This window comes from Vicugna pacos, chromosome 7 (genome assembly GCF_048564905.1).
Source record: "Vicugna pacos chromosome 7, VicPac4, whole genome shotgun sequence".
In the NCBI taxonomy this organism is placed as follows: Eukaryota; Metazoa; Chordata; class Mammalia; order Artiodactyla; family Camelidae; genus Vicugna; species Vicugna pacos.
This window is the reverse complement of record NC_132993.1, coordinates 40,591,864-40,652,811: the sequence shown is the minus strand read 5'-3', so window position 1 is coordinate 40,652,811 and position 60,948 is coordinate 40,591,864. Positions and strand designations below refer to the sequence as shown.

General features: G+C 53.0%; 1 protein-coding gene across 2 annotated transcripts; it reads right to left on the bottom strand.

Moving 5' to 3' along the window:
- Positions 1 to 515: 515 nt before the first annotated feature.
- Positions 516 to 46,656, bottom strand: CRHR2 (corticotropin releasing hormone receptor 2). Of its 2 annotated transcripts, XM_072965421.1 has the most exons (14): positions 46,570 to 46,656; positions 43,755 to 43,757; positions 37,759 to 37,852; positions 30,848 to 30,973; positions 17,113 to 17,198; positions 15,755 to 15,864; positions 15,227 to 15,344; positions 13,191 to 13,344; positions 12,615 to 12,675; positions 11,077 to 11,149; positions 4,353 to 4,438; positions 4,039 to 4,174; positions 3,566 to 3,607; positions 516 to 2,102 (listed from the first exon to the last, which is right to left on the bottom strand). In XM_072965421.1, the coding sequence occupies exons 1-14, from the start codon at positions 46,654 to 46,656 to the stop codon at positions 1,962 to 1,964; spliced, it is 1,317 nt and encodes a 438-aa protein (XP_072821522.1). In that variant the 3' UTR covers positions 516 to 1,961. The 2 variants fall into 2 exon arrangements, with proteins under 2 accessions (XP_072821522.1, XP_006201918.1); XM_006201856.4 differs by lacking the exons at positions 37,759 to 37,852; positions 43,755 to 43,757; positions 46,570 to 46,656 and adding an exon at positions 31,142 to 31,419.
- Between the last annotated feature and the right edge of the window lie 14,292 nt (positions 46,657 to 60,948).

Here is a 60,948-nt window from a genome sequence, read left to right as displayed (position 1 = left end):
ATATTACCTGTTATATCAAAAATGGTTGTAATGACTCAATCCATAAGATTAAAAAAAACCTTTAGAATCTTTGGTGACAGGAAATTAAATATTTCAATTTCTAAGTATATTTTATGGCAGAGAAGTATGATAAAATGAGCAAAGACTTTCAACCATAAAAATTGCTGCATTAGTAAAAAAAAAAATTCGATAGGGGGAATGGAATGAAAATACAAGTTCAAAGAGAAAAAGAAAAACTTAAAATTTCCACCCGTTAAGGAAGGGTAGGTTGTGTGGTTTTCTTCATTAGAGGAGGGTGAGCATGAAATCACTGCTGTGTTTGGATTCCATATGATATATTTTAAAGTGCTGTGGCAGTTTTATTTTAAAATGTAAATATTTACCTAATGCCAGAAATCACATCTTTCACAAGTTTTAAAACTTACATAAAAATATTAGATATCGGGGGGAGGGTATAGTTGAAGTGCTAGAGCGCATGCTTAGCATACACAAGGTCACGGATTCAATCCCCAGTACTTCCTCTAAAAATAAATAAGTAAACTTAATCACCTCCCCCTACAAAAAGTAATAAAATTTTAAAAATTAAAAAAATTAGATGTCAATTTAAAAATTTTGCAAGATGGGATACATAATTTTAAAAAATTGGGCTGGTGGGCATACCTAGAGCAAAACCTTTCGAACCCAGGCCTGATGGCTGCTGCTGCCCCTCAACTCCCACCCTTTCCTGGAGGGAAGGGCAGATGGGGGCCAAGATGGAGGCAGCCCTGGCTGTCAATCACGGAGGTGGTGGGGCCTTGTTTACACTTCCCTCCAGATTCCAGAGCCCTGGGGGAGCTGCACCTCTCCTCCAAGCAGAGTTAAACTGGCTTCACTTGGGAAGCAGGGGCAGGTATTGGCCTGGGTGAATAAGGAACAGGCCTGCAGGCACAGGTGGAGAGGGAGAGCCGGCCCCAGGCCAGGGTGAGTCTCTGTAAATGGGGACGGGCCCAGCCCGCCATCCTGGGCCCCCAGCACACCTTTGGATGCTTGGGCGACTTGACCCGAGGGGAGGCCGTTTCCACAGAGGCATGATTTATTTCACAGACAGCAGAGATGTTGTTTCTGAAAGGGAGGCCGAAGCCCAGCCTCAGGTGGGGGCTGAGGGATTACTTCGGTTTCTGCTTCTTCTACCCAACTCCTCTCCCAACGTGTCCTCCACGCTTCTCCTCCCTGTTTTGTCCTGCATGATGTATCTGGTTGGCCTAGGAGTGTATGACTGCCCCGGCCATGTCTTCCTCCCCATCAGCCCCTCCCCAAGGCCCTGAATCTGTGGACTAGGCTGAGAAGAGGTCTCTCAGGAAAAGAGGCAGCATCCTTCCTGGGGCTCCAGGGGCAGGAGAATGGGGAGAGGTGGAGGGACGGCCAGGTCTGGCGTGGGGTGTACATGAGGCTTCTGTAGGTGAGAGTCCCTGGGATAAAGCCCACTGAATTAATCCTTTACTAGAGCTGCTGTGCGTCCCCCAGCTGCAGGTGGCGCCGCTGAGCACAGAGGCAGAAGGCAGTGAGGGGGACCAACTCTCACACTGTTTCTGGTGGGAAGACATGCGACATGAGTCGGGCAGAGGAGCCCCAGGCCCACCACTAGCTGTGTGGCTTGATCAGGCCCTTCCTGGCTCTGGGCCTCAGTTTCCTCATCTGTGATCGTAGCTACAGTGAGGACGGTGCGAGAGAGGCTGGTGTGGGCAAATGCCTGTAGATATGTGACCCGCTCTTCTCTTCTCCTGTGACTTCTTCGCTCGCGTTCCTGAGAGTCCCTCGTGCTGCTGCACAGCCTCTCTCCTGCCAGCCTGGAGAGCTGGTCTCTCCCCTATCTGCCCCCACCAGGGCCTGCGTGGCAGGGAGAACCCAGAGAAAGGCGCTGGAGGAGGACTGGAAGGCTGTCCCCACGGTGGAGTGATGGGTGAGGTGGGGGCACTGAGGGGTCATACAGTGGCCGTCTGCTTGATGCTGTGGAAACTGATCCGTGTGGGTGATGTGGGGATGGACATGGCACGGGCCACGGGGACTCGGAGGGAGTGATGGTCCTGCCAGCGATGCCACCTCTTCCTCACAGCGGAGCGCACCTGCAGGGGGAGGCAGAGGCTCAGCTGGGCCCACGGGGGCCACTCCTGGGTCCGGTCCTCTCCCCTGCTCCCTGCCCCGTCAACTGAGACTGGGGTGGCCTCCCTGAATGCCACCCACACACCCACTGGCTGGTTCCAAAAGCTGGGTCCTTATCCTGATGCTGTTGGCCCTTGAAGCTCATGCCTCCTCTCTGCAGCCTCTCTTGGGGGCCCCTCCTTCCTCATCTCTCTCCTGGAGACACTCCACACTCCACTCACTCCACCTGATGCTTCTTTTGGACACACTGCCTTCCCTGCCCCCACTTGCTCTGACACCTCTAAGGCAGGACTAGGGGATCTGGCTTCACAGATCTGCCCCTTGCACTCTCCCAGGCCCTGCTCAAGTGTGTGCTCCACTCGCACACCTGGCTAGCATCCTTCTCTCTTCTGAAAGACCTTCCTCTTGCCTCCTCCACATCCCTGACCTTACCTACCTCCTGTTAGACTCCACCTTCTTACCATGGCACACAGCTAAGATTAGAAAGCTGCTCATTTCAAAACCTGATCGTTGCTGGTGCCATTTTATTTCCATTTGTTTTGAAACAGAAGAATCTGTCTGCAAATGGATCGTGTCATCCAGGTGCTCGCCTGGCACGTGGCTGAACTGCATAAGCGCTCCATAGGCATTCATTGTTTGCTTGCTCTAGCGGCTCCTTCTCTCCCTGCCCCCCAGCTCATACCGATCTCCACTTTTGGACTTTCCCATCTGGGGTCTGCTCTAGCGGACAGAGACCCAGGCGTGCAAACTCCGCCATCGCCCTGTGTACAGGCAGAGGAAGGGCCTCTGGATGGCACTGGGACTCCTCTGTGGAGTCTGGAAGCTCTCAGGCCCTGGTGGAGAGATGTCTGCTCTTTGCCCCAGCACCCACTGTGTGTCCTCACCCACCGCAGGCCTGAGTGAGCATCTCCCCAAGTCTGCTGTGCTAGGATTCTGCACTAAGGCTGGGGAGCTAACTGGGCCTCCCTGCAGCCTGGCATGCGGTCTCCTCTGTGGCGGTGAGGGGAGGTGGGGGATGTGCTGTTGACTTTCTGCTCCCTGGGTCCATAAAGGCTTGGATGAATGGGTTACACCTGATTTGCTCCTGGAACGCATTCTCCTGTCGCCACCTGTGTTGTGGCTTCCCTCTTCTATGAGACCCTGTGGCCTGGGCTCCCTGCTCACCAGTGCATTGTGAAGAGCCAGCACATTGTTTCTGGCCTGTATAGTTGACCTTCTAAACTGGTTGGAGTCCCTCAGGCAGGACTCCTGTCTCCCCAAAGCTGGGTGGTTTCTCCTGCCTTCCCCTCCCTTTTCCAGGGCAGAGCTGAGCAGAGCCAAGGACTCCCAAAAGGTTGGGGCTCCACTCAAACTGCCCTGGAGTGGGGTCTGGGGACCTCAGAGCCCAGGCCTCCCCTGGACCCATACCTCTCCCCTGGTCTCATACCTCTCCATTGAAGAAGCAATAGAAGACAGACACAAAGAAGCCCTGGGAAGGAAGGAGGGAGAGGTCAGTGACCTGCTTTGGGAGCTGCTCTGCCTGGAGGGGTGGAATGGGGACAGGATGTCTGGGGAAACACTCTGACTTGACCCTGGAGGCTCAGAGGCGGGTGGGCACCCCCATCATGGAGCACGTGTACTGGAGTCCACTGGGAATGACAGGCTGCCATGAATCCTGCATGGGCTGGGCCAGCAGTAGCTGCAGATGGGGGTGACCCTAACCCAGTTGTGGGTGGGCCCAGCTGGGCCTTGGGGTGGGAGTGACGGGGCCAGGGCCCGGGTTCAGGGAGTGCATGTGCTTGCATTTTGGTGTGTATGAAGTGGACCACGCATGCACCAGTCCTGGGTGATGGGCTCTGTGAGGGCACAGGTGCCAGGTCAGGAAAGCTCGCTGTGGCTCCATCCAGCCATGCGCCCCACCTGGAATGACTGCAGGAAGGAGTTGAAATAGATGAACACAATCTGTGACAGCTCATCCTCCCCAGGGTTGACGAAGAACAGCATGTAGGTGATGCCCAGAAGGGGCAGGAGAACCAGGGTGGCCTTCACCGCCTTCCTGTGGGGAGAGGGTGACCAGACCCATCTGAGCCCATACTCCAGTCAGGGCCTCACTCATGGGTGTTTCTTCTGGGTGCCTGAGTGAGGACTCAGAGGGCCCTGCCCAGAGGCAGGGGAATGGCCCAGATGGCCCCCTCATTACCCCCCTGCAGGGGGTCAAGGCACCCATCACTTACCTGTACTGAATCGTCTCTGATGTGGTGGATGCTCGTAATTTTGTCATCAGGATCCTGACGATGTTGAACAGAAATACAAAATTGATCTGGAGGGAGAGAGGCAGAGAAGGAAGCAGGATTGCCCATGAGGTGGGGATGAGCTGAGAGGCAGCCACCTCCTCCGTGACCCACTGAAAACCCACGTCTCATGTACATGGCCATCCCACCCCAGGCACTCCAGCACCTGCCTGGGGTCCCAAGGCCTCTGTTCCTCCCTCACTGGGACAGGCAAGTGCTCCATTTGCTCAGTTTCCTGCCACCCAGGGCTCCATAGCCTGCTTCTCCACCCCCAGACCCAAGGGAGGAAAAGCAGCCTTGGAAGCAGGTATGACTCCTGAGTCCCCAGACCCCTTGCCCTCCCCGGGGGACGCCACTGGAGCTGGGCCCAGGGCTCTGCCCAGCCCTCCCCTCTGCTCAGGGACCCTCTTATTGATTGAGGGTCTCCCTGAGGCCCTTCTGAGAGCACAGCCCTTCTCTGTAGAGAGGACCCGGCCAGATGGAGTGATTAATAACTTGACTGCTGGGAGGAGTGATTCATCTCTCACTACATATCCCCTGTGCCCAGGAAAACTCTAGAACCTTCACAGGCACCCTGAGGCAATGGAGGTGAACCAGCTGCTGGGCTGACTCCAGGGCTCCTGGAAGGGCCTCATTTATCTTCGTTCTGAGCCTTCTCTCAGCACAGGAGCTGGCTGCACCCAGCCTCTCCCCGGGACCTGCCCGTGTGGCCTCCCGAGGCAGCCCCAGGCTGTGTGTGGTCTCTGTGGGCAAGTGCCCACGTCGGCCTGTCTGTGTGCCTGTGTGAGGGCTTGCCTCCGACTGAGCAGATAGAAAAGCGAGTGTGTGTAGGCCTGACACCCTAAGAATCTCTCCCAAGAAAGTGCCCATGGGTCAAAAGGACATACATATTAGTCTAGGGTGTTTGCTGGCTCATGTGTGTGCACACGTGTGAGGTGTGCGTGGGTATGCTCACACACACACACACACACACACACTTACTTCCCAAGTCCCAGTCCTGAGAGTCCGTTATTTCTTAAGCCCGCCTAAGTTCTGTATCCCAGGCTGGGAGTCTGGGGACACAGGCAGGCATCACAGGACAGCCCTGTGGGCTCTGGATCACCACGAAGCTTGAGGATGTGCTGGGGGCCTGGGGGGCTCCCTCCTCAGCCTCAGCCTGCTGCTCTCACGCCCACAGTGGCACAGCCTGGTGAACCCAGGGTGAGGGGGGATGGGAAGCTTTCAGCCAGGGCTGCCCATGGCCTGCTGCACCTTGTTTCCTCTTAAGGCTCGTCTAATTTCTAGCTCCTGGGTTTCTAGTATATTCCTTTGGCTCATGAGGTCACCTTAACACATAGGTCAATCCTAATTTTCTCATACAAGTGATACAAAATACTTGACCTTTTCTGATTCTTCCTGATTTCTCTGAGAGTAGAGGCTGTTGGAGTCAAAATATACTTTCATTTCTTCCACATTTCCAGGCATTAAATCTTATTTACCCATCATCCCATCAACCTAATAACCAATTCACTCAATTATCTACCCACTCTTATCATCTATCCATCCACCCATTCATCCATCCATCCAAATATTACTCAACCAACCATTCATTAATTTATCTACCTACCCACCTACCCATTTAATGTGTAACATCCACCCACCCATCCATCTAGCCATCTAAATATCTACTCAGCATTCCATTCATCAATTTATCTACCCGCTGACCTGCTCACCCATTTATTTAACAGGTGACATGCATACATCCCCTACCCAGCCAGCCAGCCAGCCAGCCAATAAGCAGTTGCTGAGTCCCTCTGGGCTACAGGCCCTGTTCCATGTGCTGAGGCAGGAGCAGGGACAGGGGCCAGTGTAGAAGGTCTGGAAGACAAGGTCTTGTCCCCATCCCCTCTCCTCAGCTTAGGCAGGCAGTCAGTGATGCTGCCCCCACCCCATCTCAATCTGGTCTGTGCATCCCCCAAGTCACTCTTTGCTTTTGAGCTTGGTTCCCAGCTTCCCCCTTTCCAACATCTTCTCCACTTCACTTCCCCGCAGGTACCTTCCTCCTTCCCCTAGGGAGCTACTGACTACCTCAGCCCACGCTAAGCGCTCCAGCTTTCCATTCTCAGACCCCACTCTTTCCCCCCTTGCCAAGTCCCAGCTCTTCAGTGAGCAATGGCCACTGTACCCTAATCTTGTCCAGCCTGGCTTCTGGTTCCATTCATTCATTCATTCATTCAGTGAATCTCCTCGCCACGTGTCAGGCCTCTGAGCCCAGCTGCAGCGATGGAAGCCCACGTGGCCCACCCAGCCCCTGGGCAGAAGGCTTGTAGTCTGGTGGGAGGGGGTGTTTTATCTGTCCCAAGGGGCCAGAAAGGCCTAGAGAAATGGCACTTGAGCTGAGAACTGAAGGAAGGTGAGGGATTGTGTCTGAAACAGAAACAGAGAAAAGGCCAGCAGAGAAAGTCCTGGGGTAGGGGAGACAGGCCGACTCTCAGCCAGTGTGACTGAGGTTAGCCAACACCGTGAAATCTGCCCCTTTCTACAGCAACCCCTGCAGGGCACTCCCAGCCCAGAATGTTCTTAGAGCAGCCTGCATGTGGTGGGCTCCCGGAATGCCAAGGGGAGAGGGTGCGGGGTGAAAGGGTAAGGCCAGACCCCTTGGAGACGTCTCCCTGAGAGGTCCAGCCTCACATCACCCAGCCCCGCCCTTCCTGGTGCTGATGCTGGCAGCTCGCACCCCACTGACACGCTAGTTCCTCGGGGGAGCCAGCTTCACCTCAAAGGAGGCTCCCTCGGGGGAGTACCCTGCTCAGAGACTGCGCCTGGCACAGTTAGTGGTGGCGGGTGATCTGACTGGGGGTCTGGACGTTCTGGTGCTGCCAGGACAGGTGAGGGTGGGCCGGGGCTCCCTAACGTGGACCAGCACTCATACCGCTCCAGGTTTTGTTCCACTTGTTTCACGACTATTCCTCAGGCCTCAGCCTTACAAGGTAGGTATGATCATTATCCTGATTTTACAGATGCACAAACTGAAGTTCAAATGGGCTACATCACTTGCCCTTGCCACAGAGGTAGGGGACACTGGTATCAGGATTTGAACCAGGCAGCTGGCCTCAGCACCCTTCTCCTGATTCCCATATCACACCGCTGCACACACCACAGGAGTTAATGAAACGTGGGCCAGGTGGAAGGAACAGAGGGAAGGCATTGCTCACACTGCCAGGGACAGGTAACTGGAGCTCAGGACAGCCCTACAAGGCCCATCAGTGCAGGATCTGAACCTGTGGTTCCAAGTGCCAGGAGGAACTGCTGGAGCCAGAGCCCCAGGGCCACCGACACTTGTCCTGAGCCCACTAGTCCTCACGGTGACCCTGTGAAGCAGGGACTGGCATCCTCATGTTACAGATGGGAAACTGAGGCTCCAAGAGGGCAAAGAGCCTTCTCAGGATCACACCATAAACTCCAGGGGGCTCCAACCACTGGTTGTTCCACACCACACAGCACATGTCTCCCCATCACCAGGGCAGAGAAATAAACAGGCCCAGTTCACTGGTCCTTCACCTCCAGTGCACGCCCCATCCCTGCAAGGGTGAGGACACCTGCTAAGCCCCAGTGCTCACAGGAGCCCCACCTTGTTCCCAAACCCTCACTGTCTGCGTGTGTGCAGAGGTGGGCAGGGAGGGAGGGCTGATATCTCTCCCTCCTCAGCTTCAGACATGGTTCCTCCTCGCCTTTAAACCCAGGCTGGGAGGAAGTCCCTGCCCCGCTCCCCTCCAGCTCCGGGTATTAGGCAGGTTTATTGGGGTGCTGCCATCACATCTCAGCTCCCTCTTCTCACCTCTCCTAGCTCTCAGCTTCTTGTAGTACACATTCACCAGGTCGGGCAACATGGCCAACCTGCCTGTCCCACCTAGATCTGTGGAGTCATGACTTCTCACCAGTGAGCCCCACAAGATGGAAGTGGAGGTGTCCCTAGCAGCCGCGGGACTAGTCTGTTTCACAGGCTCTGGGAGCCTGGTTTCCACTGGATGCCTCAGTTTACCCTTCCTGTTGGCATTTCCTAGGCAAGTGAAGTCTCAGAGACCTCAGTCCTCAGGCCCGCTGCACGGAGGGTCCTGGCTGGGCCATGGAGAAAGCCCACACAACTCACATCCCTGCCGCCAGGGCCCCTGAACACCGTGCTTCTCCAACTAGAGTATGCACGTCAAAGGTCTTGTTTCAAATGCAGATCTTGGACCCACCCCAGAGATTCTCAGTGGCAAGTGGGGGGCCCTGGAATCTACATTTGGAACAGGGGCAGCTAGAATATTGCTGGGAGGAGCACTGAATGGAAAGACACCATCTGTGGAACAAAGAGCCAATGCTTTCGCCAGACAGAGCTGGGGTGCCATACATAATCCACCTGCAGCTGCAGGGGACCGTTCCCAACTGGAGGCTTTCTCTGGTGCTGGGGAGCTAGCTCAGCCTGAAAAATGAGGGGACGGGGGTGCTGGAAATATGGGGATGTAACATCCCCAGGGCAACCTCCACTGATGGGGCACGAAGCGTGTGGGTGTGGCTTCCTGACCAGGGGTCAATCCTGAGACGTGTCTAAGTGTTGCCCCGTGGAAGGCTGCTCATCACCTCGCCTTTGCTGGTTTCCTCCCTTCCTTGTCTTCTATTCCGGCTCCTCCCCGGGCTTCCTGGGACCACCTCCTATATGAACACCTGGCACCAAGTCCTTGTCCCGTAGCTCAAATTCCAGCTATTAAACTGGCATTTGCATGGCCTTGGGCAAGTTGCTTAATTAACTTCTCTGAGCTCCAGCTTCCTTTCCTGTCCAGTGGGGATGGCCAGGAAGCCCGTCTTGGAAGGTCACCACAGGTTAAAATACCCATGGAGAGTACTGAGCTCATGCCTGGCCCAGAGAAGGGGGGGCCATAACGTCACATGCCTTCCCCACGCCAATGGCCGTGACAACAGCCTCCTGCAAACCCAACCAGCCAACTCCCTTCCCAGAACCCAGAAATAAGCATGGGTCTCTCAAACAGCTGTGAACCTCTAGGGAAGGGCACGGGTGGCTGGGGCACCGAGATCATATCCAATGGAGAGGACAGCAGGAGGTGGTGGGTGACCTGCCCTTCAGTCTCAGCTCAGTGAGCTATTAGTGGTGGCCTTGAGCAGCTGTTTCATCTCTCAGTTTCTTCATCTGTGAAATGGGGAGCATCATCCGTACTTCCAAGCATCAAGGATGTGAGGATTGGAAATAATGAAGGCAGAGCTTCTGAAATGAAGGCTCAGTTTTGAACCTGGAAGCCCTGTGAGTGCAAATAGCTGGATGTGGGCTGAGTCCTAAGGGAAAGACGAGCACAGGGCTCTTGGTGAGGGTGGAACCGGAGAAGGAGGCATGGGGAGGAGGCGGGAGTTGGGTCTTGGCACTGGGCCCTCCAAGCCTGTCTCCCTTTCTCTGTTCATTTCCTCACTGCTGTTCAACATCCTTGCAGAGGGGGCTCACTCCACACGCAGGCCAGCCTCCCCTTGGCTGGCTCCCAGGCTCCTCAGAAGCCCTCTCCCTGCAGGATGGGCTCTTAGCAGCTGGTGGGGAAGGGATGGGTCTCACGAGGTTTCCGTTCACACTGCGGGGGTCAGTGACTCATTGCAGCTGAGACTCCAAGGACAATGATTCCCCCGACTGACTGCTGTCAAGGACTGGCTTCTGCCTCTGAAATGAATGGAGCCCTGATGGTGGAATTCCAGGCAGTGGGTAAAAAACCTTCCTAGTCATCTCTGGTTCATACACATCAAGGACACTCCAAAGATGGGGGTCAAATGATTCCAGGAAGAAGTCACAAAAGGGAGAATAAGGAAATAAAAAGAGGTAAACAGTAATTGTCTCTAAGGTAGACTAAAGAAACCCCCATTAGGCACCTGCTGTGTGCAAGAGGAGGATGGCAGTCTCTCTCCATCTTCCTACAAGGAGAGAGTGGCCCTTTAAGGAAGCTGGTACACACAGGAGACTGAAATTATCAAGCCTGAAATAAGTCTTACGTAAATGCCAATTTCTTACGGGGCTTTTTGTATGCCTTTTTTTTTAATGTATGATACATAATGGATTCATTTTTGCAGAATGCAGCCTTTACTTAAACTCTACCTCAATTAAAGCTTGTTGTGGATTAAAGACATGGTGGCAATTATACCTTAGATGTGAGTACGTTTGGCAAAGGGCAAGGAGCTGGATAAGGAACAATTGCTCATTATACATCATTCGCTCCAGCTCCAGGCTGGGGGTGGTGGGCTGGGCCCTGGGGGACGAGGTGTAGCTGCAGGTGGAGGGAGATGTAGGTCTGGGCTGAACAGACCCTTCTCTTGCCACCAGCTGCCGCCTCGCTGGGCTCTCTCAGCACTGGACCTGGCAAGGGGACATCAGATGTCGGAGGCACTAGAAATCTGCCAGTCAGACCCATTCTCTGTCCAGAGAAAGAATATGAGGGCTTAAGAGGGGAGGGGGCTGCATCAAGGCATGGAGTGTGGGGAAGAGAGAGCTGGGAGCGAGCGAGGTGCCAGGCAGCAGGGAGGTGTGAACAGTGTGTGCAGGAGGCGGTGGGGGGTGCTGCTGCTCCAGGCCACATCCTACCCGAGTCTCCTCTGGGTGAATCTTCTGCTGTCCTCCTAGTGCCCAACCCTGTCTCAGTTCCCACTGAGGACCTACCAGAAGCACGAGGATGATGGGGCCCTGGTAGATGTAGTCCACTAGGTCGCCAGGCTCCTTGCCAAACCAGCACCTGCAAAGTAGGCTGTAAGTGGCCTGCTGACCCAGAGCCTGGGGACGACTGCAGACTTGGGGCCAGGGTCCTCCAGCATAACCCTTTCTGAGACTCAGTCTCCTTGGCTGCTCCTTCCCAAAAAGCTTGGATGGATAGACAGCCCCACTGACCATCCTGGGCTACCTTTTGCCTTACATGGAGGGTCTGGTCTCCCCAGGCAGACTGAGGCAGACCCTGGGGCTCCTCCTCCTCCACGCTCCCCAACCCATCCCAGACTGTTGGGCCCAAAGGGCTGGACCTGCAGGAGGCTTGTGAGTGAAGGGAGAGCTGGGCTCCCCATTGCAGGCTCAGGGCCCAACTGCCCGTACCACCTGTTCCCGCACTGCTTGCAACCCGCCGCTCCTTGTGCCAGGCACTCAGCTGCACAAAGCAGCAGATGTGGAGGTGGGAGCCTTCTCCCAGCCCGATTCCTGGCCTCATTCACCCAGCGAAGGGAGCCCTCTGCTACGGAAGGCTTGGTTATTCTCCGGAGATGATAGGGGGTGGAGAAGCCTCAGGGTCTGGGGGAAGGGCTGGCCCAGGACCCAGTCTGGCTCTGCCAGTAACTCCTACTGGAGCTGAGGAAAGGCCCCACAGACATTGGGAAATTCAGACTGTGTCCTCCACAACCTCAGAGGTCACCCAGTGCACACTGCCACAAGTAGGAATCTCCCCTGAGGCCTACCAGCACCGGGGTTTCTATGTTTTGTTTGGACACCCCCTTTAACTGGAAGCTCACTACCTCTCAAGGCAGCCCTCTTATTCTTGGGCAGATTTTATCATTAGGAGTTCTTCCTAATGTTGAGTTCCTGGAACACGCCCCATTCCTGCCCCTGCCCCGAAATCCCATCTGCTCTCTCCAGCCTCAGAGACTCCTATAAGATCTGTATACAGACATTCCCTTGTACCCTCTTCTCTCAGCTGTTGGCACCTGACTTCCGAGCCGCTCCTTGGCTGACCCGTGGCCAGAGCTGCTGTCATCTGGGCCAAGGGCTGAGTATTTCAAAGTCTCTGGTGCAGAACGGGTCCCAAGATGGGACACTGCACCCCAGGCAGAGACTCGGATGCCAGAATAAAACAAATGCCCATGGACCTGGCTGGGGCGTCTGTGAGAGGCTCAATGTTACAGCCTTGGATGTGCTCTGGGCTGAAAGCCGGGAGATCTTGCCCTCCTCCATATACCCCAGGCCAGACCTGCCCCATTCAACTCTAGGCTGGAGGCTTTACTGGAGGCCAAGGGGGTCAAGCATCAGGTGTTTAAAGGAACCATGATTCCTAGCTCGATTCAACAAAGCTGACTTGACACATGAGCATCTCTGGGTGCTGGGGAAATCTTTTCAATTTAAGGACAACAGAAAAGTGAATCTGTCCTGGCGTGGCTGGAACCCAGGGCTGACTTGTCCTAACATCCCTCTGACCGCCGTGGAGGGCCTGTCTTACTTACTGTTCATTCTCGTAGTAGAGTTTGCCAATGGCCCAGGCGATGATAATGGGGCAGGGCACGCCTGAAAGTAGGACAGACATGGACAGACAGATGGTCAGGAGCCCCTCTTGTAGAATAAAGGGGGGAGGGACCACAAGGGGCTGGAATCATGTTTCCAATCATCCAACTGCAGGCCGTCCATGACCCCAGGGGGCCCTGTCCCTAGACCCCCGTCCTCAGCCCTCCCCTACTCTCAGTCACCCCCTCCAAGCAGGTCAGAGAGATGAGCGATGGCGTGATTTTCTGAGATTTTTTTGATAGAGAAATGGAGCTGGCCAGCTTCTCTTTTAAAGCCAGAGACAAAGGTCTTTGCATTGGCCATTCCAGACAAGAAGAAGAGGGCTCTTTGTGGAATGTCCTTTTGGAGGGACAATTTGCTGCTTCCTCGCCAGCGTGGAGGGGAGTGGCTGCATCTTTGGGCTGTCCCGGGGTGGCAGACAGCAATGTGATACTGTCCTTGGACACAAGATGAAGGGAAGTGACCCTGCTGGCAGTACCCTCTCCCACTAGGCCCTGCTGGACCCCCGGGACCCTCACACCATCCGATGAAGAGGAAGAGCCACTTGCGCAGGCGCTCAGTGGAGTAGGTCATGACGATGGCCGTGTGCAGGTAGCAGCCCTCCACGAACATCCAGAAGAAGTTAGTCACCACGAAGTAGTTGAAGATGGTGGTGATGCAGCGGCACCAGACCTGCACGGGGTGAGCAGCAGTCAGCGGCTGCCCGGGGTCAGGGCCCAAGTGCGCGGCACGGGCGCTGGCGGAGGGGAGGCCGTTTGGGTTGGGTCATGGACATGGCGTTAAATATCCTGGAATCACATTCTGGATGCTTCCTCCTCCCGTCATTTCTCTTTCACTTTTTCAGATTAAGTGAAGCTGCCGGGCTCCCCTGGAACCAGGGTGCCTGACTTCTCCCTAGGGCTTTCTAATCTCCCTTTTGCATAAAGAAAGAAGGAGCCTGGCTCTGAGTTCTCTTCAGGCAGAGGCTAGAATTGAATCCTGTTTGTGTTTTCACTGTCTTTTTTTTTTGAGTGTCACCTTCAACTCACAGCGAGTCAGACCAGCTTCCATTTAGGGATGGGATATAAAATTTCACTTAGAAAAGAAGTAGTGAGTCAATTAAAAGGAAACTGTGATGGAAACGGTCTAGGGGCTGTGAACGTGAGCTGCTGTGGTGGAGGTGATGCTCCGGGTGTAGGAGATCCTGGGCTGAGTGTCAGCACTGCTGCCTCTGGAGGGAGACTCACTAACTCCGGGGTCTCCGATGAGTGGCCGCACCTCTCTGAACCTCACTGTGTGGTGGAGAAAATTATGATGCCACCCTGCCAGTTGGTTCAAGGAGATGGAGGACGGCAAAGGCAGGTGCCCAGAAGTGAACGTTGTGGCCATTTGCCTTCTCAGCTGAGGGGAATTTGCTCCTGTCCCTTTGAGCAGGGCTACCCACCCCTCACAGGGAAGACCGGGGTGCAGGCAGAGGACAAGTCTGCCCAGGGGCACAGGGAGCCACAGCGGCAAGGTCTCCGGCCTCAGGCCAGAGCTCTTATCCACAGACCCTGCCTGGTCAGCCTTCCCAGGGGTTCGTCCCCAAGACACCCTCAGAGATGAGGCTGGGACCTGGGGACTGGTGGTCAAAGGAGCCCCGTGATGGGGAGCTGATGGCCCCTGTGGACAGCTCAGCCACTCTCTGTCTGGCTCTAACAGCCCTGGCTGTCAGATAATCAGCTGAGCGGATCACAGCCTCCATGGCTTTCCCCCATGGTCCTAACTAAGCCTGATTTGAGGCCCCACGTGGCTGTCTGTATCCTCTGTTCTGAGAAAGTCCTGCTGAGATGGGACTTGAAAGAGCCCCCTCCTCCCAACCCTGCTTTTTCTCCAAGATAACAATACCTTATTACTATAAGCCAACCCTGGGCTGCAGGGCACCCTACACTGGATTGAATTCCATTAGTCCTGGGGCATAGCTCAATGTGGGGCCAAGTTAAGGGTCAAAGCAGGCTGGGTACATGCTACAACGATCCAGAGGCAGCATACTGAGCACTCTCTAATGGTGAGCCAAAGAACCCTGTGCATGGCCCCATCCTAGGCTCTGGTTTTACAAGGACTTGGATACAATACAACAGCAGCTGATACAAACCCAGGATTGGCAGGCAACATGTGGCTGGCCTGCTCAAGATCCTGGTGGCCCAGATGCAGAGGCATCATTACAGTGTCATCTAACCTCTCTGAGCCTCAGTTTTCATGACTGTATAATGGGAAAAAATCCCTACATGTGTCTTTTTGGAATTAAGTGAGATAAAGCTAAACAGAGGTTAATCTTAGACTCCTTTTCTCTAAGAGGTCTTTGGGAGGTGCTGAACTCATTAGATGGAGAGCAGAAGAGAATAAACCAAGATCTAGTGTCAGGTTTGTGCTGCTCCCAAGCCCCAGCCTGGCCCCATTCCCCGACCCCTGGCTCTGGAGGGACACTGATTGGGTAGAGGTGAGCTCAGATCCAGGTCCCCACCTAAGGACTGGGCAAGAGAGGTGGGGACACCCAGTGCCCCCCAGTCCCAGCCCCCAACCTCCACCCAGTGACCTCGTTGCTCTCATGCACTTCGTGGTCGATGAGCTGCAGCAGGAACCACATGACATTTCTCAGGATGAAGGTAGTGATGAGGTTCCAGTGAATCACATTCCGAAGACAGCGGATGCTCCTGTGGGAGGCCCAGGTCAGGGATCAGCCAGGATCAAGTGTCAGCTGGGACAGGCTGAACCTGGGGTCAGAGCTCATTTGGGGCAGGGGTCAGGGGTCAGCTAGGGTTATGGGTCGGCTAGATCTGGTATCCCTCCCCCCAACAGGTTCAGGGAGAGACTCAGCTTGGGGTGAGGACAGAGCTGTACCAGGAGCCAGATTCCCACTTGTAGTGGCCACGGATGGATCTCCCAGAGCTGCTTCCCCATGCATCCTGCATCTCTGCCAGAGGTCAGTGCGTGGGCACCTCCCCCAAACCCCTTTTGCTCCCTGGCTCCAGGACCCCCCGAGTGGAGGTGAGAATGTCTGGGACAGGTGAAATGGGTGCCATGGGAGGACAGCAAGGAGAAAGCAGGGGCAGGATGGACTCACCGCAGGGCCAGAAAAAGCAGGAAGGCAGCCACGAGGGCTGCCACAGACACGCAGTGACCCAGGTAGTTGACAACGAGGGCAATGCGGTAATGCAGGTCATACTTCCTCTGCTGGACAGACAGACAGACGTGGGCAGACGGAGGCCAGGGGCATGTGGAGGGTGGGGCTGGGCATGTTAACGATGGCCACGCTGTGTGTCCTGACCTGGCTCCGCGCTCTCTCAGCCCTGAGTGACTCTTGGTATAAATGGCTGTGGTCAGGACTCCCCAGGTGCAATTTGGGGGCAGATTTGGACATGACGTATTCTGAGATGTGCCAGAGCTGTGGGTATATAGATACTATTTTCTATGTAATTTTGGAATGGGAGTTTGCCTCATCTGTGTTTCGTCTCAGCTCAGACCCTAGTGGGCTGAACAACTGAGGAGGAATCGATTTCTATCTCTGGGACTCAGTTTTGACATCTGTACAATGGAGACAACCTGCCCTCCTGTCTCAGAAGCAGTGACCTGTGGGTGGTCTGGGGGTGCCTCAGGATCGGTCTGCCCTGGCTGCAGCAATGAGGGGGTGCCTTGTCTGTAGTGATTTTAAGAACAATGTCAAGACCAAACAAAAGTCACTCTGCTTCTTATTATCACCACACACTGGCGATTCTGAACAGAGGCAGTGATTAAAGAAACTCCTTCCTTCCGGGGCAGACTATCCCGCCACCCGACCCCTGCTCTGGTCTGCCACTGCTCAGAGGGGCTGTGAGACGGAGCGGTAAGGGCAGAGGGCTGGAGGCAACCGCCTTCTGTCCTTTATGACCCATCCAGCTTGCCACTCTTGTGGTTCCCACTGCAGACCCCTTTTGGCTCACATTTTGTATAATCACTTTCTCAGTGTAGACAAATGTTTTTCCTCTGAACTTGGAATTCTTTCGGGGAAAAGTTCCAGCCCCGCTGGGGGCTATAGTGGGCGAATGAGGAGGGGGCTTGAGGGGATGGTTTCCACGTGGAGTCATACAGTCAGAATGCCAGATGGGGAAACTGAGACCCAGAGGTGGAAGGGAGTCACACAGCCTGTTAGATGTCAGGGCATTGGTTACAAGGTCACTCATTCCCTTCTCATGTCATGTGCCACCTTGCCTGTGTCCGTCTCTAGCCAAGCTCTCCCGAAGGTGGGGCTCCACGTCCCCCTTCTCTACCCCACCACAGTGTCCCTGAGCACAGGGCAGGACATGGGGGCAGAGGCAAGAGGTGAAAAAAGGGGTGGTTGGGTGACACAAGGACTGGTTCTGCCACCCTTGGGATCCTCTGTGCTCAGTCTGAGTCCTACTACCTGTACAAGGACCAGGGGCAAGGCAGGTGGGGGCCACTCACCTTATCATCCAAAATGGGCTCACACTGTGAGTAGTTGATCCGTGAGGCCCACGTCCCATTCTCCAAGCACTCTCGGTAGGCATTCCCTGCAAAAGATGCCAAGTACCAAGAGGCAGGTCACTCCCCTCCTCAAGAACACTCCCTGCCTCCCTGGTGCCCACAGGATAAGGTTCATACATCTCATACTCTCTAGGCCAGGAAGCACACAACTCAGGTCTGAACTTTATGTGAAAGGCATTAATGTGAAAAGTGTACAAAAGACATCACCCACAGTAGCTAAAAGGCATGATAAAACCCATTTTTGATACAATCTTTGACTAGCATTTTGCATATTTTCTCTAATTTTATTCAGAACTGAACGCCACTGTGAGCCCTGGGTTGTGGCTGAAGATTCACTGCTTTCAGCACGCTGGATAATTTCCATCCTTATCTCAATCATTTTCTGCTCATGAGATCCATACTCTTCCCACCAGTATCAGCACTTCCGTTTTCATAATAGCTGCCGTTTACACAGCAGGGGTTTGCCGCCTACCAGGTCCTCTTCTAACTGCTTTATTGACGCTTGTCCATTCCATCCTCACAGCGACCCCATGCAGTAGATAGTAACATGAACCGATTTTACAGAGGAGGAAACTGAGACACAAGGAGATTAAGCGGCTTGCTAAGGATGCAAAGATGAGAACATTCAGACCCAGAAGGTCTGGCTTCAGGGTCTATGTTGTCAACCCCGAGACTACTGAGGAGAGGTGCACAGGAAGGTCGGCGATCTGGGGGAACAGGACTGTGCTGCTGACCTAGAGCTGCAGCTGCCTGGGAGACCACCGTGTGATCTCTAAATGTTTGAGAACCTGCCTCTGTGTTAAAGCTGGAGTATGATGTGGGAGAGGACATTTCAGAGCAACAGCGTTTGATGTGCAAAAGCACAGGTTTTATCGAAGGGGGATGTACAAAGTTCAAGGAACATTTATGCTCTGTTTAAATCCTAGATTGACAGTCAAGATCTAGTTTCTAGGTCACCGGCTCCAGGGAGCCCACCGGGCCACCTCCAGCCCTCGCATCTGATAACTCCAAAGCCCTTTGCCGGCCTCTGCTCTGTGTTTCATTGTATGTATCTTACCTCCCCTACTTACTTACAAATTCTACGTGATCCATTGTTTGGGGGTGATTTGTACTAGGGTTCTGCTCTCTGGCTAATGGGCAGAAGTTTGTGGAGTTTTCTTTGGGGCTTATGTTAGCTACACAATATAAAGCTAATTAAAATAAATAGCTCACAGAGCACAGACTCACAGAGCTGGAGGGGAACCTTAGATTGTTCTTGGAAGCAATGAGTTTTGAAATAATTAAGTTACTCAAAAAAAAAAATCCACTTCCGTTGAGCTGACAGTGAGTTAAAAGCAACGGAATTATTAAGGAGCACTTGCTGAAGAGCAGGAACAATGGGGGAGATTCTATTAGCCTAATTATTTTTTAATTTGGTGATCTGAGCTCATAGATTTTTCAAATTTCAGGTTGTTACCGGCCTATTCCTGCCTCCTGGGCCTGTCGCTTGTTGGCAAGTCCTGCCTCTGGCAGGTCCCTGGCCCGGATATGAGTCAATCAGGCCAGTGCTGGTCTGAGACCGATTCCGACCCCAACATGAGGACACTAGCTCCTCGCCCCTAGCCATGGCACCCAATTACCCACTTGGGTTTTCTCCTTCCACAAGGAGAACAATAGATAGTTTGTATGTTAAGAGAATCTGATGCATAGGGTCAGTGATGTTAGTAAACTAAAAGACAGAATATGGGGTGAAGCCAAAAGGACCCGTGTAAAGGCATCTTGGGAAGGTGGGTGCTTTTGTAAAATGAACAGTCCCTTCCTAATGGGTGTTTAGAGTCCATCTCAACAGGCCTGTGTGAGGTGAGACAGACCCTCATCCTGGCTGTGGTTCAAAGGACAGAAAAATTGATCTTCAATGGATGTGTTCACAGATGTTATCCAGCTTTCCCGAAGTTCACTGTTAAGCTCCTTCCTCCAGGAAGGCCTCTTTGATTGCTCTCATCTCACAGGTCTCTTTCTTTTGAGCCACCCAACACTCCCATCTCCCTCAGTCGTGACAGCCTGAGCCCCACACTCCAGCTCTTGCTCATGACCTGGCTTTAATTGTTTAGGTGTGTGAATCTGGTCTCTGATCAGTGTGGGGCTCCCTGAAGACATGAACTCAGAATACTCATTTCCCACATATGATATCTTGTGGTACTGACCATGGAGCAGGCTTGCAGATGGGAGGGGGTCAGAATAGAGATGTTGTTGAGACTTTTCTGGTCCCTTACATCAATGCCCCTGTGATACCAAGTTCTGTGGATTCTGTCTCCTCTTTCTTTTTCTGGAGTCCACCTGCTTCATGCCCATTAATCTTCTTGCCTATATTAACACAACTGCCTCCTATCTTGCCTCCCTATTGCTTCTCTTGACTCCTCAACTCTCTATCCTTTGACCCCAACTGCCAGAGTGAGCAATGCTAATTTCTTTTTTATTTTTTAACACTTATTTATTTATTTTAATGGAGGTACTGGGGATTGAACCTAGGACCTCGTGTACACTAAGCATGCACTCTACCACTGAGCTATACCCACCCTACCCCACCCATGCTGATTTCTGATTAAAAGCCATCATCAGCTTTTTATCATTCTTGGGAATTAAGTCCAACTTTCTTGGTGTGCTATTCAAGGCCCTTGACACTCGGGCCCCAGCCTAACTTTCCTGTCCCATCTCCACCACTTCGCATGCAGTTGAAGTTTGCACTAGCAGGCCTGGCACATACTCAGCTCCATGTGAGCTACTGCTTGAAACACCCTTCCCGCTCACCCCCATTGCTCACTGACAAACTTCTACGTATCTCTTAACCCCCAGCTTAAATGCCACCTCCTCCTGGAGGCTTCCCAAACATCCAAGGTATTAAGCAATCTCTTTTTTTCCCCCTCTAAACATCTCCTCTGTGTCTTCTCATCTCTTGAAACATTGGCCTTCATATTCTATTGCCCTTGAACTACAGCAACACATCCACTTCACATCACAGTCCAGTGCACGTGTGCACGTACACACACACCCCTCATATCACTGAATCCAGTTTTGCAGAGTGAAATTTATCTTGACCACAGCTATATTTTTCTTTCTACTCTTTTCTAATGTTTTATATAAAAATGTTAGTCACGACCCACTAAATTTACTTTGCAGTCCACTATTGCACTACATAGCTTGAAAAAAGAAAAATCTCTTTTATGGCATTTGCCATAACTCACTATGGGCTTCATCTCTTTGGAATTGGTCCTTCTTTTCTTTGCTCCTGAACTTGAGCTCCCTGGAGGCAGACAAGTAGGCAGAGACCATATTGGAGTCAACAGATATCCCCCCTCAGGAGTGAGCCATTGAGCATATGTGGGTTGAATCAAATTGACACAGACCTGCCAAAACCTTGGAAAGCAGGGTCTGAGACATGGGATGTAGTGGTGGGAGGGGCTTTCCTCTGGGGCCCCAGCCGTGCCTGGAAATGAGGCTCTGGCTACAGACACTGGGCACCAGGGGACTGGAAGACAGATGTTGCCAGGTTTTGAGGGAGCTGGCTAATGAGGAGGCTGAGCCCTTAGGCACAGCCCTGGACAGGAGAAAGTAAGACAGAAAGAGTCTCCCCTGGGAACCACAGGAAGATGGGCATGTAAAGTCTGAGGGCAGGTGGTCCAGCCAGAATTGTGGGGATGGATACAGCGAGGTGGGTGCCTGTTACCACAGCAACACTGGTGGCCTACTGAAGATCGATGCCAATGGTGTGAAGTGTAGTCTGCCAGGGGCATTAGGGTCTGGATGATGCCGGCAAGGTCTTCTCTTCCTGGGCTCTATGGCCTGGGAAGCCTGGACCCTATCCTAAGCAGTGTGCCATAATTCTGTCCCCAGAGTGGCCCTGGCCTGTTGAAAGCCCCCATTACAATGGGCTCTCTCCCTTTCAGATGCTGACACTTTGATAAGAGTTCCTAGTTTGGGCAGTCACCTGAGTGATCCAGGAGCTTGGCTGGGAGAAGACAGAGGCCTATATTCTCGCTGTAGTTTTGTCTCTGGCTGATTAAATGACCTTCGCTAACTCTTGCCCTTCTTGGCCTCAGTTTCCCCACTCAGGAAAAGTAATGTAAACTGCTTCTCAGTGATGCTCCTGGCATCTCAGTTGGGTCATGTATTCGTTGTGTGTGACTTTTCAATCCACTAAATACAGTGGTACCCTCGAGCCATTGTGACAACCCCACACATCCATACATCATTTTCAAGTGCTCCCTAGGTCAGCATTTCTGGGGGTTCCCCATAGTCAAACTAGCAGGGTATGGGAGACAAGGACCACGAGGGACCATTTTTGGTGGTAGTTATGAGGAAGAGAGTGCAAGAGACAGGTTGGGCTCACTCATGGGGAGTGAGCAGTACTGTGGTAAAGGGACAACAGCAACGCAGTCACTAGAGGTCTGGAAAGAAAATGACAAGAAGTGAGGGTGGGAAGGTGCTGGCAGGGAGATGGGAAGGGCCAGAAGCAACAATTTACTGAAAGAATGAAGCCACTGTGCAGGCTTGGAACTTTCAGTACCGCGGCCAGCAGAATGATACCACTCCCCACTTCCCACTACATAGGCAGGTGGGGGACCTTGGAGAGCTCCTAAAACCTAGTCCTCCCCCATCTTCATTCAGCCCATGGCCCGGGGCCCAGCCCAAGAAGGTCAGGCCAGTTTATGTCCCTCTTCAAGGCTCAGATTCGGCTCTAGCTCCTCTAGCTGCTTCCATGACTGCTCCAGCCCCCCGAGGGTACAACTACTCACTTCTCATAGCTCATGCTGGGTCAGGATTATTCTCTCACTGATTTCTGTAAAGGGGCCATGCATTCCCAGCTAGCCATGGTGGGGTGGGGTGGGGGAGAGGCCTAGGTCACCCTCTCCTCTGGCCCTTTCTTAAGGGCCACCCAGAGCTGAGAACACGGGCTCAGGGTGGACTGAGGTGGCGCTGTTGTCTAGGTTACTGGGGAACTCCAAATGAGGATGAGAGGCTCGGAGTGGGCCAGGAGGACAGTCTGCCACCTTGGACATCCAGGCTCTGCCAAGCTGTGTGGCGAATGCAAACAGTCCCACATGCAGGAGGCATCCGGAGTCTCACACTCCCGTGCCACAGGTAGAGGAGCCCCACCACCAGAACTGCTGATGCTGTAAATCCAACCCTACATGACACAGGGGTGTCTGTCTGAAATAGTAAACCTGCAGTTAGCATCCTCTAGATCCCAGGCAAGAAAGTGCATTAGGAACTGAGTCAGGAGGCAACTTTTCCCTCATTTGGTCTAAAGAGGCCCAAAGAGGGAGAGACTTGTCCAGGATTGCCAGTGTCTCCCCTGGGATACACTTTCTCATGGGAGACCTGGAGTCAGTGTTTCTGGAAGGGAGAGGCTCTCCCTGCCACCCTGTGTTCCAGAAGATGTAGCCAGTTGTTCCCCCTCTGCAGTGTCCTAGCCACGTAGTGTGTGGATCCCCAGAGCAGAAAATGCATGAGGGGCCAGCTATGCCACCCTCAGTCCCCCGACTGCCTTTCCCTGGAGTTGGACTACTCCAGACACAGCCATCTCCTTCCTGTCTGGCTTGGGACCTTGCTAGGAAATCTCTGACCTTCACCTTGGGTCTCTTTTCTTACTTTTTGAGGGGAAAATCTCTACCACCCAGACAAAGCAGTGATGCTGTAGGCATGACTAATTGCTTTTCACCTCCAGTTAAGACAATTTGGAGAAACATGGCACAATCATGTGCCAAGAGTACAGTTTCCCCGAGATTCCCAAACAATGTATGTCTCCCTGAGTCAACACTCCTGCATTGCTTAGATGCGCTGCAGCTAACCAGGTGGGCTGGCTCTGGGGTCCTGCTTGAACGTGCCCTGACTCGATCTGATCACTGCATATTGGTGGGGGTGGAAGTGGGGGCAGCTGGGGATGCTCACTCAAGCTCAGAACCAACCTGCCCTAGAAGGAGTGCTGGGTTGAGAGACTGAGAATCTGTCATCACCAGCCCAGTCATCAGGTTGGGAAGGCCCTCCCCAGGGCCATCTGCTTGTGACATTTGGGATGAAGGAAGGGAACTCCTTTCCTGTTTCTTCAGTGTCGTGTGGACACTGCCCTCGGGGCTCCATTGTCCATTCTGGACCTCCCCAAATCCTCAGCTCCCTATTTCCAAAGGACTTGTCACTCATGCTGACCTTCTATCCTTGAGTAGGCATGGCAGGGGTAAATGTCCACACTCAGAGCAGACAGTGGGGAAACCGAGGCAGGGAGGCACAAGGTAGTTTAATGGAAACCACACTGGGCCCATGAAAAAGGGAAGAGGTGTGAGTGGAATCCAGCTCATTGTGTGAGATTGCTGGCCTCCTCAGGGAAAGGGCAAGTGGGAGGAGGCGCCACCCCTGCTCTGGCCTCTATTGTGCAGGACTCCCTCCCCCCAGTCATCCCTAGCAACACTCAGTGCTCGTCGCCATGACGCCAGCCTGCGGAGGAAGGCAAGGAGAAGGACCCCTAGGCGGAGGCTGCTGTGGAACGAATGTCGGGGAAGGGGGCCACGAGATCTCATCCAGCTCACCCCACACTTGCACAGAGAAATGGAGGCCCAAAGAGGAGAAAAACTTGCCCAGAAGTGAGATGAGCAGAATTAGAACTGACTCCTAATCAGAGTTTCAGAGAAGTGATGGGGAGTGAGGACATCTCTGGCTGGCAGGATCCTATGTCCTCCTGTTAACACAGGGGTCCGAAGGGGCCACGGGGCTGCCTCTCTCCAGGGGTCTTTGGGGATCAGACCCTTTCAGTGTAAGGCAGACAGCCCCCTCCTAGGACACAGAGGCCACAGAGTTGTGGTGCCTCTCGGGGATGACAGAAGGCCAGAACGAGGGCAACCATCCTTTGTGTGGGAGGGACCCTCAAGGCCATGATCCCAGGGACATGACAGCTCCTCCTTCCGAACCCCAAGCCACACTCTGCTCCCCTTGCTGACAGTACCCTAGCTGTTCATGGGGAGCCCCAGGCAGCACTGTCTCCCAGTCGTGACAGGGCCCCATGAGGTCTGCATGTTTCTGTGTCCTTCACACAGATAAGGAAACCGAGGCCTTGATGAGGGAGGCCTGCCTGTCACTCAGTGAATCACGGCACAGCCAGGACTTAGATGGGCTCTCCTGAAGCTGGGTCTGGGTTCCTCCTGCTATTCCTGGCCCTGAGCTCCACCACTGCATGTGCTGTGAAAGGAAATCCCGGCCAGACTCGGGAGCACCTGGTTTGAGGTGGAGGGACTGCATCTGGGCCCCTTGGGAGTGGTCCCTGAGAGTCACCAGGGGTGGCACTTTGCCGTGGGGTGGGGCTTCCAGGCTCTGCTGCAGTTGCCAAGGTGTAGGGGGAGCGGGCCAGGAAGGATACTGCAGCCTCTGACTTAATGAGTAGATTTAGATAGGACATCCTGCAGCATCTGAGCAGCATCCTTCCAGAGTATTCCAGTCCTGCACTATGAAGCTGTGGACAAGCAGTGGGGGCTCTAAAGTTAGCAGAACTGATGCCCATGCCCTGGTTTGGCATTCAAGGCCTCCACGACCTTGTTCCCTCTACCTGCCTCTTACCTCCATCTCTGTTCCCAGTCTCCCTTCCACCTGACACATCACTGGCCCAATATTTCAAGGCCCCGTTCCATAGCACTTCCTCCATGAAGTCTTCCCAACTTGCTTTCCCCGTCTTTTGGAATCAACCTCCTCCCATGTACTCCTACAGCCTTGGCTGTGCTATTTCACTTAACAGCAATATAAAAAAATTCTCTTTAAGAATCTGTCTCCCTCTCTAAAACAGGAGCCCTGGAAAACTAGCTCAGGTCTTATGCATCTTCAAAGACACTGTTTCTAGTGGAGAGAGGGCAATATGTCCACAAACCCAGTAAGAGGTGAGCCTGGGAAGGGAAAGGGCCATTAAGTGACTGGAGATTCCTGGGGAGGGGGTGATGGAAAACCAGGGGTTGGCTGCACCTTTGGTCTTCCCTAAGATGAAGGGTCTTCAGGCAGAGGGATAGCTGAGAGTCCACTGTTATGCTTCTCAGCTTTCTGAGCCCCAGTGCTGAGGTGGAAAAAATGGTTGAGTGTGGGCCAAAAGCTCCCAGAACCAGCAGAGGCTATTCAGGGCCCTGGCTTTCTGTGTGACTCTGGCAAGTGTCTTTTCCTCTTTGGGCCAGTCATTTCTAGCCTTATGTAGCAGGGGAAGGGAGAAAGCCTGGTCCCTGGGAAGACTTGAGGCATCTGGGTGGCCAGAGCAGTGTCCTTTTCTGCTCCATCTCTCTTCCCTCCTCCTTCCCTCAACCCAGTCCTCAGTGGTGGCTGTGCCTGCCCCACCTGCCCTCTCTCCCAGCAGAGAACAGTCCTTATACACAGGGTAACTGCAGACCCTTGGGCTTCAGGGGTCAGGGTGTGACCAGGTCTCACTGGGAACTGGGGAAGCAGACCTGAGTTCTTGGAGTCGCAGCTTCTATTCCTCAACCCACAGGTCATCCATCTGGGACCCTCCCTGAGACTCCATCCCAGCACCAGGCCTTCCTCGACAAAAGTGATGCCCTACTGCTTCAAGGCCTTCAACACACACTCCCTATCCCTCCAGGAAGCCACCCAGGAATGCTCCGGTGCCCACCAAGCCCCTTTCCAATCCCTGATGGTTGGTTTTTGTGAGCCTGGTCTTTAAGCAGCCTGGGGCTCCCCAAGGACAGGACTCAGCCTTTCTCATCACCCCAGCCCCTGCGGCTGGAGACCACCTAGTTCATGTGTTTCCATTTTAACACAACCAGTGCTTCAGCGTGTCTCTCGAGTGGGGTTCTGGGAAGTGGGAACCCGCAGTTCTTCCCATGGGGTTGGGTTAGGTGGGGTGTCTCCTCCCCTGTCCTGACAGATGCCTCGGTACTGATGGGCCCGCTGTTCCCAACGGGGCACGGTGGGAGCCTGAGGCCTAGTAGCCGAGGCGGAGCTGGGCTGGGCTTAGGGATTTCACAGGAGGAAGATGATCTTGTCCACAAGGCAGCAGTACCCTCCTCTGCAGCCAAGAGGACCACAGGGACAAGCAAGAGCAGGCAGCAGAGCAGGGCAGATAGAATGAGGGATGAGGGAAGGGAGAGACAGAAGATTTGGGAGGGAGCAGGGATAGAGGGGGGTTAGGGAAAGAGAGGAAGAGAGAGGAAGGGAACTGGAGAGGGAAGATGGAGGGAAGGAGGGAGGGAGAGAAACAACTTACCATAGAAAGAGACAGAGAGAAAAAGTACCCATAGACAGAGACAGAGCCAGGGAGACAAAGAGAGACACAGAGAGAGAGAGACACACACAGAGAGATGGGCAGAGAAGTTGAACAGTGAGTGAGAGGTGGGAGAAAAATGGAATACAGTGCCCGCCTCCAGCCAAACCACTGCTGGGCTAATCCACTCCCCCCCCCCACTGACAGACAGGGAGACGGAGGCCCACTGAGGGGGCGGGCCTTGCCCCAGGTTCCACGGTGTGTGGACCTTATGACAGTTTTGGGTGGTCCAGGGTTTGAACCTGCTTCCCATCTGGGCTCGGGGAAACCTGGGGGAGGCAGAGAACACCTCCTGCCATACAGCTTGAAATGCCAGGCCCTCACCTTCCAGGCAAACTTAGAGCCAGACCTGGAGTGTGGGACCCAAAGCTCCACCCTCCCTCCAACCCATCAGAGGCACGAGCCCTGAGGGAATCAGTGAGGTGGGGCCCCAGAAAATGGAGGTGGGGAGAAAGCTTCCCGGGGGCCACTGCAGGAAGCTTAAGACCCCAAGGCAGTGGTGACAGGAGGAGTGTGGCCCATCTAGTGGCCAGGGCTTGTGGTGTGGTCAGGGCCCACTCGGGGACAGCCAGAGTTTCTCACTGGGCAGCTCTGCCCTGAGTTCTGAGCTGGGGATTCCATATCTGGTTCTCCACCCACCCAGTGATTCCACAAGCTCCCTGATAGCTTTTCAACAAGTTCCTTCTCTGTTTAACCTGGCAGAGTTGCTTTCTGAGAGGCAGCAGAGCTTTGGTTAGAATCTTTGTTCTGTTACAAGCTGTGTTGCTTTGCGAGTCATTTAACTTCTCTGTGCTTCAATTTTCCCACGTATAATGTAAGGATGGTACTATATTTCTGTCACTGGGTGAGTGTAACGATTAATGAGTTAACAACAGAGGTCAAGTGACAAGATACAGAGAAACTGAACCACTGAAATGGCAGCATGGGGGTGGGGAGAACCCTGCAGAGGTCTCAGACACCAGTGATCCTGGTTCTGCCACAGACTCGGATATGTGACCACGGACGAGTTTCTTCCCCTTCCTTGGCCATTGCTGCATCTGGAAACAGTTTCTCAGCGAGCATAATCAAGGCTCTGACCTGGTCTCCCCAACTTGCTACCTATAGCTGCTAGCTGATCACACGTCAGAGAACTCCCGAATACCTTGTCTCCTATCGAAGGTGCTCTCCTGGGCTTTCCCCATCCAGTCAGCTGCATGCCCCACATCTTTACTCAGATGTCCCTCCAGCTCCTCAGAGTCCACATATCCTTAACTGTGCTCAGCATTTTGCGGCTGTGGGTCTGTGACTCCTCCCTCTTTCCTGTCTCACCAGAAGTCTTGTCAGTTACAGATGTATCCATGCCCTCCTCCGCTCCTGAAGCCTCCGTTTGACCTGGGTGCTACAGTAGCCTCCTAACCCTCTTGCTGCCTCCAGAGACTCAGTGCCCCAAAGCTGAGCTCCTCTGCTCACAAGCTCCCTTAGGCTCCCTCCTGCAATGAAGGTGAAGTCTTCTGCAATGCCCCGCATGATCTGACCAACATCCACTCCTCTGGTCTCATCTGTTTCTTTCTCTTACTACCTGTGCTCTATACAACACTGGCCAGTCCCAAGGTGCAAAACATGGTCCCACCACACTTTCACCTGCTAAAATCCCACCTGTCCCCAGAAGCCCCGCTGAGGGGCCTAAGCACCCCCTTGATCCTCCAGGGTAGAAAGCATGACTTTTTTTCCTGTCCCTCTAAGCTCTTCTTGCAAACAGTCTCTCATGGAGGCAGTGCTGCCTGGTGGTTAAGAGTGAAAGCTGTGGATCCTCCTGCCCACACTGGTGCATGGGAGCTGATTATAACCTTGGAAAGTTACTTCACAGCACTGAGCCTCAGTTTTCTCATCTGTAGTGTGGGCATAAGAGCAGCACATATCTCAGTGGGCCTTAGGGAGGTGGGAAAGAGGGGGATCGTGCATGCAGAGCTCTCTCAGGGGTAGCTGGCACATGGAACATGATCCACACTTGGTAGTTTTGTGGCCGATTCTCCGTACTAACTAATGCCTAAGCTGCTGTCCCACCCAGGCAATGCCCGCCCTCTAAAGAATGAGGCTTCAGTGGGGATCTGGCTGTAGCATAACAAAACTGGACAGAAAAAGGAGCCAGGCCCCTTCCTCTTCTTCCCCTAGGCTTCCCATAAGAGCTTTTTTCCTCCCTGTGTCCTTTCTACAGGAAGGATCCCACTGAAAAGGCAAACACAGCAGAAGGGAGCAGTGCCCAGGAGGCAGGAGGGGAGAGAAACCAATCACCACATTTTCATTGCCATCAGCTGCCTCTGCTCTTCCCACCTCAGCTGGCCGCACTGGTTAATGGCAATGCTGCTCCTGCCCCCGTGCTTCTCCCATTCCCCAGCACTCAGAGTGTGGGCAGCACTTTAGTCCAAATGAAGAAAATTGTTCATTAGTACCCGGGGCTAATTGGCACCACATTTGCCAACCTCGGTGGCGCCCTGAACTTTCTTTAGCTTCTCATTGATGTGATGTGTTTTGGTCTGTGCTCTGGCACCTCCTTTGGGAAGTCTGCCCTGCCTCACCTTCCCTCTTCGTTCCCATCCCACAGCCCCATTGCACCCACCCACCCCCTAATCAGGGCACTTCTCACTCTGTATTCCTTTTACCTGTTGCAACTGTGAGTGAGAACCTCAGTGCCAGTGCAGTGGCCAGTACATAATAGCTGTTTAATAAACTGAATACCGTGCTCAGCTCGATCATGAAGAAGAGACTGGGGCCCTGCCCTTGGGGGCTCCAGGCTGGCTGGGGAGAAAGGGGACAGCCCAGGCTGGGGTATGAACCAGAGCAGAGATGCCTCAGGTCCATGGGCTGTGGAGGGGATGCCTCATCGCCTCACTCAGCACTTAGTCTCCGGGCTCAAACTGAATCAGGGACCCTGAACTCCACTACCCCCACACAGCTCAAAAGATCCTAAAAGTACAGTTTTATAATCTCAGGCCTGGGAAGGAGCATGGAAGTCATTCCTTCTGCTCGCATATCTCCTGGGCCAGCGACCTCACTTCCTCCTAATCATGAATAGAAAGCACGGTCAGATGACACAGAAGTCTTCCTGAGCAGCCCCACTACCTCTATGCCTCCTTCCATCAGGTGCACCGCTGCCATTGGACTCCTCGGAGCGCAGCTGCTCTCGGACCACCAGAGCCCTCCGCTGGTGCAGACAGGGGAATGCCGCTTAGCATCAGATGTGGATGCTACTGTCCAGCCCTCTAACCATCTCTCTGGGTGAAGGCTTGAGCTTGGACAGGTGTGTGTGTGTGTGTGTGTGTCCACGCACTCATGAGGTGATGGGGGAGCTGGGCCACTGTTCAGACACAGACATTCAGAGAGAGGTTGCTACGATGTTTCCAGGATGAGAAGCTCCAGACAAACAGGTGCCCACCACCCACTATCCAGGATCTCAGGAGGCCCTTTGCAGGTGGGGTGGGGCTGGAGATGTGAGTGGCCACTCAGGGTGGGCTAGTGACTGCGGTGTCCCACAGCCTCACAAGACTCTCCCACTTGGCTCCCATCCAACCTTCCACAGTGCCCCTACTCCCAGAGCCCATACCAAACAACCCCACCTGGACGTTGTGTGACTCCAGCAGCCTCTGCTGCCGTCTTCCTGAAAGTATCAAGCCAGTGATTTGCCAGGAGGAAGGAGGACACAGGCTGTTCTCTCACAGAGGTGGGGGTGGGGGTGGGGTTGGTCCTGATTCAGAAACTACGCATTACCTGGCTAGCTGGAGTCATGCTGCCCACCGCCCCTGACTCACAGCCCAGAGGGCCAGTTAGGGGACATAAAGGTAGGGAAGAGGCAACACCCCCACACTCTAGCCTAGAAACGTGTAAGCTTTGCACGCCGCCCAACGGAAGACTCACTCCATCTTTCCTACCTCCTGCTCTCCTCCTCTCCCATAGCAGTCTGATCACCGCACTCTTCCTGTGGGTTGGGAACTTGGTGTATGCGGGACCCCCATCCCCACCCCCGACTGCCCTGGGAGATGGAAGGCGAAAATTGGCTTAACCAGACAGAATCCCTAAAGGGGAAACTTCAGGCCACCCAGAGTACGTAATGTGGGTAGCAGGAGAGGTTAGTCGTCAAAAGAAAGGAAGCATTTCCTTCTCTTTCCGGGCTCTCAGTGCATGGAGCACGGGAATCGTGGGCAAATCAGTGCCTTACTGAGGTTTGAAGCTACGCTGGGGTAGAGGCAGAGGGTGCGCCCCGCAATATTATAAGAGGTCTTTAACGCCAGCGGAATGAGGTGCCCTGGCCATCAGCGGTCTTCGACGCTGGGTCCTGAGCCCTCGCCACTCCCTAAATCGCCCTCCTGGGAAGCGGACGCAGAGTCCGCGGTGGAAGGTCGCGGGTGGGGGGGCACTCACGGGTCGTATTGTACTTGACGCCGTTGAAGTACTCGGGGCACGGCCTCTCCACCAGGGCCCCGGCCGCGCTCCGGGGCCAGCACGTCCCAATCTGGTCCAAGGTCGTGTTGCAGTAGGAGTAGGGACCTGGCGACGGGAGAGAGCGGAGCGGGGCTCAGAGGGGTTGCCAGGGGCGTGGGTCGCCGCAGGGCGCAGGGCGCAGGGCGCAAGGCGCTGGGAGCGCGGGGCCCTGGGCGCACCCAGAACGCCAGGGAAGAAGCCCGCGCCGCTGAGGTCCGCTCGCCTTCCGCCTACCCTCGAGGTCCAGGGGCAGCCCCCAGCCGTCCAAGAGCAGCTCTTCGGCCAGCGCCAGGCTGCAGTTGGCCTCCAGCAGGCTGTGGAGCAGTGCCGCGTCCATCGCGCTCCGGAGCTGCGCGCCCAGAGCGAGTGTGAGTGCGCGCTTGGCGTGGCTGCCAGGGGCTGGGTTCGACAGTGGGCGGCCCTATCCGCCCAGCCCCGACCTGCCGGGCAACCTCTGTGCCGGGTCGCCCGGAGCTGCCAAGTCGGGACCTTAGCTGAAAGGAGCTGCAGAGCGCACGGAGCTACGGGTCCACCCGCTCTGTCGCGGCCAATGGCGGTACCAGGGGGCGGGGCCGGGTGGCTCCTCTTGGCGGAGCCCAGGCTCCCGACCCCGGACCACCAGCCCTGCCGGGAGTCCGCCTTCTCAGGCCCGGGAAGGTCCGGAGGTGAGCGGCAGGGATGGAGAGTGTGGGCCTGGGGTGACAGAATGCCCCGTCAGAGTATCGGATCGCAGGCCCTGGGGCTGCAGGGCGGCAGCAAAGCGCGCCTGCCCGCTGGAGGAACCCACTGCAAGCACCCTGGGAGTCAGAATAAGACGGCTCGAAGCCCGAGTGTCTTCTTCCTGAGCGAGGACATTGGAGAGGGGCGGTAGGGGGAGCCGGTCATATAGTCCACTTGCAGATACGCGCTCTAGAAAAGTCCCTGTGGCCTCTGGGAAGGAAGTAGATTGGAGGGCCTTCGAGGGAAGCAAGGGAGCCACCGAAGAGTCTAGTGTGATCAAGTGGTCTGAATGCGTGCAGACCTGAACCAGGCGGTGGGGGCTGGGATGGAGAGGGATTACGGAAGAGAACCAGCTCTGGTGAGGAGGGGCTGCAGAGAGCAGTGGATGGGTGGCTTCCAGCAGGAGCCAGGAAGTAGGGATAATACCAGGACTCCGCTTGGGTGACTAGGGGGATACTGTTGGCATTTAATGAGATGGAAAAGTCTAGGGGAGAAACTGGAGGACTTCAAACACCCAGGTCTTACTGCCTTGAGCTCCAGGGAGAATAAGTGAGAAGCAAGCACTCCTCTTCCTTTTGGCTTGGGCAGGGCCACCATTGTGTGTGTGTGTGTGTGTGTGTGTGTGTGTGTGTGTCTGTCTGTCTGTTGGGGAGAGCTGACCCCACAGCAGGTGTGAAGGAGCTAAAAACTTTCATTTAGAATTTGCCCAGGCCCCCAGGACCGCCTGCTCTAATTCACCCAGTCTGGGCCTGGGATGTGGTTCACCCCAACTCAGGCTGGGTTCTGGTCCGGCCTCTGTCTCTACTCTCTCTACATATTACTCCAATTCTTACCCTCTCTTTTGGGGGAGTTTCTCCTTCAGTGAAATATTCTCAGAGGCCCTTCCCAGGCCTGAGACTGTCTGGTTCTGAATTATGAGATGCAAAGGCTGAGGAAGATGTATGCGTATGTGAATGTGTATGTAAGTGTGTGTTTCTATCTTTAGAGGGCAGGGAGACCTAGCTCGGCTGGAGGCCCCAGGGGAGCTAGTCCTGTCCCTTCTTGCCAGCCTCCACTGGGAAAAAGCTGCCAGAGCAGGCTAAGGCCACCCTGAGCCAGCACTGCCCTGAGCAGGGAGAGGGGAAGAGGCGGGCTGGGCTGTCCTTATGTGCTCCAATCTCACTAGCCTCAATATTAATGCTGCTGTCATTGCCCAAGCAGAGCCAGAGAGCATGGAGACCAGGGCTGGGCACAGGAATCTCTCCAGGGCCAGCTGATTGGCAGGTACAAGGTGCAGACCAGCCAGCCAGATCTGTCCTCTGCCTTTTGAATGGACAGAGCCCTTGGCTCAGCTCTGGGCAGCTGCACAGGCAGAGGTCCCTTCCTGTCCATAGTAACCAGGGCCAGGAGCAGACGAGGATCAGTTGAGTCCCAACCTCAACCCAAGGCAGAGTCTTGTCACCAGTCCCAGGCTGGGACTCGGCCCTAGTCCCAGACTGAGCCCTGCCTCACAGGGTCCCACGTAGGTTAGAGTATGGCTGGCAGTTCAGTCCATGCCTTCACTGGGAAATAGTCTTATTCATGCACAGAGGAGGGCCCTACACACCAATGCCAGCTCAGAGGGACAGAGAGAAATCAAGCTAAGTTAACCTGTTCATCACCAGAGCCACTGCACAGGAAGAGCAGCTGTCTCAGTGGGTGGTGCGTGCCCAGTGGCCAGAGACCAAGGACTTATCATCTCACATGCAGAATGGAAGGTTGGCCTGGGTGACCTGGACTGCTCTTAACTGGGAGAGCACATGTGATAAAGGTTCCTCTGGGAAGTGACCATTTTAGTGGCAGAGGCAAAGGGCATTCTGCATTTTGACTAGACAGTTGGGGCCTGAGCACAGACCCACAGACCCAAGGTTCCCTGGTTTCCAGGATGCAGGGCCATTTCTTCATGGATTTTATTGTAGACATGACTGTTATTCTCAATGTGACAGAGAGGAAAATGAAAAAAAGAGCAGTTTTGGAACAAATTGATTTTACAGCTCACTTTCATGTTGGCAAATAGGTAAATGAGGAAGAAACTATAAAGAATTAAAACTTTCCTCAATTAGATTAAATCCAATTACAAATAAGCAAAGTCTGGGTCTCTCTGCTAACTAAGGAAGCAGAGGTGGATGGGAGGCCCTGGGATGAGGTAGGCTCCCAGGCCAGGCATTAGGGCAAAGGCATTTGAGAAAGTCTGTGTGCCCCCAGGCAGGTGGAACAGGTTGCAAATAAGTTCAAGAAGTGTGACAGGTACTGGGGAAGATACCTGTGTGTCATGAGCAGCGTGAGGTAAGGCAGGTGCCTCTGGCCCACCTCTGATGTTAGTTGCAGTGACGGCGGACAATTCCACGCAAGCTCAGACACACATCATGGTCCTGTGCCCAGCAGAACACCAGATAGGCATGCAGAGCACAATGGAAACACACAGTGTCTCCCACCGTCACATGTCTTCACAGCACACGCACATTCTCTCATTCATCCCACCCCCCCATCAAACGTCAGCTGGAAAACTGGATTTAACAGGAAAGTCTGTCTTTGCATCTCGGAGGGGCTGTACTCGGTCAGACTGAAGAGACAGGGAGTATGCAGAGCTGGGACAAGGTTGCGGGGTTCACTGGCAGTACCAATGGGGCTGCTGAGGACACGGAGGCTTGGGAGAGGCCAGATGGTGCCCCATTCTTGCCCTGGGGCACTGGGGGTAGTGCCCTAGGCCAGGCCAGACACTCCTTCTCCACCCCACCTTGGCAAGGGGAGAGGACCTGGTGTCTCCAGTGGAGTCATGGGACCAGGCTGTAGACTGGAAGGGCCCTTGGCAAACTTCTAATCCCACAGTCTTATTTACAGATGGCCAAAGGGAGGTCCAAAGGAAGAAAAGGAATGTCCCTCTCTAACCCCACCCAGGCCATACTCATCTCCCCAGCAGCCAGACTGGGCTCCCTGTCTCCGCCACCGGGCAGATGATGTGATTTCTCTATAATTAAGATCATGTGACTTCTTCTCACAAGACTGGTTCCCCACTGCCCTTGGGATGGAACCCAGCTCTGTAGCACTGCAAACAACATTCTTCATGATCATCTTATTCCCCATCCTTTCCCTCCTGCTCAACTTGAGATGCCCTTTAGAACAACTTGCTGGGAACATTCTACACCTCGGCACCTTCGTGTGTGCTGTTCCCTCTTCTGGGAATGCCCTTTCCACTCTGTACTCCAGTTAACCTAGCCAACTCCCATTCATCCTTCTATTGTTCAGCTTAGCCCTCACCTCCTTTGTCTTGTCTGCAGTGGGTGACCCTTCTCAGAGCCTCCACCTGCCGGGGGCTGGTCTATGTCACATCAAGGTTGTTGGTTTTCCTACTGTCACCTCTACCAGCCTGTGACTCCCAGAGGGCAGGGCTGATCGTTCTCACAGACCAGTCCCCAGCAGCCATCAGAATGCTCCAGAGCTGTGCTCAGCAAGTCACCCTTGAAAGAACAAACGTTTTGGCAGCAGTCCTGTCTCCTAGACCAAGGCTCTGTTCCCATTTGACCACCCCTGGGGTGTGTGTGTGTGTGTGTGTGTGTGTGTGTGTGTGTGTGTTGGATTGGGGAATTATTTCAAGGGATCTTTGATTCCATTTGGATCCTTATATTGCCTATGGACTGAAAAAATAATATGCCTTACAACTTACAGAATATGCTCTATTAGATTCCTCTGTGATGAATAAGACAAATAATCCGTTTAAAGCCTGCCTGAAGTCTCTTGTGATTGTGTGTGTTTTTCCCTATTTGGACCTCAGGGGCATACAATTTAATTGATCATGGTCTTTGATTCATGACCCCTTGGCATCATTAGCCCATACATGGCTCAATTTTATTTTATTTTAGTCTTTTCTTTTGCGGAAATTTGTATGTAGTAGCACATAGAATGACAGTTGCCCAACCCCAAACTGGATCATTACCAATTTATCTATATACTCCTTCCTCAGAAGGAACATTCTTTTGAATGTTGCTTTTATCATTCCTTTACTCCTAGTTTTTTCAGTTTTATCACTGAATGTATGTCTAAACGATGGGTTGTTTGGTTTTGTTTGTTTCTGATCTCCATGTTAGTCAATATGCATCTTCTCAATCAGTGGACACCTAAAAGGAGATCCCTACCATGTGGGAACCTGAGAAATGATTCCTGAAGTCCAAGGCCGTCCTAACAACCTGCGCATCCCAGCCCAGGGGCATGATTAATGCAGGCTGAGGCGTCCCCCCGGTGGCTGCCAGGCAGCATAGTCAGTGACCTGCTGGAAGAATAATCAATGACACAGGGAAATGTTCACTCTGAGTTACAGGAGGAAAAAGCAGGTTACAAAACTGTGGACACAGGATCATCCCAGTTTTGTGGGGAATAAAGGGAAAAAGACACGAGGCTCTGTGAATTGATAACCTTCCAGGGGATATAAGCATTACAAAAGTTCCTGGGTTGTGGGATAACGAGCACTTGTCATCTTTGATTTTTAAAAACATTTTTTCCTATGTATATCCTTATATAATATGAATCCTGTTTGTAAACAGGTGAGTGATATTACAAGTCAAGCAGGGGAGGCTCTGTGTTTGGAGAAGTTGGGACTCTCTCCACTGGACTCAGAGGTGGGGAGGATGGGTATCACCCGGCAGGGGTCACGGGAAGGCGAGCATCTGTGCCACACACTGGGCGAGGAGAGAGGGCAAGGAAAAGGCGGTGGGTTTGCTGCTAACAGTGTTGCCTCTGAGAGCAAAGAGCTTTGGTGAGGGGAAGGTTGGGGCCCTCCTGAAATGGGGGGCCTCCACTTTCTGCCTGATGGCTACTTGACTGAGTGTAGCTATGGTCTCTTGTTCACAGTAAGCCTCTGAGGTCGACTTCGAGCTGCTTCTAACAGATGAGGAAACTGACACTCAGATGGTGCTATAGGCTGAACTGTGTTCCCCAAATGCATACGTTGAAGACCCAATTCCCCATACCTCAGAATGTGACCTTAACTGGAGATAGGTAATTAAGTTAAAATCAGGTCATTAGGGAGGGTTCCAACCCAATGCGACTGAGGTTCTTATAAAGAGAGGGGATTAGGACAGAGACACGCACACAGGGAAGACCATGTGAGGACACAGGGACAAGACGTCTGTCTGCAAGCCAAGGAGAGACGCCTCAGAAGGAACCAACTTTGCTGACACCTTGATCTTGGACTTCCATAGTCCAAAATCTTCAGAAAATAAATTTCTGTTGTGTATGCCTCGCAGGCTGTGGTGGTTTACGGCAGCCCAAGCAGATTAATACAGACGGGTCGGGTGCCTCGTCCAGGGTCACAGGGCTGCAAGGTGGAGGAGCTAGGATCGGACTCGTGTCTGTCTGACCCTGACACCTGAGCTCTTGACCACCCCACCATGAGCAGGGCAGATGACATGGTCTCCTCCTTGACACATGACTCGGGCTGCATTTGGTGCTGGGTCCCAGTTCTGGTCAGCACCCTTGTCTCCTTGAGCCCTGGCAGTAGCTCCAGAGCTCAGGGGCACCTCCCGCCCTCATCCTTCCTTGCTGCTTCTGTGGATGCAGCCCTGAGAAGGCCAGGACACTGGGAGGGGCCCTGCAGACATCTCTCCAGAGCCCATTAAGGCCCAGCACTCTTCTGAGCTCTGCCATGGCTGACCCTGACGCTGAATCAGCCGCTGGAAAACTCTCAGGGGTCAGAACTCAGGGGCCTAGCTGCTACTTCACAGGTTCTTACCAGGAGGTGACACCTGTAGCCACGGCAACGGGAGAATGTGTTTCACACCTTCTGCCAGTCTTGCTGGAGTTTGAAAGCAGAGGGGCACCCCCTGCTCGGGCACCTGAATGCCAGCCCAGCCAGCTTCCTTGGGTGCAGATGCAGGGAGCCGAGAGCTGGAGAAGGATGCCCAGCCAAGCCCTTCATCATCAGCGAAGAACCTGAGCCCCGAATGGGGAAGGGGCCCACCCAAGGACAGACACCAGGACCCGGCCTGGAAGCCAGTCACCATCCAGCACCCACGGGGCTCGGGCTGGCCAGGGAGAGAGGGCCCACTTTTCCCCCAGTCCCTGGGGCCCACCCTCATCTCCAGGGGTCTGCCACAGGTGGTGACAGGGGGCTGGCATACCTGAGAAGTTGGCGAAGGTCGTGACTGAGTGGCAATACTGCTCCAGCAGTGCCCACAGGGGCTGGTCTCTGGATGCCCGGCTCGGTCCAGCTGCCTAGAGGACAGGGGGGATGAGGGCCAGGCCCTGGCTGGATACTGACAGCACACGTCCCCCATCCCCATCCCTACTCCTCTGTTGTACAGAGAAGAAAACAGGAGGGACAGGCCCAAGGACACACAGCAGAACAGCAGCGTGGCCAGGCCTGGAACCCCGAGAAGACCAGTGTGGCTCAGCCCCCGAAGGACGAATATGCTCTGTGCATCCCTTGGCCCTCAAAGGTCTACTCATCAGGATGGGATGTGCCCTGTGTCCTGTTAGCAAAGAAGTGGGTGGGGGTGTCCACCAGCTGTTCACTTACCCAGCAAACATTTGTACAATGCCTGCTGTGTGTCAGCGCCTGGCTGGGGGACATGGTAGGTGTCCTCAGGGTAGTCCCAGGCCAGGTAGGGATCCCCTAAAATCAGAAGGCTCAAGGAGAAGGGAGGAGAGTGGACAACTTGACTTTTTTACCTGTCACACAAGTAAACAGGCAGTTACAAAGAGTGTTAGGTTAACATATGAAATAGACTCCTAACTTGGACTTGAGAAGATAGGGGAGGCTTCCTGGAAGAGGTGGCACTTTGGGGGCAACCAGAGGATGAGTAGGAGAAAAGGAAGGGACCACTGTAGCCACTTGCCAGAAAATAAACATTGTTGTTGCAACAATGGCAAGCCCATCCAAAAGACAGAAACCACTCAGGAACCCATCTCCTGAAAAAATCATAAGGGTGGGTGCTGGATATGGAGGGATAAAGTAGATGTGGTTATCTCTGACCTTGAGGGGATCATCTTTTGGTGGGAAAGATGGATGGGTAACCAGTTTGTTACAGTGTCTACAATTTGCTGAGAAGGAATCAGGTAGCCTCAGAGGAGGTCATGCTGATGTGGGCTTTGATGGTTGAATAGGAGTTTGCCCAGCTGATAAGGGTCGTGCCAGGAAGGGCATCCTAGATGGAGAGCACACATGTGCAAAGGCAGAGAGGCTGGGAAATGCATGGCACTAAACTGAACAAAAGCAACACCCTCTAAAATTCTAACCTTTGTCCCAAGACCACCACTTTTCCCACCCAGTGGCCAGTGTGTGTGCATGAGTGTGTGCACTTGTGTGTGTGTATACGAAATGACTTTTGCACCCCTCCCAAACCTGACATTCCTGTTTGTGGGAGTCAAAAAGGCACTGCCCCACAGTGGACAGCCCCTCCCCTTTCTCCTATCTGCCAGATGTTTACTCCCTGGCAGCTGGGTCAATGTTTGCCCCAGGATGTCCCTGGGACCAGAGCCCCACAGCCCTCAAACATCACGTTCTCCACATCGAGCTCAGTCCATTTCCTGTGCTGGGGCTGGAGGCAGCACGCTCAGCCTCACCTTGCTGGCCTGGGGCTCCTAATTAATGACCCCACCTGATCAGATGCGAGGGCTGAGAGTGGCACGGCCACCACTTACCGGCACTCACTGCACCAGGGTTCTGCCAACTCTGCAGAGCTGGGGCAGGAGGCAGCCCTGGGGGGCAGAGGTGTTGTGTGTGTAACTTGGGTGTGTGTAAGGGATATATGTATGGGGTGTGTATATGTCTGTGTAGGGTGTGTGGTTGTGTGTGAGTAGTATGTGTATAGCGTGTGCGCCTGGGTGTTGTAAGGGGTGTCATCAGCTGGGAGTTCTGGCCTCTTGGCCCTCAGGACAGACACTGGGGGCCATGACCTTGCTGTTTACATGTCCCGGAGCTGCCAGGAGCTCCTTAGCATCAGCTTCTTGGGCATCAGGAGGGCCCTGATGCCCAGAGAGCCATGGGCCAGGGGTGAGATGGACTGGGGAGGAGAGGGGACGCCCTATCCTCAGCTGGGTCTGGGGAGAGTGCAGGCCCTAGGCCTGACCTTTTACCCCTTCCCAACCCCTTTCTCTTTGTTTGAGAAGCAGCTAGTAATGCTCTCCCTGGGGGGATGGAGTTTCCAGGGAGCTGTCAGCCTCTGGAGGTCACAGCAGGGACAACGCTCAACCCAGAGGCACTCGGTGTTGATGCTGGACTCTCTGGCTGACCAGATTTTGCATCTTAGATGCAAGTTCCTTCTCTCAAAGCCCCCAGTGGCCACACTGACCCCATCACCCAGGTGTCTCACATTTAACTTTGCAGGCGTCTGAACACCTGGCTCTGAGCCCATGGAGGGGAGTGGCAGGGCATCCTCTGCCAGGACTCAGGCACCACTGTGGTCTGTGTCTTCTTGCTGGGCAAAGCACAGGGGCACGGCCGGCGTGCTCAGTATGGATGTATGCTGTCTCGGCCTGGGCAAAATGGGGGAGCATAATAGAAGTGGTTTTGGAATAAGTCCCAGATCTGGGCTCCATCTCCCATAACTTCTCTGCTGGTCCAATACACTGGCACAGCCAGATGTTTGTTCTCTTCAAGGCGCTGGTTGGCTAGATTTGACTCAGTTCAAACCCACAACATACATGGAGGCGCCTATTTTGGACAGAGCTGCTGTTGGTGGCAGTGGTCGTGGTGGTGGTGATGGTGGTGATGGTGAGTGGACTGGGAGGAGGAAGAGGCTGGTGCCCTCAGAAAGCACATGAGTGGGCCAGGGAGAGCAGAGACACGGTCATGAGCAATTACACCCAGGGCCTGGGCGATGAGCTCTCAGAGCCGGCAGGCTGCAGGCAGACTGCAACCATACCCATGCTCAGGGCTCTGGGGGTGCTGCTTCTCAGCTCTGTGGCCTTGGCCAAATTACTTAGCTTCTTTGAGCCTTGGCCTTCTCATCTTGACAATGGGGATAATAAAAATCCCTGGGGTTTTGGTGTGCATTAAACAAATTACTGAAGGTCAAAGCCAGCACGTAGAAGGCACGTTACACGGTGACCTTGTCAAGGACTTTAGCAGGGGTCCAGTTAGGGAGCTCAGCGATGGGGGGTTCAAACCCCATTGTGTGGAGTCCCATGGCCCAGCTCAAGCTCTTCTCCTCTAGAAAAGCCTCCAAGAAACCCCATGTTCTGCCTTCCAAACTCTCTAGCCAGTGTGACTCCCCTTCAGCCCTTAGCACCCCTCCTGTGGACAGTGGCCTCTGAAGACACAGTCTGCACCTCCCTCACCAGGCCTACTGCTCAGCAGTGCTCAGTGGACATTAGGTAAAGAAACTGGGCTTGGGAGCCAAGTCCAAGAGGAGGAAAGGACTTGGTCCAAGCTGGGATGAAGGGTAAGAAGAGCAGAAAGAGATCCCAGGGGCAGGAGCTGGTCAAGCAAAGCCTGGGAAGCAGGAAAGCACAGTGTCTGCTCAGGAAGCAGCAAGCCTCCAGTTTGAGGATGCTATTAAGAAGGCAGAGGGAGACAGGTGGGAAAGAGCGGCTTCTATGGTGCGAAGTCAGCATTTACTATGCGCTGAATGCAGCTTGAATTGCTTGGCAACATCTCATTTAATCCTTACAACAGCCTCTGAAGTAGCTGCGAATGATTCCATTTTACAGGTCAGGCAACTGAGGCCCAGAGAGGTGAAGTCACCTTCCAAGGCCACACAGCAGGGAAGGGGCTGAGGCAGAATTGCACAGTCTAGTAGGTTACTGATTGGTCAGATACACAGAGAAGAGCTGGTCCTAGGCAAGGAGGTGAAGGCCTGTGCTCCAAGGATGCTGAGAGGACCCCAGCCTTAAAGAGGGGAAGTAAGAAGCAGCTCTCACCAGTGGGGCAGGGACCTGTAGGCAGAGAGCTGGGTCATGGGAAGGAGGAAGGCAGACCCAGCCAGCCAGGCAGGGCCTTGCTCAAGGGAGACGAGAAGTCTGGCTTCTATAACTTACTCTGAGCCCCGTGAAGACCTCATTATCTCTCTTCTGTGGGGGACACCCTGGGCTTTGGTACTGATCAGCTCTTTGCTGTCCAGGGGCAGAGAACTGCCCCCACCCTTCAGCTTTGCCCCCCATCCCCGGCTAGAGGCTGCTGGAACTCAGGGCCCACGTCTATCTGGTTCACATCTGGGTCCTCAGTTCCCAGTCTTGAGCCTGGCACATAGCAGGTGCTCAATAATTGTTTGTTGGTTGACTGGATGGATGGATGGGTGGTTGAGACCATGGCCCCCTCAACCAGGGAGAGCTGCACTGAGATCCCAATTCTGGGATCTCAGTTTCTAGGCTTTTCCTGCTTGTCAAATTTCCATCTTTCTGAATTTTGAGGACGTCCTTTTAGGACAGCCTGGATCTTGGTTCCAGCCTCTGTGTGCCTGGAATTGAAAGCCCTCACCTTAGAAGAGGGCAAGGGAGAGGCCCTGGCAGGAGGAGGAGGCAGCAGGTCAGAGCCAAGTGGCCAGCTGCTCTTCCTCCACCTTGAGCCCTGTCCAGGCAGAACCTGTGCCCAGGGGCCAGGCGGGCCTCAAGGGTGCCACCTCCCTGGAGCCTGGGGGTCTGGCCCAGCCGACTACTCCCTCCTGGCTTGGCAACAAAGATTTCTCTAAATTTAGCTGCCGATCTAAGCCTGGGAGATTTGGGACCACAGGTCCTGCAGCCAGGCTGTCAGTAACTAGAGGGGAACGGGGTGAGCTCCCTCCCTGCCGCCTCCCTCTGTGCCCAAGGTCAGAGAGGACTTTTCTGGGAGGGAGAGGATCCTCCCCAGTGTTGCCTTTCATTCACTGGTTTCATTGAGCGTGAGCTAGGGATGGAGGAAGGAGAAACTCAGATCCTGACCTGGGGAAGGAGGAGGAGAGGGGAGCCTGGAGAGGGGAAATGAGAGGAGGGAAGGAGGGGAAGGGGAAGAGGGAGAGAGGGGAGGAGGAGTAGAGGAGGAAGAAGGAGCAGAAGAGAGGGAGGAGAGGGGGAGGAGGCAGAGTCTGGTCTCCAGTGGAGACAGTACTGGAGCTGAGGCTGGTGGAGGCAGAGGGTGAGGGACTGGAAGTCAGATGAAGGAAGTAGGTCAATATTTTCTGGAGTATCCAGGCAGGCTTCCTGGAAGGGGAGACTTTCGATGCTTGATTCTAACTTACCAGCAGCTGGGATCCCAAGTGAGGACCCCAGGAGCCCGCAGCCGCTTCCAGCGGCTGTCCCATCCCTGAGTGTCCCAGCAGGTCTTTTTCCCTAAGACGTCCCACTCTCCCAACCAGTCCGAATTCAGCCACCAACTTGCCGAGAGAAACTTCCAGGCTTCTCCTTGTCATAGGCTGTCTCTCTCTCATCTCTGAAAGCCTGTGGCTCCCTCCCACCTCTGTCCCTCTTCCCTGACCCGTGCCAAGCCCTGGGCTCTGCCCACAGGTGTCTGAGGGAGGGATGGGGGAAAGGAAAGGGAAGGAAAGAGAAAGGGAGGGTTGGAGGGAAGGCAGGAGCTGGCCAGCAGGAGGTCCTATGACAGGTCACTAGGCCTAAAATTATTTCCTTAATTATCCACTCATTTAGTGTCCAATTTGCCTAAAAGTCACCTCTTTCTGATTTGTTTTGGCATCTGAGTGTCTTACATTTTCGTAAAGGGAAGGGAATCTCAAGTCAGGCTGTCTGGTTTGAATCCTGGCCCTGCTGCTACCAGATGAGTGACCTTGGGCACATGACCTTGCTTCAGTTTCCTCCTGTCAAATGGGTATAATGATGGTCTTATTCCCTAGGGTGGTTGGAAAGCTTAAAACAGGTAATGTGTGTCAGGGCTTAGAACAGTATCAAGCATGTGGTAAGCCCTGTATAGATGTTAAATAGAATAAACAAAATAAGCTTCTAGAATAATATATCCCTCCCTCTGGCAGATTTGAAATGACATCTTAAAAAAATTAGAGTTTTGAATAAAATGACTTTAGACAATGACTGAGGAGTCCTAAAAACACTAAAAAGTAGATAAAGTAGAAAATGACAGCTAACAGGATACAGAATGTCCCATAATTCATAAAGTGCTGCAAATTTGAGACTTACTAGAAGTACAAAATGAAATAGGCAGTCCCCTCAGACAAATTGGTTTTTTAAAAACATACTAAAACATCAACAAAACGGCAAAAACAGAGAGACCAAATTAGCTGATTAGGTTAGAAAACAATCAGAGAGTAGCTGAATTTTGGGGAAGAGTTATTAGATGAATTTGTTTCTAGTAAAGGGCCTTTGAGTCCCCCGCCCTGGCCCTGCAGACCCTGGGTGTGTGTGTGTGGTGGGGGTGTGGTTCAGGGCCCCCGGTCTTGGGGCGGGCTTTGCAGGTTAGGGAGGGTCCAGGCTTCTGGAGTCTGGGACTTCTCTCTTTGGGCAGATGGCCCCACCAGAAGCTGGAATCTAGGGCAAGAGACCACAGAAGTGCTGCTCTGAGACCCTGGTTGGAGTATCTCACTGCCCAAAGGTCAGAGGGGCTGGACACAGTCAAGACTTTTGGGGTCTTCTCAGAGAGGGAGGCAAGTAGCTCAAAAGGTTAGAATCAAGGGTTTTGGAATCCAGCAGCCATAAATCTTAGCCTCACTCGATCTCCATTTCCATCTGTAAATAAATGTCCCACGTTCCCAGTGTTTTAGTCAGGGGCTCAGAGCAGCAACTGGTACATAAGATAGGCCACATGATTACAGTGCTACTTTCCAAAGCAGCTTGTCAAAGGCCTCAGAGGGCTACTGGTAGCACCAGGGTCAAGGCTTGGCTCCTCCAGGCTCTCACAGTGTGGGCTGGGCCAAGGTGTCCTCCCCACTGAGCCACCAGCTGGAATGTCCATAATTGCAAATCAGATCAGGCCCCTCCCTAGCTTAGGGAGCCCTAAGCTCCCCGTGCCCTTGGGATAGAAATCAGAGCCCACCAGGACCTACCGTGGCCCTGGAGGCACAGCAGGTCCATCTTTTCTCAGGGTTGGGGCTCTGGGATCTCCCCCGCTGCTTGTTCTTCCCTTGGCGCCCCTCTAGGACCGCCCCATCTCCACCCCTGCATGTCCACCTCCCACCATGCTTCCTTCCAATCCTGGCAGAGGCTCTCCTACCTGCACACACTTCTTAGTTCCCATAACCAGTTTGTAAACACACACTTAATTCTTCGCCATCGTTTTCTTTCTGCCAGTGTCTCCCCTAGGCTACTAACTCCACAGGACAGGGGCCGTGGGCTGGTGTTTTCACCTTTGCTTTTTCACCATGCGTGATCCTCCTTAAACACTGGTTGAATCAAGAATTACAGAATCAATGAGAGGGTTGGAGGCCAGGCCCCTCCCAGGTCTCCTTCCTTCCCCACCACCCGCTCCAGGTCACTTACTCTTCTTTGCACAGAGAGCAGAAATCTTGGAATAGTTAGACAAGGACCCAGAAATAAATCCTGTTACCGTGAAGGCTGAGAGCAAGGAAGCCTGTGCTTTGGGGCCAGAGCGACCACAGTCCTCTCTAGCTGGTTACATGCTGAGTAACTTTGCGTGAGTTAGCTAGTCTTTAGTCTCAGCCTGTTCAGGGTGCTAGGGGCAGGGCCTGGGCTGACTCTAAGGGGAGTGCAATCTGTTACCTCCGAGATCCCTTGTTCTGATGCCTCCAGGACCTGGGGTTCCCTCCCAAAGACCCCTTCACTTGGCTGGGCTCTGGGACAGCAACCAGAAGTGCTCTCCGTCCAACCAGCTTGGGCAGTTGGCACCATGGCCCCCAGAGGGGAGGGCCAAGGGGCAACCATGGCCCTAACACCAGCTCTCTTGGAAGGTACCCACTCCAGGAACAAGTGAGGAAACTGAGGCTGGGGAAATTTGAGTAGCTTATTCAAGGTCATACACTCAGCAGCAAAGCAGGGATTTGAATTGGGTTTGTCAGCAAAGCCACTTTGCCACAGACAGTTGACGCGCACTACCTATCTGCTGAATGAATGCTGAACGAAGGAGTCCTCTGTGTACATATGGGGACAGGACCAGGCCTCCTGACTTCCAGCCTGGCTCTGTCCCTTGCACTTGCATGGCTTCTGAACTCTTTTAATGTTGTGGCTTTTTATGAAAAGTGTGGCCTAGGACAAGTCACTCTCCTTCTCTGATCCTCAGTTTCTCATCTATAAAACGGGGGGAGGGTTAGAGGTAGATTCCTCCCACATCAGTTTCTGGAAATCACTCCCTCCTAGGCTCACCCACAACTGCTTCAGCTCTTTCTGTACAGCTCCTCTCCAACCCACCGGCCCCGGCTCCCACCTGCAGACCCTGACTCTGGCCAATGGGCACAAGGTAGGGATTGGTGGGGCACCCACAGCTTTGAGAAACCCTTGGCAAGGCTGGTCCTCCTAGTGCCCCCTCTGCCCTATTGCTCATCTGTGACTGAGGGCTGCCTGTTTTCAGGCACTGAGAGGAGGCTGGGGACAGGGCTGCAGGAGATGGGGGACAGCTCTCTGAAAGTCCTCTGTGGGGAAGGGACAGAACTGGGGTGGGGTGAGGAAGGGATTTGAGGCTCTAGCAGGGGAGATGGAGGGAGATCTATGGAGGAGGGGACAAAGTGGACAGCGGATAGGGAATTTCTGGACTTGAGGAAGGGCATGTCCTAGACACTAGGGCGTCACTCAGAATGCTCTGCTCATCCACTAGGGCTTCCATGTCCTATCCTAGCTGGTATTAGAGTTTCATCTCCCCTTCACCTGCCCCCTCATCCAGGCAGGACATCTCCATCCCATCACATGATGCTGGAATCCCCATCCCCATGCTGGCCACCAAGCCTAAGACCGCCTCCAAACAACTCGTAACAAGGCTGAGTGAAACCGGGGCCAGTAACTGAACAGTGAGACCCCACTATAGCCTCACAGTCAGGAGAGCGGGGAGCTCCAGCTCCTGGTGCCGCCACCCTGATAAAAGACCCTCCACACCCCGCACTTACTTTGAGCAGCGGAGGGAGGAAGCAGAGCAGGCAGAGGAGGGGGTGTGGGGCGTGGAGGAGGCGCGAAGGCCCGGCGGGACCCCGCATGCCCGCAGCGTCTGCAGACAGGCGCTCACCTCCCGGCGCAGCAGTCCCGCCCCTCCCGCCCCTCCCCCGGCCGGAGTTCAGTCGACCCCTCCCTCCCCACCGCGTCAGGCAGCCAAGGTAAGGCCCTGGGCACTGGGGGTATTCCCCTCCACCCCCACCCCTGTGGGCTGTGACACTGCCCCACAACCCGCCCCCTCCAGGTTATTTATAGCGGTGCTGGAAAGCAACTTTGCCCCGGCAGCCAGGGGCCAGACTCTGCCTCCAGCCTTCGGAGAAGGGGTTAATGCCTTTAACCAGCCTGCCACCTTTGCTAGAGCTGTAGCTAGGAGAGAGGAATTGGGGGGTGGGGTGGGGGGCTCGGCTGTGGCTGTGGCCAGAGCACAGAATGGGTGGGTGGATCTCATCCCGACTGGGTTTCCCAGCCCTACTGGCATCTTCTGACTGTACGGAGAGCTTTAACCAGGAGCCACTGCCCATTGGGACAATTGAAATTTGAACCGTGGAAGCCAGATTAAATAATAGTTCTGCATCAATGTTCAACTTCCTGATTTTGATAACTGCACTGTGGGTAGGTAAAAGAATGTTAGGGAGTAATATTTAGGGCTAAAAGGACAGCATATCGCCAACTTATTATTCAAATGGTTCAGAAACACACACATACACACACAAATACATATATATAGAGAGAGAGAGAACAATAAAACAAAGGAAACAAAATGTAAACAATTGGTAAATGTGGACAAAGGACATGTGGATATACTTTGGATCACTCTTCCAACTTTTCTGTAAATTTGAAATTAAATGCCAATATATATATATATGTATATAAAACCCCAAAACAAAAACAAAAAATGCAACAATGCCAGGCCTCACCCAGAGCTTCTAATTCCATAGGTTGGGGTGGGGCCCAGGCATTGGTATGTTTCAGTAAATTTCACAGAGATCCTAATATCAGGCAGGGCAGAGCGGTGCTGGTCTCAGATGGGGACAGGTCCAACCTGGGATCAGGTCAGGCTCAGGAGGTGAGGCCTGTTCTCTGGGAGCCACTGAAGCAGCCTCTGGAACTCTTCTAACAGGTAGGCCTCATATGCAGAGTTTAAAACTTAAGAAGCAATTCCAGTGTTGTTAGGATCTGAGGGGAAAAGCATTTGAGGAATGTGATTAGTGGAGCAGCGAGCTTTTCCTGGAGGGTACAGACGAGGTGGGTACAGCCCAAGTTTAAGAAACTTAGACACTCTGTTCACTGTGGTCTCTACCTGGGTTAGTTTTCTGTCCCTCGGGTCCTCCTCTCCTCCACCCGCTTCCTCCAGGCAGCCCTTCCTGACTGTGCCAGTTCCCACACTGCCCTCCCCTGAAATCTCAGGGCCTGAATCTCTGCCCCTGGCTCCTCCCTAGTGTGGACTGTTCTCTTTAGGCCCCTTGGATGAGGCTGGTCTCCAACCAGCTTGCTGGGGAGGCAGAGGGGGAGCACTTCTTTTTATTTCTTCCTCCCTCTCTCCTCTGTTGCACAGAGCCTAACTCCAGTGGGGCAGGGGCATCTTTATGGAGAAAACAAAGGAAAAGTTGACCAGATCTCCCCATTCATTTGAAGGTGGCGGGGTGGAAACCCCATCCCAAGTCCTGAGACAGGATATGGCTTTACTGGACCCAGCTGGATGGGCTGACAGAAGAGGACCACTCAGCAAGACTTTGATTGAAGGGTGGGTAGACTCAGAAAGAGAGTTGATAGGTCAGCATGAAGTTCAGCACGTGTTACTGGAGCATCTCCATAACCAGCCTCACCGTGGGTGCTGTTAAGCAAAGAGCAATGGCTCTGACCTCAAGGCCAGCCTTATAGCCAGTGGGGAGAAAGCCAGCAGAGGGAAGGGAGGTAGAGCCCATGAGATCTGGGTATGGGCAACTGTGATGGGAGCTGAGAGATAATACGAGGTTCGGGGCAGTTCAGCGAGTGAGGGAGGACTCTGGGGGAAGGGTGCTGCAGGAGCACTTTGAATGATTTAAACAGATGGAGAAGGAGGGGACCTTTCCTCCAGATGGAGGAGTCAGGGAGAGCAGGAGCAAGGAGCTGCGGAAGCACAACTGGCAGGCCTGGGTGCCTGGCTGGGGTGGGGACAGTGTGGGGCCAGGCCCTGGAGGACCGTCTGCAAGGAAGCTAGATCCACTCTAGTTCTGCAGCCGAGCAGGACCCTGTGGGGCTTCCAGGGTCAAAGCCCTCCCCCATATCCTCTCCTGCAGCTCCTCTCTGAAGTCCCCAGGTAATAGTATCTCATGTATATTTCCTGAGTTTTCAGATGCTTAAAACAACCACTAAAGGGAAGAAATTAACTACTTGTTGACTGAGAGCACGTGGCCCCCAACCTCCTGGCGCCTAGGGGTTGATAGTGTTGACCCTTCTGTCACCTCAACATCAACCAATCAGAGAATTGTGCATGAGCTGATCATGAACCCAGCGAACCCCCCCCCCCCCCCCCCCCGTTACCTGGCCTTTAAAAATGCTTTTCTGAAACCCTTTGAGGAGTTTGCAGTTTTCTTGGTCATGAGCAACCCCGTCCTCCTTGCTTGGCCCTGCGATAAACCTTTCTTTGTTCCAGTTTGTTTGGCCTTGTGTTGCGTTGGGCACATGAATTTGCCTTCAGTAATGGTTCTTGGAAGGCACATACAACCTGGTCCTGATTCCTCCCATGCAGGGCATTTTGTGTATACTTCCCTGGCTTTCCTCGTGCTTCCAAATCCATATCATTTCCCAACCTGGAATGTTCTTAGGCATCTCTTAGACAACTAGAGCCAAATTTTGCACCAAGCTGGGGATCAATCCCCTGGAAGCCAGTTTACATGCCTCACCCTCCAAGGGCATTCTTTGCCTTTGACTGATCAGTGCTCCTTTGCCTGGAGGTGGATGAACTCCAGGTGTAATTAACACTCTAGGCTGCTGGGCATCTTATTGCTTTGAGACTCCTTTCCCTTCTCTGTCCAGCTTTGCCCCCTCTCTTACCAATCTCTTTTGGGAGCAGTTCCCTTATGAATTGCTGTATGTGAACCCTTATCTCACCTCTGGGGACCTACGGGAGCCCAGAAGGCCAGGGAAGTCTAGATTTGGCCCCTTTAAATGTAAAGGGTTAAAACAAACAAACAAAAAACCCAGCAGCAACAATACCAAACACAAAAACCTGTGAGCCCCCGAGTTGTCCTCTGGACATCGTTTCTCCACTTTCGGAGGCTGCTGGTGGCAGAAGAAACCCTGCCTGCAGCTATGATCTGGGCAAGGCTAATACAAATTGTCATTTATAAGCTTTCTGTTCCTAAGTGCACACTTCGGGCAGAGGAGCCTTTTTATTTATGAAAATGCCCTTATGACCTGTTTTGGTTATGAAAGAGGAGCCCAGGGTGGTCTAGAAGGGAGGTGGGTGGTTTGCTTTGTAAAATAAAGTGGTGGAAATTCTGAGGCTTAACTTGGCATCCAAGATGGTGAAGGGGTTGGAGGATTAGGATCTGGGCTGCGGGTTGTCCCAACAAAGAAAAGGCGGGGCAAGGACTGCAGGACAGGCAGGTCTGAGGAGGGATGGCGGGAAGGGCTTCCCAGAGGTATGAATAGTCAGTGAACATTAACAGCAGGGCTGTAATTATCCTCCACTCTCCCTCATCTTCAGGGATAGCCCACCCTGCACGACAGCCTGTGTCAGTGGCGCCTGGGGAGTAGGAGGAGGTGCTGTGCCCATGTGGGTAGAGTTGGAGAGGGGTCAGCAGTTGCAGGAGGTGGGAGGAGTACTGGATATTTCTTTGTTTTGTCCAGAATGGTCCTGTCCTACTGAGAAGGGCTCCAACCTCTGCTCCAGTGTTTCTTAAAGTTTTTTCTTCTTTCATTATCACCCCCCACCTCAAAAGGAGCCCTTTTAGACTTTGTCTTAATTTTAATTTCTTAATTTAGATTTTTTTCTTAATTGCTCTCCCCTCTATGAAATTTTAATACCACAGACATATTATATATCTGTTTATGTACTATGGTTCTTTGAAGGGCCACAAACCTTTGTAATATGTAAGATTGTTTTGCCTTCCAAGAACCACTTTTTGCCTCCTTGGGGGCATGATTCCCCACCCACACCCCCCAGAGTGCATGTTCTAATTCAGCCATGCGATTGGATTGGCCCGATGCCATCGACCAGGCTGGACAAATGAGGGGACCTCCCACCACTGAGCACAGTTGGTTGGTACAAGCATGGACAGCTGATCTGAACTTACTCAGTCAGAGTCCTTTTCTGGGATTTTAAAATTGTTCCTCTCTTGGAGAAACTGACAGATGCCAAGTGCAGCAGCTGCATGGCTGTTGACTGTTGTCTGGCGAAAGCCAAGCTGAGGAAATAAGCATCCACACAGTGGGGAACAGAGACGAAAGAGGGAGATTGGGTCCTGATGGCCTTTGAGGTTTTGGTTCCAGTCCAGCCAGAAGCTCACTTTGCCTCTGTCCCCAGAAAGGGAATCTCCATAAATCATCCCTGATGCCTGAGCTGGTTTTAAGTGTGTTTCTGTCACTTACCACCCAAGAATTCTGACCAACATAAAGGGGTCAGGAATTGAATAGGAGTAGAATTCAGAGTGAAATGTGACCAGGAAAACCGAAGATGCTCTATCCCCATGCCTGGGAGCGAGCACTGTTGAGTTGAGCCTGTGTTCCTGTAAGTCTCAGGGGCCGGGCAGTGGTGTGTGGCTATGAAAGGAAGGGTGACCTTGGAGTACTAGGGTTCTTAGGAACACTCAATTTGCATGTGTCTCTGAGCAGGGGAGGGACAGAGTTGAATCTGCATTCTAGAATGTTTGCTTGAGCAGCAGAATGGTGTTGGGTTGGAGATGGCAAGTCTAAAGTTAAGGAGAGAGCAGAGCGGTTGGTATAGCAGCCCAGGCAAGAGGTGAGATGGCATCTCAGTCCAGAGGGAAAGGCAGGGCCTGCACCATGACAGAGACGTTAGCCAGACTCCCGGTCCTGCCGTGTGGGGCCACCGTGCTGACTCTGTCTCTCGTCTGGGGCTGTAACTGCTCAAACCTGATGCTATGGCAGATGAGGGTGACGCCCGCCTTATGGCCAGGTGACATCTTGCCTCCCAGGTTTATGATGCTATCTGCTTATTTTAGCTGTGGTCACACCATTGTAACCCCAGACTGCAGAGTATGCGTCTCCGATGCAATTTCAGAACACAGTTCTATAGCGTTGCTGAAAGAACAGGCATTGATTTTGCTCATTTTTTATTCTTATTTTTCCTGTGTTTTCTGTGGCACATTACTTTGATCTCTGTCTCTCTTTTTTCCTCCAAAATCCTGGTTCAGGAAGGCCATGTCTGAGTAAGAGTTACGATCACTCTGTTGTCAATCGCCTCTAAAGAAAAACAAGTCATCATGTTTGACTAATAGGGATTAAGTCAGCTCTGGCAGAGTTTTTACCTGCTCGCTAAGGAGCCTTGAACTTTGTGCCTGGATAACAGCTGTGGGGCTTCTATTTTCCGGAATAGTTTGGGCTCCTGTGCTGAGTGGCACTTGATACCTGGCTCCTGGTTGTCGTGTCTGTGGTTTCACAGCTGCCCCTGGTCTTCTGGGCAGGCTCCTCCCAAGGGCAGGCGCTGTGGACTGGGCTGGGCAGAACCCCACGGACGGGATCCCGAGGGCAGAGCGGGATGGGCCGCTGCTGTCCCCTGGGAGAGGGTCTGCTCTATGGTGTCCCCCCTGCTCCAGTGTTTGAATGGCTCCTATGGTGCTTCTCTCTCCACCTTTTCTCCTCAGTTGCTCTACCTGTAAAATGAAATAACAGTGCCTACCAGGAGAGCCATTGTGAGGACTGGAGGAGAGCAACCACTTCCTGAAAATGTGAGGGGATGTCATTCTCGTCACTATGTTTCTTCCAGTTCAAAGTCAACCAACATTGAGGACCCACTGTGTGCAAGAGCCTGTGTGAGGCGTGACTGTGGGTGCCTAGAATGGGGGAGGTTCCTAACAGATGTTTGTCGAGTGAACAGATGAATGGGGATGAGCATGGGAATCTTGGAGCAAGAGGGTGGGAGGGTCAGGGACAGAGGGATTTGAGAAAGCCCTGGCATAACGGGCAGGCTCTAGGTGTTTCCACCCAAGTCAAGTCTGCCTTTCCTGGAGTCCTGGAGGAGCGCTGGGCTGGAAGGCAGAGGCCAGGCCTCAGTGTGAATTCAGCAGTTACTGAGCACCTGTTAAGTGCTGGATGCAGAAAGAGAAGACACAGCAGCTGTCCCCATATGGTGCAGGTGACAGACCAGTGATGAGGCAAAGGCTACAAAGGCAAGGGCCAGTGAGTATGGGGTCACCAATACCACCCAGCCCCCTAGGATGGAGGGTGAGCAGAGCTCATCTGGGTGAGGGTGGAGGTGTGGAGGCCAGTGGAGGGGACGTTCAAGGTGGAGAGAGGGCCTCCCAGGGTGAGTGAGAACGAGATAGGCTCGGGGACCTGCTGGGAGGGTGTGGGGGTGGAGGCAATCATGGAAGGGCAGTGGGGACCAAACAGGGGGCATGTGGGCTGGGTAAGGCAGGCGCTGAAGGAACTAGTCACAGAGGTGACAGGGTCACATTGGCACTGTAGAAAGAATGGGTGGACAATGGCTTAGCTAGGACATGCCCCAGAGGCAGGAGACAAGTCAGGAGGCTCTGCAGATAAGAAGTGGCAGTGGCCTGAGTTCTGGTCCTGATACTGCTCCCTGGAGTACATTGGAGCTGGAAGAGACCTTAGCAGCCACACAGTGCACATCCCCATTTTACAGATGAGAAGCCAAAGCCCAGTGAGGGCCCCTGGGAAGGCTGCTCCTTGGTTGCACCACCGGCTCATCTCCTTCCCACCTCTGCCTGCAGAGAGGGATGAGCCAAAAACATGTGTCCCTTCCTCCTCTTCTGGGTCAGGCCATGTCTGCTCCAGAGTGACTTGTGGGTCCTCCAGAGGGCAGGAGCCCAAGACACAGGTTAATGAAAAGGAGGTGGTCTGTGAGGCTGGCAAGGCCTGGATTTACCCCTTTTCTGGCAAAAGTCAGGCCCAGTGGCTGGGTGGCTTGGGAGCATCTGACTGAACCTGACTCCAAGCCTGGACTGGGAGGGAGGGTCCAGTCCTGCTGCATGACTTACCAGCTGTCAGCCCTTGGAATAAAATCTTCATCCTCTAGGCCTCAGGCTACTCATCTGTCAAATGGGGATAAGGATGTCTCTGGGGCTGGGCTGCCTTACATTATCCTCAGATTGTAGAAGAGGCTGGAGAAGTTCAGATTCCCAGGCATCTGGTCTCTCTGTTGGGGTCCCCAGTCCCTGCTTGGCCTCTCCATGCTGGGGGTTGATGGCCACCTGGACAGTCACTGATAACTTCATGGCCCAGTGGTGGGTGGCCCCTCTGCTTTGCTCCCTCAGCCTGAGCCAGCCTGTCGGTGATGTGGGATAAAAGCCACTTCCGTCCACTCCGATCTCCTCTTCTCCACAGTCCTCAGCTGTTCCTAGAACAAGACCCTGAAAACCACAAACGAGGGGACATGGAGGTTATGACAGCTAAAGATTTGTACCTTCTGATTTACCCCCTTTCACCTCCCCAAGATACACAAAAATCAGCAGTGCTGAAGGCTAGACATAAGCCGGAAACAAAGAGACATTTAAGTAATCAAAGCTCAACAAAGGGCCTGAAGCAGGATGCCGGCCACTCTGGGCCTTGCCTTGCAGCCGACATGCCTTGGCCCCTGGAGAGGAGGGAAGTTGTGTCCCAGCTGTGGGAGGGCTGCTTTCCCCGCGGCCTCCCCCATCCGTAGCTCTGTCCATGTGATGACAGCTGTCCTTTGAGATTTAGCTCAAGTTGGTGTGAGCATGCTACCCCTCATCCCAGGGGAGGTCAGCGACCTCTCCGGGCGGTGGTGTCTTCCAGAGAGCTCATGTTCTCATGGTCAGCTCTGGTCACAGTCCCAGCTTCTGCTGGCCTCTTGTCCTGCCCTTGTCTCTTCTCTCTGGCTTGCACAGACCCCCACACGCATTTCCCCTGAGCCCCTGACTGCGAAACAGGGTGCAGCCCCTTCTGCTACGGGGAAGCTCTGCCTTGAGACCCTTCTTCCCCTTGCTGAGCCAAGCTCCGGCTGCTCCTGCTGGCTATGCCTGGATCTGCTGCCTGGAACCTCACCTCTGCCAGGCGTCGGCCCCACTCGCCCCTGCTGGGGACACAGGCTATGCAGGGTCCAGGGCCTTGTCTGCTGGGAGATAGGGAGGGATTTTTTGCTGGGTTTGTGTAGAGGGACAGCTCCTGTCGTGGATGAGTGTGACCAGGGGCCACCAGGGAGGTGGAGTTGAGACTGTTCAAATGATAGCATGATAATAACTGATATATATATATATATATATATATACATATATAGTGATAAATATATAATAAATATAATGATAAATATATAATGATGTATCTATAAATATATGTTTCTTTTTATACATGATAGGAGCATTCGGGCCCGCCCCTCCTCCAGCCTCTAGCCTGCCATGACTCGCTCTCAAGGGTCTCGGAGCAGCTCTGTCATTTTGCTTTGCCTGTGCTCGTCAGGGTTTTCTAGAGAAACAGAACCAATAGAATCTGTATATATATAGAGAGAGAGAGAAAAGGAGAGAGAGATTCATTTTAAGGAATTGGCTCATGCAGTTGTGGTGTGGTAAGTCTGAAATCCATAGGTGAGTTGGCATATTGGAAATTCAGGGCAGAATTGATGTTGCAGTCTTGAGTCTGATACCGACAGGGCAGGCCAGGGAGGCTGGAAATTCAGGCAAGGTTTCCATGTGGCAGTCTTGAGGCAGAATTCCTTCATCTTTGGGTAAACCTCATCTTCATCCGATTGGGTGAAGCCCACCCACACTAAGAAGGTTATCTGCTTTATTCAAAGTCCACTGATTTAAATGTTAGTCACATCTAAAAAATACCTCCACAGCAACATCTTGACTGGTGTTCGAGCAAGCAGCTGGGCACCATAGCTTAGCCACGTTGACACATAACATGAGCCATGTCACAGCCCTACACCTGTCTATCTTGTAGGCCTGAGTGTCTGAACTCTGAGAATGGGCTCAATTTTGAGTTTTTCCAGGAGTCTCCTAGATCACAGGTAGACACCAACTGCTGCTAGTTGGGAGAAATCAGCGGTGCCCAACTCCTTCTCTGGGGATCACAGAAGCTCATGCATCTAATATGTCTATTATGAGAGGACAGAACCATTTGTTAGACACAGATAACTCTGGGTCACGGAACTGTCAATGATTTCTTACTTTTTCCTTTGTGCTTTTCGATATTTTCCAAAATTTTACGAGGGTATGTGTTCCTTTTTAATATAAAGAAAAATTTACTTTGAAGGGTAGGAATTGGTTATGGCTTATTCTGGGGAATGAGAAAGGGTTTCCTTCAGTCACCAGGTCGGGAGGGCTAGTCTGGGCGTTTAAGCGAGGCTGCCATGGAGGAGAGCACAGCGGTCCTCACCCCCAGGCCTGAGCCTTCCCAAATCATGCTGCACAGCTCATGGTTTCTGGTTCTAGTTGGTGACTTGGAGGCCCAAGTCTGCAGGTCACTGGGTTAATTCAGGGCCTGGAGCCTGGGGTACGTGGTTCCCCTGACACACAGGCCCCCAGGGAGTGGTGGGCGAGGGACTACTTGGAGAGCTGCTTTCGGGTCATATGGGGACAAAGTGCAGAAACCAAACCCCAGTCAGGTTTTGTAGAGTCCTGGCAGGCATCAGAGAAGGGGCTGGCTCCTCTAGGACTGCTGGAGGCCATGCTCTGTGGACAGCCTGCAGGTGAGCTGTGGCCAGTGTTTCGCCTAAGAATGTCTTCAGCAACCTTGTCCCCTGTGCTCAGTTGGTATAAGTTAGTCCTTCCCCTTCTGTGGGCCCAGCCCTATGTCACCCTTCCTCGGGAAGGATGAAAAGTGACCCAGGCAGATCCAGGAGAATGCGTCGGGGTGGGAGTAAGAGGAGAGAGAAAATCCAGGCCCCGTTCTCAGGGAGGCTGACTCCTGCACAGTCACGGAACAGCCCAGTCTGGGGTATAGGAGGCTGGGGCATATTGTGGAGGGGTGGAAGGCCATGGGAGCTGGAAGAGTCAGCGAGGGAGAGGAGGTGGGAACCCAAGGATGGATACAGTTAGATGGTGGAGGGAAGAAAGGAAAGGAAGTCCTGTTGCTTTGTGTTCAGGGAAGGCCACCTTTCTTAGAAGGAAGTATATTTCATGAGGAAGTGAAATTCCACACTTTATTAAAGACTTGGCTTCTGTATTTCCAAATAGTGGGCTTTGTGAGTTACTGAAATTGTAGTAACAGCTGATGCATACGTATCCTTGTTCTCTGATAGGCATGATTCTAATCTCCTTATATAATCTTTACAAAATCTTGCTGTTGTCTGTGTTTTAGGGACGAAGAAACTGAAGCACAGAGAGATTAAGTAATGGGCCCAAGGTCACAGAGCCAATAAGTGGTAGACCCGGGGGTTGAACCCAAGCAATGTGGATTGAAGGCCATGACCTTAGCCACCATGCTAGGGTGTCTTTCTGCAGGAATGGCCACCTAGGGTCTACAGGTTCTTAGAAATAGCGCTCTTGTTTTCCCAAGGTTTGCTATGAAGTGAGAACATCAGGTCTCCCTGTACCCAGCCCTCCTGCCGGATTTCAGAGCCCACCTGGGCATCAGCCAGCAGGTCCTCTGGCTGGTCTTACCACGAGGCTGTTTGTAAAGAGAGAATTGAAATTTCATTCAAAAGCTGATTCTTTCCTTAAGGATAGTGCTCTCAAACTGAGCACTGGAGCCATTGATTTGGAAATAATAGAGGTATTTTTGCAGGGAACTGCGTCTCCTGGCAGAAGCTACTAGCATTCTCTTTGGCATGTATATAGAATAGTGACAAAAGAAATTCAGATTATCCTGCATTTCCCCTGGCTGCTAGAGAAGAAGGAGAAATTGGTTTTTGAACATAGTGTAAATACCATCACAGATGTCCCCAGATACTGATTCTGTGCAGGATCTTATGTGCACATAGTAGGAACTCAACAGAAATTGATTAAAGCCAGACTGCCTGCTTAGACTCGTGTCTGTTGCATTCTAGCTGTGTGAGTGACTTCAGTTCTCCGGGTCACAATTCCCTTTGTAAAGTGGAGCTCAGAATGGTATTTTTCATAGTCCCTACCTCCTCAGAGCAATCTGAGGATGACATGGGTTAAGCAAGGCAGAAAGGTTACTTCAGTGCGTGGTCCATGGTACACTCTCAGCTGGTCCAGCTGCTGTGACAGGTTTTACATGGGAAAGTGAGTGGAGAATGTGGCCAGGATGGAGGAGGTCGCCTGGGCCACCTGCTCCTGATGATCTAGACCAGAAGTGATGCTGATCTGTTACAGATGTTTGTGTTATGAATAAAGTCTTGTGATAATTGGCAAATTAATAGACAAAAAGAGAGAGCTTTGCGAGGGATTTTTAAAGGACATCTAGTTTAATTCCCCTCTTTGTAGATGTGGAAACTGAGGCCCAATGAGGGGAGGGGTGTGCTTGGCCCCTACAGTGAGGCCCCGTCAGAGATGGGACTTCTGTCCCTCTGGATGGGAGACCGCACTGCTTCTCCGGATCTGTTTCTCTGTCCCTGACTGTGAACTGGTCATAGGTGTGAATGTTGAAGAATCAACAGATCGCCTTCGGGAAAAGGTAAACACAACTGAAGTTAGCAAGTTTGGCACAGAGGTGGTGCCAGCGTTCACCGAAGGAGGGTACAGTAGCCATTAGTTTAGGAATCAGACCTCTTAGCCGTGTGGCTAGTTCACTGGGGAGTTTTTTCCAAAAGGATCTCGCCACCTTTCTGTCTGGGCCATTTGATGACTGAACTTACGAGGCAAATATACCTTTTCTAGATCACTGGAACCACAATGATGATATTACAGGGTGCAGACATGCCTTTCTGCCCAGTTCTTAGGGAGGGAAAGTGACACCAAGAGAAATACTATTTGCCTCTCAGCTGGGTGATGGTAGATTGAAAACCAGAACCGAGAATTGCTCACTCCCCAACCAGGAATCCAACTGCAAGGAAATAGTACTTCTCAGCAAGCCTGCTCTTAGTGATTTTCCCAGTAGCAATGCTTTTTAAAAATATTTCATAAAATCTCTCAATTTCTGTAGATGGACTCTGTAGACATAGGATAGAGGATTTGATGCTCATCCAGATTTGAGAATTGTAGACACACATGAGGGGAGGGAGGTGACTCCCCAGGGGCAGGTAGAGTTAGGCTGCTGCTCATCTTTGTCTGGCTGTGACTGGCTCTGAGAGTTAGTGAGAGGGACTCGCCTAGGGCTACTCAAAGTTGGGGGGTGGGGTCTGAGAATGCTGTCAGTTTGTAAACTTTTGGCTACTGGCCTGCAGTAAGTACAGAAATTGATAGTAAGCATATGGAAACTTTTATGGCAATTGACAGGATAATTCTATGCCTGCTGAATCTGATAATAAAACTGTGAACATATATTTTGTGTATCCTTTATCTTTATGGTTTATTTCACTTTTTTCTAGCAATCTATTTTTATTGTATTTCTCAGAAGTGTTAGTCTATAGTTGATCTATAATAATAGGAAAAAAATATGATCCTTCATCTTAGATGACATGTTAGAGGCTCTGCTGCCTGGGTCTCTCCTCTAGAGATTCGGATGTGATTGGTCAGGAAGCAGCCTGGGCACTGGGTGGTCTCAAAGCTTCCCGGGTGATTCTAAGGAGCAGCCAGGACTGAGCCAGTGCTGTCCCAGACCGGCAGCATCAGCATTACCTGGGCACGTGTAAAACTGCAAACTTCGCGCTGCACCCCAAGCTTACTGAATCAGAAAATCTGTGATTTTAAAAGTCCTTGAGGTTGCTCTGATGCACATTTAAGTTTGAGAACTATTTCTCTTGGCCAAGTACTTTAAGGTCAGGGCTTGTTCACCTCCCAGTACTGCTCAGGGTCTGGCCGGATAGGTACAGATGTGCACATACTGGTCCCTAGTATCTAGACCTGAAGCCCAAACATACCCTCCGATGACCCAGACCCTCTCCCCTCCGCAGCCCCACTGCCCCCTCCCCCCCAGTGCAGGCACACCGCTCAGGCTTCAGGCTGAAGAAGAGGGGCAGAAATCTCCTCCTATACCAGTAGAGAAGACAGCCTCTCTCTTCCTTCTTCTTTCTCTCTGATGAGAAAGCTGGCATTGCCTAGTTTTTACTTAGTCATCACTCGTTCACTCATTTATACCATCATTTGCTGAGCCAAAGCATTTTGAGCTGTCTCTGCTCGCAGGTGCATTCACTGGGGACAGAGTTGAAGGGAAGGTCCAGGTGGACACAGGATTGAGGGGTGGGCTGGGATGTGGCACTGTCCTCGTCCTGGTTCAGACACTGCCTCTCTGTGTAACTCTGGGCAAATCACACCCCTCTTAGCTATAAAATGGATGAAGTTTGGACTGGGTGAACTCTGAGGGCCCCTCCAGCTCCAGTGACTTAGCTTATAAAGAAGGGCTAAGGTGGAATGCTGGGTCCACGTGCACAGAGTAAGTTCTCAGTCATTATTGGATGGGTGGGAAGTGGATGCATGATCTAATAAACAATATGAGAACAAACAGATGAACCAACGGGGGACATGAGGATGAGTGTGAAGTCTTGTGGGGCAGGAGAGGCAGTGTGCATGTGTGTGCACATGTGTACGTGTGTATGGTCCTGAGGCTAGAGCAACGGGGACACATCAAGTCTTATATCTCTGCTGTCCCACCCCTTGGCCCCCTGGCCTTATAGGCAGAAAGCCAGGACGTCTTAGCAGCCCAAGAAATCAGCACACTGGAGAGGCCTGGGGCAGGACCAGCTCTCTAAGGTTCCCAGCTCATTTCCTGCCTGGGCCAGAGGCACCCTCTGCAGCTCCCCGGCAGCTGGGCGCCCAGCTTCTTCTCAGACAGCTCCTCCTCTTCAACCACCCAGGTCCCACCAGTCTCTGTGGGCTCCCTCCTCCAGGCTGCCTTCCTTGACCATCCCAGGCCAGGGGATCTCCCCACTCCTGTGCTCTCCCTGAGTCTGAGCCTCATACTCCAGCCCTAGTTCTCTCCCCTAGCTTGGTTTCTTCTCACCTGCACCCATGGGTATTCATAAATATTAATTTTAAAAAGTATGTTTCATAATGTAAGAAACACCCAAATACATTATCATTATTAAAAAATAAAAGCAAGGGAGATAAACAGCCCGCTTGGCCCTCCCAATTCTATCAGCCTCCCCAGAGAACACGTTACATCAGTTTCCTGAGTTCCTTTTCACACTT

Coding starts and splice junctions, on each gene's coding strand:
- CRHR2 (XM_072965421.1), bottom strand. CDS start 46,656: ATGCGGGGTCCCGCCGGGCCTTCGCGCCTCCTCCACGCCCCACACCCC. Junction 15,345..15,754: donor CTGCTTTTTCTGGCCCTGCG/GTGAGTCCATCC, acceptor GGCCTCCCACAG/GAGCATCCGCTGTCTTCGGA. Junction 11,150..12,614: donor CTCTACTACGAGAATGAACA/GTAAGTAAGACA, acceptor CCTACTTTGCAG/GTGCTGGTTTGGCAAGGAGC.